The sequence below is a fragment of the Phragmites australis genome, chromosome 7 (assembly GCF_958298935.1).
Source record: "Phragmites australis chromosome 7, lpPhrAust1.1, whole genome shotgun sequence".
NCBI lineage: Eukaryota > Viridiplantae > Streptophyta > Magnoliopsida > Poales > Poaceae > Phragmites > Phragmites australis.
The window spans coordinates 18364299-18436168 of record NC_084927.1 but is presented as its reverse complement, the minus strand read 5'-3'; the positions used below and the strand labels follow the sequence as shown (position 1 = coordinate 18436168).

General features: G+C 43.5%; 4 protein-coding genes and 1 long non-coding RNA gene across 7 annotated transcripts; 3 read left to right on the top strand and 2 right to left on the bottom strand.

Annotated features, from left to right (window-relative positions):
* The first annotated feature begins 5384 nt into the window (after positions 1-5384).
* On the top strand, positions 5385-6651 carry LOC133925436 (putative F-box protein At2g02030). The gene has a single exon (XM_062371367.1). The coding sequence runs from the start codon at positions 5419-5421 to the stop codon at positions 6649-6651; it is 1233 nt and encodes a 410-aa protein (XP_062227351.1). The 5' UTR covers positions 5385-5418.
* Positions 6652-34643: 27992 nt separating this feature from the next.
* Positions 34644-38349, top strand: LOC133924081 (uncharacterized). Its single transcript, XR_009910755.1, has 2 exons — positions 34644-34956; positions 38089-38349. It is a non-coding gene; the product is annotated as an uncharacterized LOC133924081 (long non-coding RNA).
* On the bottom strand, positions 35782-40628 carry LOC133924080 (uncharacterized). 2 transcript variants are annotated; one of them, XM_062369456.1, is made up of 4 exons: positions 39723-40628; positions 39025-39475; positions 38834-38953; positions 35782-37157 (listed from the first exon to the last, which is right to left on the bottom strand). In XM_062369456.1, exons 2-4 carry the CDS (start codon positions 39442-39444, stop codon positions 35958-35960), a joined length of 1740 nt encoding a protein of 579 aa, XP_062225440.1. In that variant the 5' UTR covers positions 39445-39475; positions 39723-40628; the 3' UTR covers positions 35782-35957. The 2 variants fall into 2 exon arrangements, with proteins under 2 accessions (XP_062225440.1, XP_062225439.1); XM_062369455.1 differs by having other exon boundaries at positions 40197-40628.
* A 1108-nt stretch (positions 40629-41736) lies between these two features.
* Positions 41737-48607, bottom strand: LOC133924079 (vacuolar protein-sorting-associated protein 11 homolog). Of its 2 annotated transcripts, XM_062369454.1 has the most exons (6): positions 48198-48607; positions 47478-47651; positions 47022-47348; positions 44625-46403; positions 44197-44303; positions 42258-42395 (listed from the first exon to the last, which is right to left on the bottom strand). In XM_062369454.1, exons 1-5 carry the CDS (start codon positions 48438-48440, stop codon positions 44217-44219), a joined length of 2610 nt encoding a protein of 869 aa, XP_062225438.1. In that variant the 5' UTR covers positions 48441-48607; the 3' UTR covers positions 42258-42395; positions 44197-44216. The 2 variants fall into 2 exon arrangements, with proteins under 2 accessions (XP_062225437.1, XP_062225438.1); XM_062369453.1 differs by lacking the exon at positions 44197-44303 and having other exon boundaries at positions 41737-42395; positions 48198-48598.
* Positions 48608-58049: 9442 nt separating this feature from the next.
* On the top strand, positions 58050-60479 carry LOC133925435 (amino acid transporter AVT1I-like). Its single transcript, XM_062371366.1, has 3 exons — positions 58050-58152; positions 58568-59175; positions 59955-60479. The coding sequence occupies exons 1-3, from the start codon at positions 58050-58052 to the stop codon at positions 60477-60479; spliced, it is 1236 nt and encodes a 411-aa protein (XP_062227350.1).
* The last annotated feature ends 11391 nt before the right edge of the window (positions 60480-71870 follow it).

Below are 71870 nucleotides of genomic sequence, written 5' to 3'. Positions count from 1 at the left end.
TATTCAAAACATCAGATGGTATGAAGATAAGTAATTTTCTATAAGATTATGTGTTTCCCTGTGAGATTAAAATAGGAGACCAACAAGTTTAAGAATTTGTTTGTGTGTATACAACTTAAAGTTGAAAAGGATTTTCATCAATGGACAGATTTTGTAAGACCGCCTAATAAAATGGTCACATGTAAATGGGAGGGTGCATTGTGAAACTACAGAGCTTCATCATAAAATTCTATTGTAAATTTTTTTATTCAGTGTGTGCTACATCTTTCATTGTTTTCTTTTGTTTAATGTGTTTCATTTCTTTACAAAGTTACATCCTATTTTTCCTTCACTTGCAGGTTGTGATGCAACCATTCATTTTGCAGTCACAACTCTCTAATAGCGTGAAGGACAGAACACAAGTTGATAGAGACTTGGAGGTAATAATGATACATTTTCATGTCTATATTTTCCTTAGTTAACGATAAAAATAATGATACAGAACACAAGTTGTGTTTTTCTGCCACCTCTTTTGAGCGATGACATCTTAAGGTGCAAGTTTATAGTAATATGAGCAATTTGTAGTAACCTTGATTCCTTTTCTTTCCTTTATTGAGAACAGAATATACTACACTTGATTTTCATGGGGTAGAAGAGGATTGTCAGCCCTGAGAAACCAAACACACAGAGGATGTTAGCATTAGAGGCCGCCCCGGTATAAGATGGGGCGGATAGGAGCCAAAGCCCGCACCCGTCGCCCTCCTCCGGTAGCAGCGAAAGCCAATATCATAGCCCGAGCCCTATTTCGTGTGAGTAGGAGAGCAGACGTCGGTCAAGTGACGAAGAATACAATCCCACCGAAGAGGTATTGATATGAGTCAATGCAGTTTATACGTGTTGAATGAAGGAATATTTTTTGTTTATGTCAACTCCCCTTGTTTTCTCTCTAGATGACACAAGCACAGTCTCCAAGCCAGACTTGGTGGTGGTGCACGAGCCCGAAAGCCAAGGACACAAACACAGTAGCCGATGGACAAAGTTACCATCACGGGAATCGATGCTGGCGGGCTGCCTACGGATGAAAAGGCTCTAAATAGATTCCAGAGGGTCATAGGGCTCATTACTCGGGAGAGGGTGCCGATAATGACTAAGTTCAATGACCTCAGTGATGAAGCAAAGAGGGACTTGTTTGATAATATTGTCAAGGAGTATCTGGAGTACCCTGGAAACATGAGCGAGTGTCAAACGATCACCACGGCCAACACAACAATGAAAGTGATCGTGAAACTTCACCGAAGCTTTAAGAGAAAGCTTGTGAATTGGTACTTGGCTAAAGGGGTGGCGCCCTTCGAGAGATACAAGCACTTGAAAGAGGAATATTGGGATGTTTTTTTTTAGATGAAGAACTCTAAGCAGTTCAAAATGGAGACTGAGGAGAAGAAGCAGCTTTGGACTAAGAACAAGCATAACCATAGGACCGGCGCAACTAGATATGCTGGAAAAAGGGCAAAATGGCCGGCAGAGGATGAAAAATTAGCCAGAGAAGGACGAAAAGGATCTTACTGGTTATTTGCCTCAAGTGGAACTTTATGTGGTACCTCGACTCGTCAAGACCAGTAGGACGAAAAGGTAAACTTGGAGAGCATGATTACAACACTGTAAAAAGACTCCTCGATGCGTAAGTTCTACCTGGCTTAGTTTACATATTTAACTTTTCTAACATTCAAATGCTCCCTAATCGATCCCTCTTTATACATGGCTTTTGAAAAGTACATTCGAGCTCAACCTGACTACAACGAGAAAGACGGGCGCTGACTGACACATAAGACCGGGTTCACGGTAAGTGCTACCTAACATATTAGCAAATGCTCTCTGTTGCTATTTTTTTTCTTTTGATCTAACACTAAATTTTCTGTTCAGCAGTGCCACCAACAACCACCGGGTAACGCCTGCGGATTCTATGTTGCGTGGAACATGCTCCTCATGCTCCGCATGAAGGATCTCAAATCCCCCGATGTAAGTTCAATACGAGATTATTTGTAACTAATTTCAATAATTAGTTTAATTATATGGTAATATGACATTGTTACGTGTCAAAATATGCTAGGGATTATACGCTCTTTTTTTCGACAACGGTGCAATCCTGGAGATTCGACGACAGATTGTCGAGTTCATGGTGTATGAAGTCATTAGCCCACACGACGAGTTTCACTATAGAATCCCTAATTTGTGATATCTTGTGTAATATGAGTTGATCGAAACTTTGTAACATTTGTGTTTCTGTAATGAGTAGATTGAAACTTTATAACCTTTGCGATTCTGTGATGAAGTGAGTTCTTATATAAGTGTGTTTATTGCTATGAATTTGGATACATTGTTGTTGTTTATAGGGAGAAGATGGCTTTCAAATCCTGGCTACGCTCCAGGATGCAGCCAGGAAGCAGACCAATCTAGCAAGACACCATAAACATAAGTGACAGACAACATATTTACCTGTTACTTATGTTAAATATAAGTGACGGGTAACTTAGGTTACCCATCACTTATGTATTCCCCCCAGCATATGTGTGACAGACATAAGTGACAGGTGAAGAGTTTACCCATCACTTATGTCTGCCACCAAAGCACATGGGAGACGCTCAAAGGTGACGGGTCAAGGTTATGACCCGTTACCGATGACCTCATTAGTGATGGTCCTTACCCATCACCAATGACTAGTAATCAGTGACACGTTCGGTCATACCTGTCATCCATGATGGGTATGACCCGTCACCCATGTCTATCTTCCACATAGTGTTGAACTCGCCAAAATTTTTCTGACAAAGGGGGAGAAGGTTGAGGACCTTAACGGATAGTCCAGTGATTTGCACTGGATAGCACTAGAGTATTTCTTGCAATGGTGACTACAAATGCTGAAGAATGAAGATCAACTCACCGGATAGTCCGGTGATCACAGAGATAGCTGCACCGGAGCATTTCTAGGAAAAAGAAGAGAATATTCAACCCACCGGATGGTCTGGTGTGAATGGAATGAACACCAGATGAATGCACCGAAGCATTTTACACAAAGAGTATGCAAAGACTCGGATGGCTCAAGATAACTCACCGGAAGGTCCGGTGATGGATTTGAAGGAACACCAGAGAGTCCGGTATTCACAGAGACTTTGAGTGGAAGTCTAACGGCTAGTTTCTGAGTTTGTACTCACCGGATGATCCTGTGTTAGTACTACTATTCACACCGGATCATCCGGTGTTAATAACTTTTCTGAGCTATTGGGAAAACAGCTAGTTAACGAGTTTTAGGCTATAAATACCTCTTCACTCGGTCATTTGATGTGTGGCATGCTGCTGGAATCTAGAGGAAGATCATATACACATGAGAAGACATCCAAGCCACCAATGTGCTTAAAGTGATCATCTAAGGTTATTAAGCATAAGATTAGAGCGTTTAGTGCTTATAGGCCTAGAGTGAGTTGTAGCTAGGTACTGCAGGTTGAAGAAGGGATCAAGGAGTGATCCTAGTTTGTATCGAGTAGTACATCAGCGCCTTGGAGTCTTGGTGACTCGTCGGCATCTTGGACCTTGATGGATCAAACTTGTTGACCCTCTGACTTGGTGTAGAATGGCGATAAGATACGTATACGGGGTCGCGAAGATGTATATGACTTGGTAGCTAGTAGTGAGACTTTGCTTTGGTGGCTTGATGGCTCATCGTGCTTTAGACCTTTGCTTGCTGACTTGGTAGCTCAAGAATCGTGATCGGAAGAGACTTATTGACTGGGAGCATATCCTTTGTAGAGCTCCAACATAGACTAGGGGTGATATTCATGACATCGATACCGCAGGATAAAAATCTCTTGTGCTCAGTTTGTCTCTCTACCTTATTTACGTTTCTGCATTTACATACTTTCAACTTACCTTGCTAGAGTATGTTGCATTCCTCTTAAGCGGTAGAGTAGACACACTAGATAAACCTAGAATACATTTAGATAGAAATTGAGATAGGTTTATCTTGTGAAGTTTTTGGAGCCAATTTGATTTAGGTTTCTAAGTGTCCTAATTCATCCCCCTCTTAGGACGTCACTGTTCCTCACAAACGGGTTCTGAACCCTAGCCACTGGGGGTACTCTCCCTACAAATCTATTTATTTATTGTAATTTCATTATATTGTTCAATTAAAATCATCTTGTTGCCTACATGTTGCTCGAAGCATAGTTCATCGTATAAGCTCTATGTTGATTGGATACTTGGAATACTTTCGTGTGAAAGTATGCTACGATCTCATCCTCTTATGGGAACATCACCAGCATAGCATCGAGAGCTGCTAGAAATACCTCGGGCGTAAAAATTGTAACAGAATTCATCCTAATGGAAGAATAATAAGAGGCGACAACGACGGCCAGATTTGGAGAAGATGGGTGAACACGGCGATCATCGCATCAAACTGTAAGAAAACTTATAGTAAAACTTGTCTTGACAATTCAAGCTTGTTTTGAAATGTATAAAACTTGCAGGCGTTAGGCAATAACTAATTGAGATGTATGTGGGTATTTGAAACCCCCTAGCTAGCAAGTGAGTTTTTTTTTTTTTTGCAATTTTCCAAAAAAAAATCAGCGTTTGACTAGCTTTAATTTTTGTTTCAATAAAATAGAGATATTAATGTGTTTCAAGTAACATAACAAGTGCGGTAGTAACAACAGTTGTGTGCCAAAGGTTGTCTAAACCTAACATGATAAAAAAAAAAAAACCAGTAGAATTTTCACAACGTCATTTCTACATAAAACAATCGAGCGTATCAAGACGGCCCTGAATAGTTGACCTAAGCTACTATTCCTTGCCAGCAATACTCATTCATGGAGAACCGTTTGTCAAACACATGCGCGCCCACAAACATACTCACTTGACCAAATTAAAACGTACTGGCAACTGCAGAGAGCTACAGTGGAGTGCATTAGGAGCACTCCATAGCCGTTGATTTGGAGTTTGCTACAGTACTGCTCACAGCACAAAATCGTGCTACAGTAGAATCGAACATAGCCACTACGGTAATCCACAGTAACGAGCGTATCAAGATGGACGCTACTATTCCTTGCCGGCAATACTCGGTCACGCAGAACCGTTTGCCAAACACTTGCACCGACAACCCAAACACATGCGTGCCCACACATACTATTCCTTGCCGGCAATACTCAGTCACGGAGAACCGTTTGTCAAACACGCGCGCCCACGAACATACTCACTTGACCAAATTAAAACGTCTCTCGGTTACTAAAACTCCGAATCAGTTTCTTAACTACCGCGCGCGGACTGTTAATCCAAACCGGACTCTTAATCTGTTAATTCCATGATATATACCCGTGCTCCACTGCACGTGTGCACTATACTGCACCGTTGGACGTACGTAACTACCTTTCTACGCATACGACGAACACATCCGACATGACCACTCCCGAGCGGCCGGAGAAACGCCGCCGGGTCACACCATCTCGGGCCGCCACCGCAGCCACCATCCCGGACGAGCTTTTGATCTCCGAGGTCCTGTTACGCCTCCCCGTCAAATCCCTCGCGCGCTTCAAGTCCGTCTGCCGCTCATGGCGCGCGGCCGTTGAGGACGCCGCCTTCGTCCGCCGCCACCTCGAGCTGTCCCGCGCGAGGCCGCCGACCATGCTCGTCATCCCGCGCGAGGGCTACCACTACGATGACGGCGCGGAATCCGGGGTGATCAGCTTCCACCGTCTCTTGCTGGGTGAGGCGCGGGCGCCTGGCACCGCTGACGTCGAGCTGGTGTTTGAGAAGGCGTGGCCGGAGGGCATCACGCACAGCATCGTCCCCACGCACTGCGACGGCCTCGTCGCGGTCGCCACGACGACGGGCGAGATATTCGTCTGCAACCCAGCCACCAGGGAGTTTGTCGCGCTGCCACCCGGGAGCACCGAGATCAACAACATCAGGGCGCCGGCGGCGGCTCTCGGCTACGACGCGTGGCGCAAAGTGTACGTGGTCTCCCGGTACTTCTACCGGAAGTACGACGAGTTCATGGACGTGGAGACCGGCGCGCACTGGCTGGAGTACGACATCGGGCACGAGATCTTCACGCTCGGCGGCGACTCCTGGGAGCCCACGGCCGACCCGCCGCATGCCATCGGTCCCGCGAGACCGATCTGCACCCGGGAGGCCTTCTACTGCTGCACCAGCAACCTCCGGCCGAACGCGCTGCTGCGGTTCAGCCTGCGCGACAGGGCGTTCGACGTGGTGCCGTCCCCTCCGGGCACGGACTTCGTCCACGCCGTTGATCACCTGACGGAGCTGGACGGCAAGCTGTGCTACGTCCACACAGTCACGGAGACGGCCTTCGACGTCTGGCTGGCTGAAGACGGGCCAACCAGGCCGAAGTGGTCGCTGCGCTGCCGCATCGACTTCGGCGACTTCGGCCCCAGCATCGGCTCCGAGGCATTGTTCCCGGTCGCCGCCGCCGGGAACGAGATGCTGGTAGCCGCCGATTACAAGAAGCTGTACAGCTACGATGAGCGCTACAAATTTCTACGGGAAGCGGCGGACATGGAAGAGGAGCTGGCGTACGAGCGACCGAACGGCAGCACGTTTGCTGGCGAGCTGGTGCACCACGTTGTCCCGTACGTTGAGAGTCTGGTTTCGATTAGTACGCGCAACTAGTAATAACTGAGCAAATAGATGCCCGGTGATTTGACCCATAGGGATATATGGATGTTGCTTGTACGTTCTTTGTGATCCAGAGGGATAATATGCTAAAGTTTGAAGGACTGTGGTACAGGCTGGCCGTGCATGCTTTAAGCCATAAGCATGTGTTCCTATATTTGATAACCCACCCCCAACATGATTTCTCATCTTTTCTTTTTGGGCGTTCCTCAAATCTCTCATGCTTACAACGGCCATGACGCGGCCGTCCAATGCACAAGAAGCTTCAGCTTTGCCCTATCTTTTCTGTTGCGCTCCGTTGTAGTCTGTGCAGCATTGGATCAAATCTATAGATCCAATGATGGGAAAATCATAATGAAATTTTGTCTTAATACTCTAATTTGCATCAAGAAAATAGGCAAATCATCATAATATCATGAGCAATTGTAAATAAAATTCAAAATCAAGTTACAACACATATAGAAGTAAATCATTAATGAACACTTTTTTAGACAATAGAGGGAATATGCACGAAAATAGGATGATTTGAAGAAGCAAAACAGGAGAAAAATATAGGCAACTTTAGTCATTTGACAGAAAAATTAGTACAAAACTTAGAAGCAAGTTCTTTCTTTACTCGAGCCACAGCCATCGGTGCCTAGAATGACATGCCCCGCATAGGGATGAAAACAGGACTGATATTTCCCACCCGCCCGACTAACCGAAGGCTTCGAAGAAAATATGGGATGCAACAATGGCTATCCAATATTATTCGACGCTATCCGTGTCCGATTCTGGATCCAAGAAAAAAATAAGATAGGATACATGATGATTGGTATCCGTCTGAAATATCCGAATGTTAGGTGTTATGAAAAAATCTATTATAATTTTATCTAAACACATGATAATATATACATAAATTACCACACATCCGTAGAGAGATAATATTAAATACTCGTATTTCCACATCTCAGTGACCACTCTCTTTATGCTCATTTTGATTGCACCTCTATATTGTTTAATGTGCTATGTGAGGATGAAAATAAAGTGAAAAAATTTCATCTATCCGACTAATCGAAAGCTTACGGCACTATCCGCTCCAACTCCGAGAAAAAAATATAGGATAAAATACAGGATGAAGAAATAATTATCCGGCACTATCCGTATCAGACTCTAACTCCGAGAAGAATGTGGGATAGGATACAGGATGAGAGCTATATCTGTCCATATCTGATCCGATTACACCCCTACCTCAGCACCACAGCTCTCTTGGCACTCCCCTTAGTGGAGCCACAATGCCAATCGTCGTTGGTACGATGCGTACTCTGGGGTGGCCGCGAGCGCTGCAGCGCTATCTGCTCTGCCGGTGGACACGGCTACTGCGGGAGGATTCATGTCACCGGCGGGGCGGGGCATTGGTGACTTGGCATTGGGCTCAATGTCATAAGAAATAGTAGGGGAAATATGCACGAAAAATAGGATGATTTGGAGAAGCAAAATAGGAGAAAAATATAGGCAACTTTAGGCATTTGACAGTCACATCTACTTAATCCGGTAGGCAATTTGGAAACTTACGTCTTCACGCCTCGTCGATGAAGCTCCACTGACCAATGATGATGGTGATCTCAGATCTGACAAGAAGAAGAAAGGGCACTCGTAGCGGTCGAGCGAGACAAGGTGGAGGTCGGCGAGTAGCGTGAGGTCGACGAAATCCTAGATATGTTTGTTGCTGAGCTCAAGGTCCCGCAGCGAAGATAGCCCCATGGCGATGCCACCTACGCCATTCCTCACCCCTCCATCTTCAGCATCATCGCCACTTCTGCCACTTCGGTCCACATTTCCCCAAGAGGGTGGACATGGAGAGGAGCGGTGGAGGTGATGCCTCCTCCTCCATCTCCCCTATCTTTTCTACTCTAGGATCCAAGGTGGCTCATAGAATCCATTTGCAGAGAGAGCGCACTGGTCTTTCCAATCGATCAAAGAAAGAGAGAGATATGGATGGAGAAGGGGCATTGCTATTGGAAGAGAGAGATATTTGAATGGGGAAGACTGCTCCTAATCGAAGTTTGAGTGAGAGAGAGAGAAGGAGAGAGAGATCTGGATGGGGAGGAAATGTGGAGTGATGCCCGCTCATGTAGTGTGGTTGTGGTGGTTCACGAGAGAGATATCTGGATGGGGAGGATATGTGGAGTGGGGCCAGCTCACGTAGTGTTGTTCTAGTGGTTCACAGGCATGTTGTGCTTGTAAGATTAAAGCAGCAAAGAGCGTGGCGCGATGGATGCGCATCGGACAGTCGAGCGTGTGTGCATACAGGGAGACAAATGCATGCACGCTCGGAATTTAGATTTTACCAAGTTTGAAATATCTATTGTTTACTTTTGTTCATTTTCTTCCTTGAATTACCTATTTGGTCATGTTTGGAGAGAGAGACCATCTAGCAAAAAGCCAAAAACAAGGTGATTAAGGACATATAGTGATATAGATATTAAAATTCAAGCTGAAGATGACTTCAGCACGTTAGAGTCTCACGATTTCATATGGCCTTTTAATTAGATTTGGATATACTATGCCACAGAGGACCGAGTCAATTTACGACCTCTTACAGCCTTAGCTAGTCAGATCTCCTGCACCACACTTGTCGAAGCCTGTTCCTAGTTCCCATTGCCACTATCGGCCTCTAAGTGGGAGTTAGCTAGGTAAAAACAGACAAGGACCAGGCCCTGTGTTTGTGATATACCTTAGAGGCAATCATAGAGATGATTGTATCACGTATATGTTCATATACTTTTGAATAATGTGTTATTCTATTTCATGGATAACTATCATTTACATTGATTGGCAAGTATGTCTTGTTTATAAAGCTCTTTGTTTATAGATGTTATTCTAAACGATCGCTAAACTAATAGCACTATGTGAAACAATGATGATTAATAGACCAACACATATATTAATTGATGATCATGTTTCACGGATCATTGGTATAGAGATATCAAATCAATAATGCGGACACATGTTAGAGAATATGGTGTTGAAGTGAACTAAGCCACCAAGGTCATAGGTTCTGGTTTTTTATAGTTCAACCAATATTTTGGCCCAGTCCTAATAACTATGAGTAGAAGTAGCATGTTTCTTTATCACAAGTGCTTGCACTAGGTGCAAGCAACAACGATTGTTCAATTAAGGGATGGACAAATGTGTGATGTTAGCTGTATGTAAGAGTTGCAACATAGGATTTTTGACGATATGGAGAGGTTTTAATGAAGATATAGAAGGTCATCTCTTGAGCAAGAGACAATTTTTCATCTCTTGAGCAACGATGATTATCCTTAGGTACGATGTAATACGAAGTAATCCTTATGTGGCTAGGTCGAGCATCCTCATACAAACAATCCTCCTAGAGGACTAGCACCCATGAGCACCCTCCCGAGAGGGCTACTTCTCTCACCTCTGCCAAATTAAATAGCTTTTTCCCACCCATGTTTCAATAACACTGACCCACCTAGTTTTACACACATATTCACAACACCAAGCAACACCACCGCACAACAAACTCATTTGTAAAAGCATGTATCATAATTAAGTAAGTAACGCCTCTCCGAAGATTTCTATATAGTAACAGTCTTAAGCATACTAGTATCAAGGCATCATCCACAATTATTATAGCAAATGATGGAGCACTTCTAGTGTTATCACTGAACAAGGTATGTGGTAGTGAAAACAGGGCCCTAACATAATTTGGCTATAACTATATCAATATTTAAAATTAGAGAAAAAATACCACGCAAGCATATGATTATCAAGTTTTAGTTATCATATTTAATTGCAAACCTAGGTTTAATATGGTCAATGAGTTAGAACTTGTCTCCGAAGTCTTCTTTCAGTCCTTCCTTGTAATCGGAGTCCTTGGGTTACTTCTTGAACTCCTCTTCTTCTGAAGTATCAAAATTTACATCAAAAAGTGATAAAAACAAACAAACAACAAAATTAGTCCAAATTCATATAAATTCAAATGAACTCTAAAAATTATGAAATTGGTATGGATGGATATATATTGAATTTAGATGAATTTGGTTGGAAGAATTGATGAAATTGAAGTTGAAACGAAGGAGAAATGACCCTTGGAAGATCTTCCAGAAGATTAATTCCAGAAATAGAATGAGAGGAATATTTCCTGAAATATTTTCAGGAATTTTGGAAATAGATTTTCTAATTAAATACCTATTGCTACTGCAAGCAACCAATTGATTTCATTGACAATGTGATATTCAATTAAAGAAATAAGAAAGAGTAGTGCGCAGATTGCTCATTGATAAATAGAATCCTCACCTCTACCAGTTCCAGTAGGATCTCCACCCTGCATAATGAAACCTCATCGGGTAACGCAAGGCAAGAAGAACTCCAGAGCAAAAAAAATATAGACCTTGATGATATAGAGGATAGAACTGAAAAGGGATGGACAAAAATTAAGCCATATGACCTTGATAATATAGACCTTCCAAAGTGCAAGGAAACTAATTGTATCGAGTAGAGATAGTATCTCCTATTCGAGAAGGAATCATAGATATGGGGGAGTCTAACAATCTGGATAGATTACGGCTAGAGGAGTCTGGGTAGGTTACACCCGAGTTCCTCTAACTATATAAGGCGGGGCGAGGGCCATGCCAAAGACATCTCATCTCAATCTGAATTCAAGCCAATACAAGCTACACGCGCATTCAGATCTCCAAAGTCACAGGAGCCCTCAAAACTAGTCAAGTTGAAGACCAACACTCATTGAAGATCCATAATAGAACAATCCCTTGGTCCACTAGATCTTAAGCCTTAGACACATCAAACCTTCCTAGCTCTTAGGATTAGACACCCCCATACATTGTCATTGTACTATGTGATCTATGGATGGAGATTGGACCCGTGGGTCTTGGTACCCGCGGGTTCTGTACCTGACAGGTTCGAGTTTGAGTCTAGATTTTCACCTACAGGTCTGGTGGGTTGGGTTCAAGTTTTTAGTTTCACTCGTGGGTGCCCACGTGTCGCCTGAAAAACCCATTCTCAAAAAGTAGCCCAAACCAACTCCCCACTCAGCCCATCAAACACCTAGCTCCACTCTGCCTTCACGTCCCGGCCTCCCCTCCGCCTCCACGCCCCATGCCTTGTCCTCCTCGCTCGGCCCCGTCTCAGCGCCTCCACATCCTCTTAGGCCGATCACTGCCCCTCCCAAACCTCCCCCCCACCGTCGCCCATCACTGGCCTCCCCGCTCAGCCCCACCTCCATGGCCTCCCCGCCTGACTGCCATCTCTCGCTGACCTCCTCGCACGGTCACCACCGCCCCTCTCCGGCCTCCTCGATCGGTCGCTGCCCCTCCCCACCTGGCCCCACCTCAACAGCCTTCCCACCCGGTTGCCCACCCCGCCTCCCCACCAGGTCGCCCCTATTGCCACAGCGGGACGAGCTCAGCAAGGCTCTCTGACCCGATGGGCACCCGGCAGGTGCGGGTGCGGGTCCTAAATTTCACTCGTTTGCCATTTTAGGTTTGGATCAGGTTGGGACTATCGGGTTTCAGGTCGGGCGTGATTTTGCTCCACCCGACCCCGACCCAACCTGTTGCCATCCCTAATGTGATTCAAGAATAATCAAGACAAGATAGGATGTAGGGTTGTTACCCAACTCGAGGGCTTGATCCTATATAAATGTGTGTCTCTATTCACTGTAGACTTCTATGACTGTGCAGGTATCCTTATTTTCTATATCATAAAACAATAGGTAGTCATGTACAAATCTTCAACAACTGGCGCCTTCCATGGGGATACGAACAAAATAGTCCACATCAGAAGATATTGCGCTTCCCGGCATGACAAATTCTGATCTCATGTCCTTTAGCGATCTACACCAGGATAGAAAAATTACTAGAGATCAGTCAATCTCTAAAGGCAATGTATGGCCAGTTGACTTTCAATTGGTTGGTCAAGGCAGTCTCCCAATAGATCACATCAGGAGATCGGGTCTCCCAACCTCCCCACAAGTCCCTCCTGCCAATACCGCGAATTACAGATTGAGGGCTCCGATGAGAACATCCCGGAGGATGAGCCATGATTTACCAAGTACGATGCGTCCTCCTCAGATTCATCCGATGACAAGGAGTACCATACGGTTGATACCCTTGAAGTCAGAGATCATGGAAATAGGGAAGATCCAAATGCTCCCCTCAACCCGACTACAATGGAAGTCCCACCTACTCCTGTTGCGCCAGCGGGAGCGGAACATACAACCCCTGCTAGAGGAAACGAACGCACAGTCGCTCCGGTCCCTAAAGCAGATCCCCTCATAGCTGCTAGCCACACTACGGGTCAAGGCGTCATGACCTCGTTGATCCTTTAAAACCTCTTCGATGCATTCGCCAATGCCCAATATACGTCCCGAACAGGACAACTACTAGAACATATCCATATTCTTCTCAACTCTGTCCCCCCAGGAGGGTTGAAAGACTAAGCCAATGCTAATTAGATGCACAATATCGTTGGGTGCATCTACTTAGCTCAGTAAGTGGTCAAGGACTCTACTCACGGAAGGAGTAGTACCCCTCAAGTCAATCAGCCACCAAGAGCCACTGTAGGGCACGCACCCAAAAGGACTCCCACCCTCCCCCACCCAGCAAGATCACCCTTGTCGAATTCCCGTTGAGGGATCAAGGGACAATGTGTGCTATGAAGCTTACAACAGACATAGCAGAATAGGAGAGCATGGAGAACCCTCGTCAAGGCCTCGCCAGATTCCGATGTCCAGGCCCGACTGGACTTCGAAGGGACAGATCATTACAATTAGTGAAATATTGTGGTTATCGAGTATCAAGCTTTCACTCACCAGCTCCAATATGTGTGCTGGCCTTGTACATTCTAACCCGGTTCAATAGAGAAATATAAAAAAAGTACTAAGCCTTTGAAATTTCTCTCGATCTACTCAACAGCTATACTAGCCACTAGAGGTGACAACAGAATATCGCTAATTATCTCCCCACAGCTCTAGAGGGGCCAGCTCGCTCGTGGCTAACCAACATGCCTCCCTACTCGATCAACTCTTGGGAACGGCTTTGCGATGCCTTATGTGTCAACTTTCAGGGAACATACGAGCATCCTAAAAAGGAGGACGATATCCACCGCCTTCAACAAGGATCAAAGGAGTCACTCCAGGAGTTCATCAAGAGGTTCAACGTCGTAAGGAACATAATCCCGGAGATTACCAATCCCTTCATCATTCGTGCCTTCCGATAAAGTGTAAGAGTTTGGAGGCTGATCGAAGATATGGCTATCCGACCTCCCCAAGACTATAATGCCTAAAAAAAGTTAATTTAAAAACTGCTTTCGGGCCTGGCGTCTCATTTTCGAGGTTTTTCCAGTGAGTCACGGGACACATGTGCAGCAAGGAAGTGACCAAATAAAAAGAGAAAAAGTAGCAAAAGATGGGCTTAGGCCCTAAGGGGCAAGACTGCCAACTCCTCACGCCCTTGGGCCAGGATAGCCCATTAGAAGCCCAACAGACAAAAAACCCTAAGGGAAAGTTCCAAATAGGGCAGGCCGCCAGCCCCACCCCTGGTCACGCCCCCAACCCCCCAAATCACGCCCCAATTCCTCCCTACTGCTGCTGCCTTTTTCCTTCGCGCAAGGAGGAGAGGGAGAGGAAGCTGCCCTTTGCCCGTGCCGTGCCCTGTGTTGTGCGCAAGAATGAGGGAAGGAGGAGTGGTGCTGTAGGACAAGATCGCGACATCAAGGGGCCATCACACGTGGTGTTTCTATGAGTGATGAGGAGATGGTGTCGCCGTCGCGAGGAGACGTCGCTGCCGGAGAGTGATCGCCGTCGATCTCGCCCTATGCCGTGGTTTCCCCATCAAGGGGCAACGTAGGTACTGATCTCAACCCTTGTGCTCCTGTTTTAATCAAGCTTAGGGCGCTAGAAGGTCGTGGTGGGGTTGGGATTGTGGTTAGGCAATGCGATTAAGCGATACGCAGCCTTCTCTGGTTGGGCAGATTCGATAGTTTCTATTCGACCCAGGTTTTTTTGGCCTTACGTTTTTTTCCTGTGAAACTTGATAACTAGAAATTTGTATAGGACTCTTAGTACTATTTTCTGAGAATCTTACAGAATTGTTGGCTGCTTGGTTTTGGAGATGTCCTGGGTGGAAGTTCGCTGTTCTGCAGCGACGCGATTCTGGACAGAATTCGTTGGGGGTCTGTTTAGGGGTAATTAATGGTTTTTATAAATTATCACCATAAACGAAAGTTGTAGAGAATTTTGCTATCTTTCCAACCTGGTAAATCCCATAATTTTATCCCCTGTGGTTTGATTGTTATGACTTGTTGAAGTCAGCTGTCCAGATTCTGGACAAATTGTAAAGCTCTGTTTTGGAACGTGGTTCAGGCCTAGAATACAGTAGAAGAAAAATATGGTTTCTTCACAAAGGTTGTAGCTTATTTTCTGTAAATATCCAGAATGTATTAATTTGTAGTATTTGCTTAAGTAGGAAAAAAGATACAAAATTGCGAAGCCACACTGCTCCAATTGGCAGAATGGCGTTTTTACAGTTTGTTTTGTTTGATGTGTAGAGGTGTTGATGTATTAGTGCGTGAGCAGGTAGTGCTGCACTAAGGCGTGTATAGTTTGTCTTCATTTTTGGTAAAAGCAAATGAATGTAGCGGTTGTTACTATAACTTTAACTTATTATTTTTACTACCTCCATCTATAAAAATGCAACACACACGTGTAAACTTAATAATATGAAGAACGATGAAGTGTTGTTTTAGTACTATTAGATGGTGAGTATGATTTTTTTTGGCAATATTAGTATGAGGAACGTGTGTTGCCTTATACTTTAGCATGGATGAATATCCGAGTGTGATGTTTATATGGTTATTTTCTGTATGATAGCTTTTGCAGTTTAGATCATGGTTGTTTTTATAATGCCCATACATGGAATATGCCCATGTAGATTTTTTTTGCTATGGTCTACTTTTGTTATATTAATGAAGATGATATAAAAATCATTGATTATATAGATGGTGGAATTTAATGCAGTGACTATATTCCTTATTTGTGGTTTTTAGTCTTTTTAGCACATTTACATTTTATGGTTGAAATACATGAGGGTAATAATATGAGTTATGTGGAAGCTTATAGAAGTGGGCATCCTATGACCTTTTATTGGGTAGTGCAGTAGAATTGGTAAACCATACTAAATTGAACTAAAAATTGACTCGTTGATTAACACATGTTTAGATGTAGGTTGTTACCTATATTGATGTAGCATTGAGGTAGGTGTCTAATTGAAATTCACAACTCAGGATTGTTTTATATATCTCATAACTAGTACTGACAATAAAGTTTTGTTGTCTTACATGTTTAAAAAACATTAGGATGAATCATGAGTTAGCATATGTGGAGTAGTTATCTTATTGATGCTTTGTATAGAAGCAATTTTATTCTATCCCTATCTTAAAACAGGGGTAATCTATGGCTCAAGTTGAAGTATGCTTCACATGTAGCTATAAATGGAAAATCATGACTTATGTTATCTATCTTTAGGTGTACTTTATTTGGGGATGTATGTTGATGATCATGGAATATGAGTTATCATTTGGCACTTGATGAAGTATATTATCTGCATTGCATTGCATTTGAATCAGAGTGCATAAGGCAGGTCGATGAGAAAGTTATATGACTACTTTTTAGTGCTCTTGAAGTTATATTGTGATCTTATGGTTACAACCGTACCGGTACATTATCGTATATTGCCGTAATACAATACAACTTCGTACTTTGTTGGGTATGAAGGTAGCAGGCATGTCATTTGCATTGCATTTGCAATAATTGAAGTTTATGTATATTGAAGTGTTATATATTGAAGTTTTGCGATGGAAGTTATTAAGAAGTGATCTTCTCAAAAGTTCATATGTAGTGTGATAACTTGTGGATTTGAAGTGAATGTGAAGTTATATGTGGATATGCATTGCATCATTCACATGCAACATATTGTATTGCAGAAGCTTTTACATTAATTTTGATTGTGATGGATCGTATAAAGTTATTTAAGCAATACTATTACTTAAAAACACAAGCCTGTTTTGAAGATTTCCATGAAATGTCTGTTTTGAAGATTTTCATGAAATGACTGTTTCACCATTTAAGAACACGAAGCCTATTTGTGACCTGGCATTATGGGGATATGATAGGTAGTCAGTGTCAGTATATCCAATCATATTCATATCTTGATTTCTTTGAAAGAAAAAGACTAAGATCTATAGTGCCTTGGAGATATCATAAGATATTCTTGACTCCCACCCAATGATGTTTAGTTGGAGCAGCGCTATACCTAGCTAGTAAGTTCACTGCAAATGCGATATCAAGCCTGGTGCAATTTGCAAGATACATAAACGCTCCAATAGCACTGAGATAAGGAACCTTGAGTCCCAGTATCTCTTCTCCTTCTTCCTGTGGTCTAAATGGATCTTTCTCCATATCAAAAGATCGAACAACCATGGGAGTCTTGGAAGGGTATGATTTTTCCATATTGAATTTCTCTAATATTTTCTAGGTATATGCGGCTTGGTGTAGTAGAATAACTGAAGGAAGATGCTCGAGTTGTATTCCCAAGAAAAATTTGGTTTTACCTAAATCCTTCATTTCAAATTCCGTCTTTAGATGATTGTATGCTTTATCTATATCTTCTGTATTTTCGATGATATTCAGATCATCAATATACACAGAGATAATACAAAATCCTGTTGAAGATTTCTTTATGAAGACACATGGCAATCATCATTGTTGGAGTATCCTTTTGTAGAAGAAACTCTTTTAGTCGGTTGTACCATATTCTTCCCGACTGCTTTAAACCATATAGTGACTTTTTAAGCTTTACACATGCGATTTACGTTTGGATTCGGAATGTCTAGTCCTTCAAAGACTTTCATATATATCCGAATCAAGTGACCTATATAGATATGCGGTTACTACATCTATTATCTGTATAGATAGATGATTTTGTACTGCCAATGAAATTAGATATCGGAACGTGATTCCATTCATCACTAGAGAATAAGTCTCATTGAAATCAATGTCGGGTCTCTGTGTGAACCCTTGTGCTACAAGTCTTGCTTTATATCTCACCACCTCATTGTTTTTATTCCATTTGCTGATGAAAATCCACTTGTATCCTACATGAAAAATGTTACGAGGAGTAGGTATTATTGATGTGAATACCTCTCTTTTGGAGAGCGAGTGCAATTCTGTCTGGATTGCATCCTTCCATTGTGTCCAGTCCGAATACTTGCGGCACTCTGCCATGGTTTTGGGATCTGGATCAATGAGAAGGTCATTTGCAATCTTTGAGGAGAAGTATGTGTCGACAATTGTAGTCTTTCTGTCAAATGATTCTCCAGAGTCAGTATAATTTATGGAAATTTCATCTATCCTTTCTGACTCATTGTGATTTCCTATTATAATAGAGTCTAGGTGTTCCGATGTCCTAGCATCAGTATTTGTGTGCACAGTTATGCTGGTATGTATATTATCCATAGGTCTTGGGTGTCTTTTAACTTGACGTTGATTTGCATTTACTATTTTAGAAAAGAGATTCATCTGTTTCCGCGGTAGCTTGCAAGAAGTTTTATCCTTTGTGACCGTATTTCTCCCCCTCTTATTTTGATTTGGGAGTTATTTTGTTTGGTACCTCCACTCTTTCCGGCACATTCCTAACAGGAATATAGGATTCAGTGACACATTTTTTGTTAGTAAATGTATATGATAGATTTTTTATAATATTTTGCAAATTTATGATTCTCTGAACTTGGAGTTTAGATTCTTGAGTACGTGGATCTGAGGAGAAAATATCTGAGGTATTCCAATTAATTTTCTGGCATTCTTTCTAGTACTTGAAATCTCCTCCTAATGCTGGGAAATGCTCCTCATCAAATATACAATCAGCGTACCTGGCTGTAAATAGGTCCCTTGTGAGGAGCTCGAGGTATTTTATGATCGACGGAGAGTTATACCCCATGTAGATCCCCAATTTCCTGTGTGGGCCTATTGATGTACCCTGCGGTGGTGAGATCAGTACGTATACAGCGCAACCGAACTTTCGCAGATGGGAAATGCTTGGAGGATTTCTACGTATTAACTAAAGTGAGGAAACAGTGTGATATGTAGTTAGTCGTAATTGAATTAAGTCAGCAACGTGTAAGACTGCATGACCCCAACATGAAGTTGGTAGGTTGCAATTATGTAATAATAGTCGTGCAATGAGCTTGACTCTCTTGATGATAGATTTGGCCAAACCATTTTGAGTATAGATGTATGGTACTGAATACTGGATTTGAATTCCTAGAGCCGTACAATAATCATTGAAGGCACGTGAGGTGAATTCAACCGCATTGTCCATTTGAATGGATTATATCCTATGTTCAGGATAATGTGCTCGTAATTTAATAATTTGAGCAATTATTTTGGCAAAAGCATGGTTTTGTGTGGACAAAAGACACACATGTGACCATCGTGTAGATGCGTCAATAAGAACCATAAAGTACCTGAATAATCCAGTTAATGGTTGAATAGGACCACATATATCACCTTGAATGCGTTCAAGGAATGTGAGTGGTTCAGCTCGGATTTTAAGATAAGAGGGTCTTAAAATCTATTTCCGTGCGGCATATGCGGTGCACACAAAATCCGAAGATTGTGGGAATTTAGCAGTATTTATGCCATGATCAATTGAATTGCTGATAATTTTTCGCATCATTCTGACACCAGGATGACCAAGGTGATCATGCCATATTTGGAATGTGTCAACATTCTAAAAATTATCTTATACGCAACATATGGTACGAATTTGATGTATGTATAGTACAATCCTGAAGATAAAGAGGGAATTTTCTCTTATTTATTTGGCATATCCGTTATTTTTGGTAATGAGGAGATATTCCTCTTTGTTGTTATCACGGGTTTCGATATAGAAACTATTTTGACGTATATCTCAATAACTTAGTAGGGTACGTGTTGAATCAGAATACAATAGTGCATCATTGATTTTAATTTGAGTACCCATAGGGAGAATGATTATGACGCGATCAGAGCCAATAATCATAGCATCGCGTCCTGCGATTGTCAAAATATTTTTTTTACTCTTTGTAAGAGTTTGGAAATATGTAATTTCCCTTTGTATAGAGTTAGTGGTACAACTATCTACTAAGCATATCTCCTCTTCCATCGGATTGTCCCCTGTAGATATCTATATATAGAAATGGAGAATTTAAAATGAAATTCTTCATAGATATATAGAATACATACAACTTTATTGAGTATCAATGTGTTGATACATTATACAATATAATATAAGATGACAATAACTTATTACAACACTATGTAGGATATAGATATAACAATATCTAATTGATTGAGAGCCTAATTGAGGTCTTCAAATAAGTTGTTAGAAGCAAATTCCACAAGCATATTGTCCATGCTCTCAAGTTCCTCTTGCTGCTGCAGAGTGATGTTATTATTCGGTTCTGGATGAACACTTTGAGAACAACTTGCTATCCTGGTGGTGTCAGGTTGAAGATTGAAATGAGCTTTATATCTTTTGCCTTGAGATGACCGGCTTTGTCCGATGGATTTTTAAGTAGAGATCAACCAAATGTTTTGATATGCGGAATTTCTTAGTTGTGTGACTATAGCAACCACATTTACAACAAATGTCAGATTTGTCTTTATTGTTCTTGAAAATATCCTTCCCCTTGTTGTTTCTATAGAATTTCTGCTTTTTGTTGTGGTTCTTCTTTCCTTTGAAATTCTTTGGGCAGCGTTTGTTGCCATCGAACCTCTTAGTATTCTGAATATTAGCGTTTACTTAATGTAAAGGGGCAGTGTTTATAGGGCGCTAGTGATGATTTTTCATAAGAAGTTCATCATGTTTTTGAGCCTGAAGTAAAGTATGAATTAATTCAGAATAGTATTGATAGTTCCTAGCACGGTACTGTTGTTGCAATACCCTATGGGCAGGAAGCATTGTAGATAAAGTTTTTTCAATTTTCTCTGCATCTGTAGGAGCTTTGTCACAAAATAGCAATCTAGAGCAGATCTTGTGAACAACATGGTTGTATTCTTCAATGGATTTAAAGACCTGGAGGAGAATATTGGACCACTCGCGTTGTGCTTCAGGCAGTATTATTGCCTTTTGTTGTTCATATCACTCTTTGAGCGAATTCCATAGGTTATGTGGATTTTCATCCATTAAGTATTCAAATTTTAAATCTGGATGTAAATGGTGCCTTATGTAGTATAAAGCCTAATACTTGATTTGATCTTGAAGTGGCGGATCTCCCTCTTGAGGAGGATTAATCGCCGTTATGAGTTCGCGGGACGATAAACTTATCTTCATGTCTATTTCCCATGTTAGATAGTTTTTGTCATCTAACTCGAGTCTTTCGAACTCGACGTTGGACATTTTGTCCTACAAATTGACCAATGATTGAATGAATTTACACTTTGGGTAAATTAAAGGATTATGGTAATGTCGTAATAGTGCAAAAATTGTAAAGTCAAGTTGATACTTGAATTATATAGTGTAGACCTCAGATTATATTGGTAACACATTGAAGGTAGTCACCGAGATGGTGTAGACCTTTCAGTAGTGGGGACATAATCTGTAACTATGCGGTAGATGCCTTGAATCCCACTAACTTGTGTTATGCGAATCTTTTGTTAACACTACGAAAGTAATCACCAAAATTGGTGTAGACCTTCTTTAAGTCATACTCGAATTGGGTAGGCACGTTGAGGATAGTCACTATGTATTAAATATAGTATAGATCTAGCAGTAGTACATAGATACTACCTTATGTATGGCCAATATGAGATATAAATTTAAGGTAATCACCTGAAAAGGTGTATACATTTATTCCAAACTTGGCATTGGGTATGCACTTTAAGGATAATCACTATGTGTTAGATATACTGTAGACCCCGCAGTAGTACTAGAGTACTACATAGTGTATGGCCAATATGCAAATATTTGGAACATTGTGTTATATCGAGTGGAAGAGGTAATCACTTAATTTGCATTAATAAGTAAATAGAATTTCAACTGCAAAAATAAAGTTGTAATCAAAATGGTATGTCATAGGGAATGCACAAGGGCAAACTCATGTGACATAACAAATTTTCAGATAAAACAGGGTCTGAAAACATATATTTACAACATAAAACAGTACAGATCACAATTATAGATAAAGATAGGGGCTATATCATGATTTTACAATACTGTAAACATTAAATACTAGAATTGGCTATGAATAAGATGAAATCGGGGGGTTTTCTGGAAAATAACCAATTACACAACTTTTTTTCAGCCTGTGGGCCGAAACAACCTGGGCTCAAGCCTTTTAGGCCTTTTGGCCCAAGCCCATTCGGGTTCCCTCACCCACGCCATATAAAAGACCAAGGAGCCGGCGGTTAGGGTTAGGTTTTTGGCCCTGCCGTAGCCTCATGCTGGGGCTGCCGCCGTCGCCTCATGCTAGAGCTGCCGCCGCCGCCTCATGCTGGGGTTGTCGCCACCGGCTCTCCCTGTTGGGCTGCCGTCGATCGGGGGTTGGTGGAGGGGTGGCGTCTCGTTGGAGATGGAGGTGGTCGCATCGGGCCACGCCGCCGAAGAGGAGGTCGGATCCGAGTCGACGATGATGGATGCCGAGCCACCGGCGGAGGGTGCCAAAGTCAATCCGGTGGAGATTGAGTCGCGCCGGCTGATTCTCCATCAAGGTGCCGATGAGGACGCCGGGAAGGGGGTGCGCTGCTCTCTTCCCGTCACACGCGTGCATGAAGGAGCCGTGGAGCTCCATCCCCAAGCATGTGCACACGTTCAGGCACACTTAGGTGCCTTCGGAGGGGAAGCCGGAGGTCGCAGGGGCCCACGACCTCGGGCGAAGGCCCGGACGATGGTTGGCCACCGCTGTGGCAAATCGGCGAAGGGTGCGACGAGCCGGCGCAGTGGGGGTAGCCACTGTGGAGCCAGCAGTCGAGGACGGGGAGCCGTCGGCAAGAATGGGTTGCGCGGTGGCCATGGAGACAGCAGTTGATGGGTCATCGTAGAGGACTTCCATGACTTCAACACTGGAGTCGATGAAGGCCGGCGCGGTGGAAAACCATTGCCGGTGTGCTGTTGAAGAAAGGGGCAGCACCTGTGCGTGCTGCCATTGTGGGCGGTGGTCCAGTGAGAATAGCGGCTGCAGGAGCCACTACAGGGGCGAGTGGAGCTCCTGAAGGTCCGCTGTTGCGGCCACGATGGCGACGACCACGTGCACGAGCGCGGCGACTAGCACGTGAACGGCCAATGCTCCTGGTGTGGCTAAGCGGCGAGATGTGACAAAGAATTGCCACATCTAACTTCATCAAGCAATGAAGCACTTCTCCGGTAGACGAAGGTGATGAATCCATCTCTGTCTTTACCTTGATCTGGGAGAGGCCTTTGTGCCTTCTCTGTTGGTGAGGCCGATTGGTCCTTTTTCTTTTTGCTTCTGTGATGTGGCTGAATGCTCAGTGGTTGATTCTAAGTGCTAATGACGTGTTTTGGGTATATATACAGTAGATCGAGAGATTGAGAGAATCAAAGAACGTTTCTATTGATAGATATTGTTTACATATATATACACAGTGAATGGATGGCTAAGTGTCCGTTCGGCGGTTGGTTGCCTCCCAACCGGTGTCTTTCCATTTACTAACTACTAATTAGATGTTTAATTGATCACATGCTTATCTAAAGAGGATGTCTGTTCGCAACAATTCACACATCGTGCACCGACAGGACATGCCTCGGAGAGTGGGCACCGAGGACACGGATGACCGTGGCGGCGGAGTGGCTACAAGATCATTGCATGGCGGCACTATATGATGTGATGGAGAAGAGAGGACCCATCATATTATAAACGATTTTTAACGTATATTAGGTGATATCTAATTTATCACAAATGGATAATCCATTTGTAATATCAAGTAGTATAGACTGTTTTTAATAAGAATTATTTGGAATATTATTTTTTTTTAAATAATATTTTGAACGTAGGAAAAATAATGAAAAAATATATTTTTACACCTAAGCATCCTTACGGGATCGTGCGTCACAAGTAACGTAATTTTCTATGTGAAATACATGCGCGTGCAGTTTGTAAGCATGGAACCCATGACATCTCTCACGCGTAGCTTTCTTACAATCTCACATATACATCGTTACTGATAGCAATATGATATTTTATCCTTTTGACCCTTATTGTCCTAAAATTTAAACAATTATTTGGGCATTTAATAACTTAAAATGAAAAAATTATCAAATGCAAGGTTGTAAATCTTATCGAAAACTACAATTTTCATATAAAAAGTTTCTTCATCTGACTTTGTATAAATATTTCATGAATTTTCAAATATATACTACAAACAGATATTTATAAAATTTGTCTGTGTTGATCATGTAGACACAGACGAATATTTATTAAAAACTATATATATTTATGAGAGCGAGAACACACAGACAGTTTTACTAAAAGGCCATTTGTGCGTAAACGGTTACTAGATACAGATGGTTTTTCATACAGAGTCATCTATATCATTTAACAATACACATACGGTCTTTTAGTAAAATTATTTGTATATTCTCGCTCTCCTAAATGACCAAAAATATTACATATATTTTTTTCTATCAACCATCTCATTTATTATTGATGGCTTTTAAATAACCGTCTAAGACGCTTTGTTTGCTATTTCTATTTCTACGGTAGCGGGGAGGGGAGAGAGTTTATTTTTTATATGGCATGAATACACGTGTCATAAGTACGGCCATTGAATCCAACGGGCTCAAAAACTAATCTTTACTGTTTCATACACTGGCTGTGCAATAGGGCTGTTAACGAGCTGAGCTCGAACGAGCTTGTAACCTCAAGCTCGAGATCATTAGAAACTCAAATCGAGCTCGAACCGAGCCTGAGATTCGCACGAGCCTACAAACAGGCTCGAGTTCAACTCGATCAAAGCTCGCAAAGGCTCGAGTTCAGCTCGGATGAGCTCGTTTTCAAACAATCACAGAGAAGCTCGCAAAGGCTCAAGTTCGGCTCGTATGAGCTCGTTTATAAACAATCACAGAGAAGATTGAAATTTTCACAGGAGCTCAAAACATAGATTCATATTAAAAGTACATGGCATAATGAATGTCTTAATAAGAGTATATAGATGCCTAGTTTGAAGTAACAGCAAGCATATCTTAAACAGTACAAGTTTCACTAAATTTCACTATAAGTGACTAAGTTAGCAAAAGAAGCTTTGTCCAAAAGGCTTCCCAAAATACTGATAGCCATTGGCCCAACTTGAACACTGCCCAAAATCCACGTCCAAAATACTTCAACTGGAACATCCAAGCACTTCACTACAGTCAATTACTGCTAGCCTACAGCTGTGCTACATGAACAATTCAAATCTCATATTTGGTATGACAAAAATAATTAATTGATACAGTCTCAAGTACATACCTAATAAATTAGTAACTAATTGGTGTGCATAATTGAAGCTGCAGTAGGAGTTTCACTTGATGTCAGAGGAATAGAATTAGCATCATCCTTCTATGCAAGAATATAAAGTAAACAGATCAGATTCTACATCTGTAATATTTGATATAAAATGAAAACATATATAAACTCACCACATCCATGGCTTTGTGGTGGCCTCGCCTAAGCCAACTTGATGTACACACCAACGCTTCCACCATTGATGGGAGTAAAGAGCTACGATAATCATCAACCACTCTACCTCCGGTACTGAAAGCTAACTCGGATGAGACTGTGGTAATTGGGATAGTGAGAACATCTTTAGCCAACTTAGCCACAACTTGATACTTCAATTCATTCATCCTCCACCAGTGGAGTACATTGAAATTTCCCGAAGGAATAACCTCAATTGGATCATCCAAGTACTTCCTTAAATCTGACTTGGAAGGATTGGTGGCATTCTGGGCTTTCACAAACTCTTCACATTCACTAGCAGCAGAGAACACACTACAAACAGGGCCAATAGATTTACTGGTATACTGAGAAGTTTCGCAGGAAGATCACTTTCTGCATACAAAGATGGAAATGTGAACTTAATCATTCACATCTTTCTTCTTGGGTCTAGAACTGCAGCAATTGCAAACAAAGTATTTCATTCTAGGCCCCAATAATTATCAAATTTATCTTGCATTGCTTCTGCTATTTTCCTAAGAAGTATCTCTTTGGACTGTTTCAATTGAACTATTGCCTTCTTGATATTGACAATATGAGGACAGAACATATTAGAGGTGGGGTAGGTTGAACCTGAAAACTCCTCTGTAGCTGAGTTAATAACAGAAAGGACATCATTGACTTGGGAATAGAGCTTCCATTCCTCATCTACAGGCTGCCACCTGTAGTTAGCATCTCCAGCAGCATAAACATCAATTTGAAGGTTGAACCCCACCTATTGCAGCAATCAAGAACTAGTCTCATGTTGCCTCTAAGGTTCAGAGAATCAACATCAGCATTGAACTTATAGTACCAACTGTTTGATTTTTTGATGTACTTGATAGTCTCCCTAACCTTTTCAATTAAGGACTCAATCACTACTAGACCATCTTGGACAACCAGATTCAGAATGAGCACAATAGCGGATATGAAGGAACTTTCCTTCAAACCAAAGTGAACCACGCTTTGTAAACTTGGCAAGCAACAATGTAATAGCACTATTATTACTTGAGGCATTATCAAATGTGATGCTAGCTATCTTATTCTCAATTCTCCATAAAGCTAGACAACCAGAAATGGCATTGCAAATAACCACACCGGAGTGGGGTGGTTCCAATTCTAGGAAGTTAATAACCCGACAATGCATTGACCAATCTGCATCTATATAATGGGCAACCAAGCTCATATAACAAATTGTTTGGTTAGAGCTCCAAATATCACATGTGAGGCTTATCTTTCTAATATTCTTAAAACTCTTTCTCAATACTTCCTTTTCAGATTCATATAGCTTCATGCAGTCATTTCTAATAGTGTTTCTAGACACCTTTTTGTATGCAGGATTCAGTGCCTTAAGCAAAGCATTAAACCATGTATACTCCACGATGACAAATGGTAACTCATGAACAATGATCAGTTTGCAAATAAGCCCACGTATCTTTGTGGGATCATAATAACTAGGGCTCACAACAGGAGGAGCATCAAGATTAACATCAACATCACCTTCATCAATGGTAGGAAAGTTGATGATCTGTTGTTTCTTGGATTTCTGCTGGAGCTTGAAGTAATGACATTGTTCCAAATGCCTCTTCCCACACGATGTAGTACCACTGTTGTTCCGCGCTAGAAGAGCTCCGCATGCCTTGCACTTCACCTTGTTTTCCATTTTCCCTCTTTCCTTCTTTGATGGAATTGTACATTCCTCAAAGAAATTCCACAATGGGGATCTCCTTTTCTTCTTGCTTTTAGCTACATTGCTGTCCTAACATCCTGAACCTCGCCTTCTTGCCCTTGACTCTCTACCAATTGTTGATCTTGTTGGGTTGATGCAGTTGCCATACCATCCCAAAGGCTTGGTGATTCAATCTCAATAGATTCTTCCATTTGAGACATCTACAGAACTATTACAGTGCCATCAGAAATTATGTGAATGCATGAAAAAAAATATTGGTCTGATATTAAAACGAGTTGTTCCTGCCACCCAGTAGCAAGAAATCTTTTGATAATGTAAAAGATTTACTACCTGCGAGTAGCACCATGTGATATATTAAAAAAATCCTATATTTAGATCCTAAGCAAGTATACATATATTGGACCTCTATTCCTAAAGCAAGCTCAAGTATCTCAGCTCCTAAAGCATACGTAGAGCAAAAAAACAAATTGGAACTCCAATAGTTCAGATAAGATAAGGGAGCATGACATGGGGAGGCGAGGGAAAATAGGATACCTTCAGGATCTCGTAGTTGTTGCAGTGTTGTTGCCGTGGAAGAGGAAGGCGGACAACAGACTCGTCTTCTTGGATCTTCAGGGCAGAGGGCGAGGGGTTCTACTGCTTCTGGACTCCATGGTGGTCGGCGACTCCGGACCCGAGCCTTGGCTAGTAGCTGATAGACAGGGATCCAGGGATCTGCGGAGAAGTGGCCACCAATGGGGTGGGATTTGAAGGAACGCGGCCGGTGAGGACTGAGCGTACAAGGAACAGGAGAAATTGGGGAATAGGGAGATTGGTGTTGGGAAGGAGGTGCAGTACGCTTGAGGCCTTTTGTGGCCTACATGGGTCACTCACTGACTTGTGGGACAGTTGCGCATGCAGCGTGGGACTCTCCCGCTCGTGCGTTAAATTTTGGGTGAGCATGGAGGAAAATAATCGAGGGTCTAGAGAATTACGCGGGCTGTGAAAGTAGTCGAGTTTTAACGAATAGCTCGAGCTCGACTCATCTAAGCTCGCGATCTTCAGGCTTGAGCTCAGCTCGATTCTCAGACGAGTCGATCTCAAATTGAGTTTTTAGTGAGCCGAATTCGAGTAGCTCGTAAGTCTTAATCTTTTTTGATAGTCTTACTGTGCAATATAATATCGGGCCATACAATACGGTGACTGTAACAACAATACAATATGGTGACCACGAGCTTCACCAGGCTGGGAACAGGCTCTCTACATAAAGGTACAACGGCTACATGCCGTACAATATGAAGAGCACTATACAATGCCTGCGCTACCTGACCATACAATACGGTGATAGAAGCTTCAATACTGAATGCAACCTCTCTATATAATTGTACGACGCCCACCATACAATATGGTCACTCATGCGAACAACTTGTAGCCCGGGTGGTAGGAGCGCTTGGTCTGATCGAGAAGACCTGGGCTCGAGTCATGGTGGGGCGCTTTGTGGCGCGCGCCCCGCCCACCCCGCGTTCGGATTTTAAAAGAACCTAAGGTGCGCACATGTTTAGATGGTAGGACATGCATATGTGCGTATATACTAAAAATTACAATCACTCCTTAATCGTACTGTATGATAGTCTCATCATACAGTACAGTGATTTTATAGTAATGTAAGGTGACTATAGAGAAATCAAGTATTTTTTTCCATTTTAATCCAAACTTGGTCTTGACTTCTATCTTCATTTCCTTGGAGTTTTTCGAGCTGCGCTAGACTTACTAGTGTGTATGAACACCTCTCTCTAAATCCAGTTAGATCAATCTACTATCTTCAATCCTTGTTTATAATATATCTAAAGAAAAAACAAAGAACATATCTACTACTAAATCTACTACTAAGTGTTACTCTCAACTCCTTAAACTAAATAGACCTTAATTTTTCTTCGTATCCTTTGATAATCACCATAAAAACTAAAGTCGCGCCCATAATACCCAAGAACCACCACCATGTCCTAACTCTCAATGATCCTTAATAAAAATAAGTTAGTCACAGTGATTCAGTTATTATGAGTTATCATAACTCGAATTAAGGAACTAGATACTTACAAGACAGATGCTGGATCCCGTCACTGAGTCACACTGCACACAAGGTTGCCTCACGACTACCCGCTAGCCACACACGATGAGGAGAGGCATCGTCTGATTCACAACAAGCTTGCACCTCCTGATCCCCATACTCATCGCTCATAGCTGACACCGGTCGGTAGCGGGGGACTTAACACCACCTTCATAGTCGAATCTAGCCACACATTCGACTCAGTGGTTGCCAGGAGACTCGATGCCCTGCCAGTGGCTAGAAGAAGGGGAGGGGCTGATGGACAGCTCGGTAGGAGTCAAAGGTAGCAGGCTAGTGTTCGGTTTTGTTGATTTGAAGGTGATTGAAGCCGAGCGCACGCGGCAGCGAGCGGAGACAGGCGTGGCGGTGGGGGTGAGTCGAACCTAGGAGGTAGAGATGGTGAGGAAGGGAAGCGGGAGGGATGAAGCCGTCGAGGGAACCACACGGAGGCATCAACAAATGGTTGCACTCCCGAATCCATGCAGAGCCTGTTAGAATTAATTTTGTTTTGGTGTGTTTGGTAAGTTAAGATCGATAGTAGGTGTCTAGAGATTGTATTAGTATGGGTAAGTTGATGTATGCACGTATAAAACTAAGATGTTATTAGTTGATCAGTTATTGTATATGTACTCATATAGAAGGTCTACGAATTCACATAATACACGACAGCCGATCAAATTCGAGCGTATGCTTACGTGTGTTAGTTGTTGCAAACGAGTTAGAATTCAGATACAAAATCGGATAACTTGTGCTAGCCGGTTATACTAGTTTCTATGGAATTCAGGTCGTAGGCGAATTGGAGTTTGTATGCATGGTACTCGAGGCCATATAAGCAGAGCTTGAGGTTCTGAGATGTACGACGGAAGTTAGAGAAAAGATGTGAGTTAATAGAGTCAAAAAATTACACCAAACTATTGATCTATTTTGCTTTCATCGAATCGTCAAGTTCCAGTCTTGTTTTCTCGACGGGAAGTTCATGACTCATGAGTAGCTGGTCGATCACATGATCAAGCTCATACTTTGCGGATGTATGCTCGAGCATAGCACGTACTACTAATCGATGCAATGGTCAGATTTTGCTAGTCACTCGTGTGGTAGAGGAGCATGAGCTGGTCGAAGCGTGTGGTCTTGGGTGCCTATCGATGTACCAAGTAAAGAGGTACCCTGGCTAAACGGACCCACGTAGGGCACAAACGACCAGGGGAACATCTCCTAAAAAATCTAGTCGGTCGATGAGCTACCCCGACCGGTGCAAAGCCTCCAACGACCAATCTCGCCGTATCTTCACACAAACACACGACCAGCCCCCTGGTCGCAGGACCTGATTGGACACTTACCCGAGCAATCCTCTTCACCAGGCACCAGCCTCGATGGATAAGGTCGTGGGCGGTGCAGGGGGGCGTGTCCCATTCCGTAGCCTTAAAAGCTATGGTGTAAGACTCTACAGGTCGGTGCAGTGCCGCATGACAGATGGGATGTTATCAGCCATTCAGCAGAGGCAAGTGGACGAGAATGGCGTGCAGAAGCAAGTGAGCGAGAACGGCGCGCAGAGGAAAGTGGGCGAAGATGGCACGTAGAGGCAAGTGGACGAGGATGGCGCGTAGAGGCAAGTGGACGGGAACGGTGCAGGAGTGCACTGTTCCGTCCCATCATATTACATGCAGCAGGATAAGGTTCTACAGGCTGGGCAAAGACGGCGCGTGGCTGCACGATGTACAATGCTGTCATAGCAGAGTTACGTGCCCGGTACTCCGTAATGATGATCTGAGATGGATATTAGAATGAGTAGAGGCCATCTGTGTAGGACCGGCATGTTAGTTCTCCCTCTCCCTACTATATAAAGGGATGATGACCCTATTGTAAAGAACGGCAGATCAGTTCTGGCAATCCTCTAAAATACCGTTGTAATCAAGTGAGATCTATTATAACACACAAAAGAATCAGGACGTAGGGTTGTTATTCTTCAGGAGATCCGAACCTATATAACCCCCGGTGTCCCAAAATCCTTTTGTTTACACGAATAGACACATTCTCTCTCTGAAACATCGTTCACGCACCCACCAACACATCCCGAAATCACTGTCAGTGATTTACCCTCGACAGTGCCAAAAACCAACATAACCACCATCGAATCCTTCCATCACGTGCGTGCTGGCGGAGAGCACTGATTACAAACCACTTCGCGGGACAGCTATAGCATGCTGATTGGCATAGAGCTGGGAGAGGTCTTTGTGGGCCTCTGATTATAGGCACAATTAGTATTAGGATATATGTTTTCAAGTTGAGAAACAAATTGTGATCATAGTTCCAGATTTAGAAGCGAAATTTTCCTTCTTTAAGTGATAGAAGTAGAAAATTTAAAAAGCCATATCATCCAGGGCCGAATACAATAGGGTCTCTAAGTGGGCCTGAGCACACCCAAATTTTTGAAAATTAGTTAATCCCAACCCAACACTAGCAATAAAGAGGCCCAACCTATATGCACAACTAGGAAACTCCCCAAGCCAACGACGGTGCTCACCCAGTCTCCCTAGCTACCCAACACGCTTGCCCCATGCTTGCTCTCACCCTAACGTCGCCACCGCGCAACACACTCACTCGCCCTTGCCCTAGCGCCCTGACGGTGCACTTGGCACCCTCACCCTCACCACCTCACACCTGGCACCCATGCCCAATCGACAACAGCCGCCCTCGCCCTAACGGCTCACCCAGCCAACACGTCGCCCTGCTCGCTGGCTCGCCGCCCTCTGCTGATATGCTCTTGTGAGGCTCTGAGCCCGTGAGGTCGTCAATCCCGTGCTCAGACTAGCAGCGCGAGCGCACAGCGCCCGACACACGGGCACGGACCAGGACGCGGCCGAGTGCCAACCACTGGACTAGCGCCCAACGGCCACAGTGCCGTACTAAGTCATTTTGTGTATGTGCATGATGATTGATCTAATTAGGATCCAACTTAATGTTAGATTGGTTGCGCCGTTCTATACTTGCAGAGTCGCAAACTTGGGACTTGCAGTCGGATTAGCTAGCTAGCTCAGTGACAGTGGCCAGTGCTATTCCACGATGGCAACTCGGCATTCGGCAAGCCTGAAGCCCCAGCCGACGCGACAACAAGCTGAATCCGCAAGGTATTGCCCTCATTCTCAATCCCTTTTATGAAATTGAACCTGTATTTTTTTAAAGATAATTTGCAATTTATATTCTTGTAAGACCAATTAATACTCTTATTTGAATAATTTATGTTGCATTTCTCTTAATTTCAATCTTAATTTTATTAAACTTGTGATGTAATGTATATGACATATGATGTTTGTTGTACTAAAATGGGCATACCCATTTAATTTTTCTTGACCCGCCACTGACGTCATCTCTCTAGAATGTTGTGTTGTTGTTTCAGATTTCATAATAAATACTGCAGTGATACTTTTATAAACTGTGAGAATCTAGTGTGATAATCCAGTTTTGTTGTTCATACCCGTGCACGTTGTAGCTATGACGCCGCATCCACATGTCGGCGGCGCACACGCAGTTTCATGTTTAATGGCATCTGGCTTCCTGTGGCAACAAAATGGCTGCCACACACACACATTACCGAGGCACACATGTACATATTATAGGGTTGGTAGGACTTATAAGGTGGCTAGAATTTGCAAATACCTAAGAAACATATTCTAAACTTTCGGACAAAAATTCAATTGTGCAGATTAAGCCCACTCCCACCCCGCTTCTAAACCTAACACTTTTCTAGGTGTTGCAAGATGTAAGGCACCTTAGATCCAACAAAACTCTTTTTTTTTAAGGAAGATATCTTAACAACAAGGGGCACTTGTGGTCTTTAGCCTATGATTCTACTAGGTCATGATGTGAGGTCAAAAGCCCTCATTTTTTCAGATAATAGAAAATTTATTTCAAGATGAAATAATGTTCCGATCTATGCACCGCAGAGGTACACTTAACAATTACACATCCATCACCAACAAGAACCAAAACAACTCGGTTTGAGGAGAAAAAACAAAGATTGAAACTTAGTATGCACAAAGCAACACTAAATTTCAACCATAAACTTCAGCTCATAACCACCATGCACTCCATGTTCTTAAAAAGCTTTATTCTTGCTACTTTTTATGTCCACATAGAGAGGGAAATACCGGCCTCCAATGTCTTCACATCACGGATTAAAAGGATCTTGATGGCTCCCCACAAATCCAACATATGCTCATAAATAGGAAGACAAGAACAAAGTTTTTGCCGCTAAGGCAGCTCACAAGCCTCCATAGCCAAACTCCATTGCCGACTGCTGCTGTGAAGAGGTGGAGGTCCGTGAGCCTATAATGATGCCTCTAAAAAGGAAACAAATTATAAACAACGCAGTCACCCAATCTAGTAGAAATCAGATCAAGGGTTTTCACCATAAATACACCGCATAATCTCCAACAATGATACCAAAAGAAATAAGACGGCGCCTCCAATAAGAGGAAGGACACCCACAGACGCTATCGTTCCCTTGATCCACGGATCAGGGGTTTCCACCCCTAGGCCAGCACTACACCACACCCACTTGAAAGCGCAACAGCCACAACTGACACCATAGTGGTCGCCTCCTCCTTCTCCATTGTTGCTATTGAGTGGTCAAATCTGGCCTCGACACCACAGACAGCCAACCGCCGTCACCGAACAGTGACATGCACATGACCATCACGACAACCAAGGCCTTGGCGGCGCGGCTACCTGAACAGCCAACCCATGAGCTTCAAATTCCCTCGACTCGTGCTTCTTCCAACACCTAATCTAATCGCATGCTGACCGAATTAGGGTTCGTGACCAGCTGTCAATCTCGAATGGTTAGACCTTGGGCGCCACCACATGGATCAGGCGACCACCTGCATCGATCACCAACACCGTGATCAGCACGACAACCAGGGCCTTGGCAGCACGGCTACCTGAACGACCAACCCATGAGCTTCAAATTCCCTCGACTCGTGCTTCTTCCAACACCTGATCTAATCGCTTGCCGACCAAATTAGGGCTCATGACCAGCTGTCAATCCCGAACAACCATGTGGATCAGGCGGCCAGCCGGCCACCCACACCTCCGCGTGGGCCAGATTTGGCCATCAGATGCCCCAAACGGCCTCGCATGCGGAGGATTTATGCAGGCCAGACCCGGCCATCCGAGGCCTCACGCCACGGGCGGCAGGAACGTCGGGGCCGCATCCGGCGTATCCCCGAGCTCCCCCATTACAGGAGGAGCCTGCAGATTCGGCCCTCAGAATGCCGGATCCGGTCAAGGAGAACCAAGCACCGGCCTCCGTCAGCCGACCTGGGCTCACCATGAGATTTGAGTCGCCGCACAAGCCTTTGGATGCGAAAATCCGTTAGACATGGTCTTAATGGCCGGCCCTTAAGTAGTCTGGCACCTGTGTAATGTTTTGCAGTCCCTTCCAGTGTACTGCTTGCCTGGCGCCGGGCATGTGGCCCGTTGAGGCACGTCGGAAGGGGACAACAGGATGAGCTTCCGGACGCGGTCCAGTTCCGCCGGGAGCGGCTCCGGCTCCACCACGTCCTCCAGCGTCCGCCACGCCGCCGTCTAGCCTGCCGCCGCTCCTCCTGCCGCGGGCGAGGAGGAGAGAAGCCAGGCCGCCACCAACAACGCCACACCCTGCTGCTCTTGCTCTCCATGATCCACGATGCACGGATGTGGGATGCACGCGCGCGCGCGCGCTCGGTGCTTATATGCAAGGAGCTGCCGGGGTGACGTGCTCGCGAGGGCAGCCAGGCAGGTTCCCCTACTCTTCAGCACCACGCCGCCACCTCGATCGTCCACTGCTCGTCAGTGGCCGTCTCTTTCGTCCTAGATGCCTGCACGGCCGCAAGTACAGTGATGGTAGTATACTAGCTCCGTGACCTTTGCAAACATATCGATCGCCAAATATCATGGAAAGCGAGACACATTAAGAAATTTTGACATAAAATCAACTTTGAAAACATGCATGATCGTGTTTGGAACACAGGGATTTCGTAGGAAATTGCAGAGTCCTCGCATGAATCCTATAGAATTCCAGTGTCCCCAAAGGGTCCTAGTGTTGTGCTCATGTCATGCATGCTTAAATCATCACCACCCTAATTTGATGGTTATTTTGTTCCCTTAACTAGTAAGCTGAAATAATCGCTAGATGCCTAGATAGGAGTGGATCCGATCACGAGCGCACTAATTGCAGTGCTCCACTCTTGCAATTTGTGATCATCAGTTCAATTGCTCAAGTTGTTAGGTGGAAGGCCCGGGAACAAACATTGCCCAGCTCCACCCCTGTTCGTCCTCTCATGCCCGACTCAATTCTCTTGCTCTCCCCTTCTCAAACTCCAGGCATCCCCCTCCTGATCGATGTGCCTCTTTGCTGGCTAGCAAGCGCCGGAATTAAGGGAGGACGATGCAGTGGAAGATATTTCAGAAAGTTGACAACCTATTTCTTTGTGATTTTAGTTCTACCCTGCACTTTTCCTATTCCTGTGTATTTTGGATTCATGTGTTATAAATGGGCCTTAACATATATACATGACATCGAAAGCTGGATTCCTATAAATGGGTTCCTGTGAATACACCAGCCCTGTAAACCCAACTTTCAAGGCCTCAAAACATTTACACAAAGAAACTCATCCACAAAGAAGAACCTTGACTATGTATGCTCCATCTCATCGATCAATTCGATGTAGCATCAGTAGCATGCATACGACGCATTACTTTGCGATAATTTTATCTTAGTTTTTTTCATTTACATTTATCTTACAAGCCACAGTACTCCCTTTCAGCATTTCCTCTACCTTGTGACAGGACGAACCCAGACCCAGCTAGCATCTGCTCTCTGAGATTCTTGATTGCTTCGTATCTCTCATCATCATGGTCAAAGTTCAGCATTCCGTTGCTACATCCTTCTGCCCAATCTCCCTCCAATTCTTCATCCATGTCCTGAAAGATTTGTCCTAGACAGCACGAATTGGCACCATCTATCCCTCTATCTGAAAATAATCCGTGCCTTGATGCACTTCTCTGCCTTCCTTTTAAGGAAGGAGTGTAGCTCCAGGTGTAGGTCTTGCTGTTGCCGTCGACGTTCAGCTCAATCAAGTGCATATCACTGCCTTCTGAGCCATTGTCTTTGCTGTCATCGCTGATCTCTCCAGCAACAGCACCAGCTGCAGCGGCGCCATTTTCAGATGCATGGGACAACTGCATTGGATCATTCACTGGGTCCTGCTCTTTCTTAGTATCCAGATATGCTTGGAGTTCGTCACGCAGCTGATTAACGGCTGCATTTTTCTCCTCAAACTGAAGCCGTGCTTCCAACAGCTTCATCTGAACTCTTTGTTCACGCCACTCATCCGCAAGCTGAAGCATCTCACGCTCTTTCTGAAGCTCTTTTTGTGCCTTCTCGGTTTCTCTCTTCAGTGCTTCCATCTCGGCCTTGTCCTCGTCGATGCCTCTGATGAGCTCGCTGCAGATCTTCTCCACTCTTCCTTTAGATTTCCTCTCCCTTTCGAGTTCTTTCATCGCTGTCTGTAATGAGGCCTCAGTGTTAGCTAAGGCAATGCCTAGCTTCTTGTTTCTCCTCTCTTCTCGTTTCCTTGACTTCTTCTCACTGTCCAGCTCCGAAACTATGAATTGGAGAGCATTTGCAACCTTCTCCTTTTGTCTGACCTTCCAAGATTCCATTTCTTCTCTAAGTTTCTTTTTTAAGCCCTTGATTTCGTTGGCATCTGATTTTTGTTCTCTGATAAGCCTTCTCACATGAGCACGAGCAACATCAAGCTCAGAACGCAGTGCGGAAATGAGTGATACAGTTGACGGATTCAGCTCTCCAGGTCCCCAGATGTGGGCTAGTACTTTGACCAGTTCTTTAGATGCAATCAAGCTTTTGTGCAAATCCTGTAGATTGACCGTTTTCTCCTCAGGACATCTTGAAACATCGTCTTGAGAGCATGTAACTACCTGAAATAGATTAACCAAGCTTAGTAACTTCAAGTGACAAGTGCTATCATTCTTAGAGGAAATGAATGTACTAGTATGAAATGAACAAATTCAGCAGAACTTTTTCCCTAGCCCACCAACTAGTGACTGTCATTTCATAATGTTTATACGGTGTTAAGCAAGCAAGCAGTATATCTTATTTGAGTAAATTTTTGAACAAAATATTGTCAACCAGCCAATCATTCCATGCCTGAAATTTCTGAGTAAGAAGCCCTAGTAAACAGGTACATTGATCCCTTCAAGCTCTCGTTAGCTATTTCAAGCCTCAACCATTGATCCTGTCAGCCTTTGATAGAATTTTCAAGCCGCATAAACTCACTATAAATAGAGCGATACTGTAAATTCAGTAAGACTAATATACCAGTATTATGCCTTCGGTCGTATCCATAGTTGAGAAAGGTCACTAATTAAGTAGAAATAACATATACTAATATCCCTTATCAAAAAGCAAAAGCAGCATGACTGAAACTGAAGTCTTCGCCCCGAAAAAGGAAAACAAAAGAAACTAAAACTGAAACACATGCAGGCCACATAATCAAATTTCTCTGACGCTGTCCTGGTTCTCAACTCCAATTGTTTCCTGATTCAATATTAGCTTCAACCAACCTTACAACCATGCAATTTGCCTTCTCACGGGTTCAAGATTGCTTAACTCTTAATCAATGTGTTTATGTCCCATACACCTAAAAGGCTACAGCTACTCATTAACAAATCCTCCCTAACAGCCTAGACATGAAGAAAGTATCATTGAGCCATTTCATCAGTAGAATAAACAATTAAGCTGGTACAAGCATAGCTAATAGCCTGTTGCAGAAGTGGACAAGATGCATGTGCATATCAAAATGCTCCCTTGGAGACGCGCCTCACATTTCCTCTGCTTTTATGTTTACAGAATCAACTTGCAGTTAAAGGTGTACTATGATGAATGAGGCGTCAAAAGGTTTTGCCTTTCTGAAGTCTCCTTTTTACATGCAACTAGGTCGGCGTTGTCTAAACTTATAAGTAGCTTCAGAACTCACCTATGCAATGCACTATTCAGATCAGGTGGTCATAAAAATGCTTCCTTCAAGTTCTGGGGAAGCATGTCAGATTTATGTAAACCAACTTGTGTACTAAGTTGGAACAAAGTGTCAAAAGTTATCACTTTTCTGAAGCGGGAGATTCCTTATTCTTACAACTAGTTAGGTTTTATTAAGTATCATGGGTAGCTTGATAACTTAGAACCTATTCAGACACATTATCCTGCATCTTTTTGGTTAAACTACTGCAAATTTGCAGCTAGTCACTTCAGCACTGACTGAATTGAGCAATTATATAGATTTGGAACTCAGCTACGCTGTCCTTTGTTGCTATTCAACCTAAAGCAACCATATCACACCATGACAGACTATAATGCAAAGAAGTTTCCATTAAATTTCAGGCAACCATTTTCCGCATGCAAGTTTCAACTCAATTGAACTATGGGCACAATGCTCGCTCATTCTAATTTTCCAATAGCACGACAATCAGAGGCCTGACTTAGACTCATCAGACACAAACATGACAGAGTGAAAAAAAACCAAGATGAAACATTTGTTCTAATGGCAAGCACAACTACAAACAGAGATCTAATCCAGCATGATTTCTGATCTTTTTACCTCCATTGCGCTGCCGTTGCTCATCATATCCGCCGGAAACCACCGGGCATGGCCATTGCGCCGGCTTCCCTTCCCGTCAGCCTCCAAAATCTTGCTCCTACTTCTTGACCTCTTGGACACCTAAATCACAAGACACGGCACAAATCACGCAACCATAACCGTCAACAGCATCACGATGCAACAGCACTCACCTCCGTCGACGCGCCGCTCCACGGAACCAAGCTACAGCGCGCCGCGGCCGCCGCATCCCCTCCAAGCAGCGCATCCTTGTCCACCTGCCAGAACGTGCCGACGAGCCTCCTCGCCGACGCCGACGGTCGCGTCCCGTCGGCGAGGCGGTTGCCGCCACGGCAATGCCGGCTCCGGGACGACTCGGACATGGCCCCGCCCGAGCGCGGCGACTCGCCACGGCCGCCCCCACTAGTCCGCCGCAGCGGCAGCAGCACCGCGGGCCTCCTGGACCGCAGCCTCCTCGCAGCCGTCGGGTCCGATGCGCTGGACAACGACAGCGCGCGGCGCTTCCGGATCTTCTTGGCCAACCTCACAGCCGCCGCCGCTGCAGCAGCAGCCTCGTCGCCAGCAGCTCCCTCCTCCGCGTCGCGCCGCGGCATTGCAGCCTCGCAAGATTCTTGCCCGCGTCTCCTGCTCAGCAACCAAGAACAAAGGAGAGCAATGTGGCTGGTGTCAGAGCTCAGTCTCACCGGCCAGTGATGTGGTCAAGAAGAAGAGGTGCTTATGATGAGGAGACTGTCACATCAAATCGATCAAAGAAAAAAGATAAATGCAAAAGCAAAAGAGGAAAAGGATGGAATCGATGCAGCTTTAAAAGAAGGAATAAGAAGGAAGAGCAAGAAGTGGCAACCAAAATGGATGTGACCGTCACACACACCTTTATTAAGCAGCAGCACAGGAGACTATTGGGATTTGGGATCCAAGATTCTTCCCTCACTCACCTTTGAACAGAGGAACGAACGACTAAAAAAAGCAGCTGAATCGTCTCGAAAATGCGCGAAAAAAAGAAACCAAAAATTGCAGTGGGGATTCTGCAGGTAAATGTGCTCGATTAGCAAACTGAAAATGGCAAACAAAAAAAATGAAAAGGGAATAGCTTTCGCAGAAACCAAGGAACATACAGTTCCAAGACCCAACAACTAAGATATGGATGCGTACGGCAATGTGGAGTACTACCCCAAAAGAATGGCAGCCAAACTGAACAAGAACCTCGAGATCGCAGAGAAAAAGCAAGATAAACTAAAGAAAAAGGGAGCGAAGAAGAAGCAGCAGCAGCCAAGAACGAACTGACAGGCATGGGAGAGGGGGCCAGGGGGGTGACCCGGGTGAGGCTGAGCCCTGAGTGGCGTACCCATTGATGAGCCTGGCGCGCCTGTCCGCCTGTCCGAGACTCCGAACTCGATCGATCAGCTTCTGCTGCTGCCGGGCGGTGGCATCATCATGAGGCTGTGGAGCTTCCCAGCCGCAGGCGCACACGAGTGGGCCGGGGAGGTGGAGACGGATGATGGCCGAGTATGGTGTCAGCGCGACGGGGCGGGGCGTGTACCGCGTACGCGGGCGTGGATGTGTCGATTTGCTCCAGGGGCAGCGCGAGTGAGCTGTCCGGCCGGGGTGGTGCCGCGCATGATTGGCGCCTGTGGGCTAGCGGTGGTGGAGCATCCGCGCATGGAGAGAGAGGTGGCCGAGGTACGAAGCACGAGTAGTACAGTAATAGGACGGCTCCGTGCGGCGGGTTCTCCACTTCTCCTGGTGCACTGAACGTTTCGAAACCGAGGGCCCGGGAAGAGAGAGAGAGAAGAGAGAGGTGGTGGCCATGGTTGGGGCCGGCTCCAAGTTTGTAGCACATGCGCAGTGGTGCAATGCAATGAACCTTTGATTGGGTTCTTGCAGAGAAACCAACAGCGGGAGAAATTAATTTGCAGACGGGCTTGTCTGGATTAACGAAGTAATTTCACGAGAATCGGCTCTTCGTTTCAAAGAACTTGTCGAGCACATGTATTCATTCTCACTGTTTATAAAAATTCAGGAACCCTATACATTCCATCTAGCCGAAGAATTGCTCGACATAGTACATTGAGCACGTAGCTGGGCTGCATCGACTCTTCCCAGGTTCCAAACGGGGCCTGAAACGTCACACGAGAACTTGAGACCTGTCTTAGTTTACTTGTTTTCCTCCGAAAATCCGTTGCGAATAGCCTGTTACGCAAAAATTGCAATCGAATTTCTATTGATCGCTGCTGTAACCTTGAGATGTCTGGGGTGAATGGTGGTGATTGCAAGTGGATGCACATGATTATCCATGCTACCAATAACATCTAGCCACAGATTATCCTAGATCTCTACCATTCCTCCCTGTCGCGTTCTTTAATTCATATTTTTCTACCAGATATAAACACTTTTATTCCAATGGAACATCTCCATGTTCTATGGGTCCAGCGATAGTTGAAGCTTGCAGATGGGTTCAGATGAATGAATCTTGCAAGGAACCATTTTTTCTTTAGCGACCTAGAGGATGTGATTCTGTGACAGGCGTAATTCCAGCACATGCACTACTATGTATTCTGTAGCAGGGCCCACCAATTGCAACTGCAAATCAAATAGCAACTGAAGAACGTTCAGAATTCACATGGCAATAAGGCCGTATCTGGGGTAAAATCAGGGGAAGTAAAAAATACTGCCATGGCTAACCTGAAGTGGCAAACAGTTGCAAGAGTAAAACAAACAGGTTCCAGAAATGAGTTGTAGATATTAATATCGCAAAATGCGTATTGCAAGCAGTGAGGTCAATGTCAATGGTGAAACAATGACGAGTAACTATGGCATGGATGCATGAGAAGGATGTAACCTCATAAAAAAATATCAAAACATATTGCAAAACCAGATAGAAGGAATGTTGCTGCAACATACAAAAACATTATTCATATTATACTTCCGCTGTCAAAGATAGTGTGCGTAAATCAAAACTCGATGCTGGAAACTGCAGCACAGTCTAAGCAACATTTGCCCGCAGAAAGGGACAGCAGGAAATAAGTATTTACAATGCCATGTCAACAAAAATTCACAGCATGGATCAAATAGGATAGGATGATATAATCGATGGACCCCTCTAGACCACAGCATATGACAATCGCCAAAGAAAGGGAAATACAAACATAAATGCTGTACAAGGTGAAACAATGCCAGTGGTCCTTCCCTATCGGCCATTCTCAGGCGGTATGGTTGTCTTACTCACTATGCCTTTGCTAAAATAGTCTGCTATGACAGAAAAGCCATCCTTCGAACCCCTCAACTGCTGGAAAAATAGATCATGGTCCCTAGCATTTTGTTCTAGCTTCTGCTTTGCCTCCATAACAGATCTATATTCAGGTGCACATTCTGGGCATTCTTTTTCGTTATCCCCAAGGCAACGAAGGTGGAATGAGTGCATGCACATGAAATGGACAGCGGGAAGATCAAGGGTAAAAGTGCACGCTGTACACTTGCTCAGTTGAAAAACCTTTGCATTTGTCTTGAGATCTTCTATCTCCCTTTTCATCAACTTTGTTTCCTCCTGTAACAACAAAAAGGTATTGTTTCAATCATTGAAGACTAATTCTTAGTTTCAAATATCTGCTCTCAAATCTTGCTGCATCTGAAAATGCTTACACCAATTACTATTTTACACAAGACCAAGAAAAATTTATATACTTGTGCATGTGCTTGTGCCACCAGATTCCTGATATTGCCTAACATGAATTGTTATCGGACTGTCAATATACAGAGATGATCAGTTTACATTATCGAAAGACATTGTCCTATTCAAGTGAAACTTTGGTGGTGGTAATTGTTGCTGTCAAACATTTCACTGCTAGCATGGAAGCAATCTTAATCGGATATTCAGATCTCAATGCCATACTCCCATAGTTGTCAGGCCGTCGCCATAGCGTCATTATAGCGGCATGGCGGAACTCGAGGCTCACCACGCCTCTGACCTCTGTTGTGATGGGGTTGTCGGCGGAGGAGGGCACCTCGAGGGCGTCAGGGAGGTTGGGCGGTGCCGGGATTCGAGGCAGCCGCGGGAGCGCCGGAGTGGGTGGGCGCTGGCCACAAATCCACTAGACCAGCGAGAGGAGCGGCGCTTTGTTGGCGGAATGAGGAACGAGCGAGCGAGGAGCCACGGAGGGAGAGGGGGAAGGGTTAGGGAGGAGCGGCGGCTACGGCGTCCAATCAAGATCGACCGTCGACAGCTAGTGGGGGAGAGGAATGAGGCAACTCACGGTCTTATGGAAGACCTAGGTCTACAGACTGATGTTGGTCTACTGGGCCGGGCCAAGGGTCCATGGGCTCGATTTGACTCGTGAGCTAGCTCAGGCTTGGCTCAATTCACAAATAAGCCAGCAATGTGGCTCGGACTCAGCTCGTTTGGACAACGAGCCAAGCCCGAGCTAGCTCGTGAGCCGCGAGCTTTTTGTCCAGCCCTATCCCGAGCTGCTTGAACCCTAGCTCGAGTCGTGGGTCGCCGCCGAGACCACGAGACGCCCGCCTGCCCGTGCTCCTCACCATCCGTCACCGAGATCTAGCCGTGATGCCGTCCACCGTCGCCCGATGCCCCTGCACTGTCCGCCCTGCTGTCCACCGAGATCCCACAGTCCACCACCATCGCCCTGCCCACCCCTGCGCTGTGCCACTAGCCCGCTGCTCGGCTACTGCACTAAGTGTTCTCTTCTCTGCTCTGTTCTATTACTAGCAGATAGCAGTATAGCACACTAGCGCACTACTGCACTAGCACTTCTGTAGATAGCACACTAGTGGTGGCTGCAAGAAAGAGAGAGGCGTTGTGGCACTCCATCGACCTGGGAGGGGAAGCAATTGTAGCCGGCTGGTGGGCTGGGCACTCCTCTCCCTTCTCTTACCTTTTCTCCATTTCCTTTTTCTTTCCTCCTCCCTGCTGCTGGTGGTGTTTCTTTAGCTTGTATGGCATCGCCGCGCTGCGCGTCATAAGCGATATAAAGGTGTGAAGGTGGTGGGTCGCCACGCCTTGCCACACCGTCATAATAACTATGCATACTCCCAAAAGAAAGGCTACCATGATTATCATTATTAACCACAAACTATGTGTTTGGTATGAGAAACATTCAAATTCAGAATCATATTTTTACTATTTTAGAAGACGAAACCAAGTACAATGCCCTAAAATAAGTATGAACAGTTATTTAATCATATTATGATGTATTATTAAATAAATGTCAAGAACTAGAACTAACTTACATAACATTCCCACATTCCCACATGCAAAACAAATTAAGAAATCAGTGAACTGGGAGAATTTTTTGGTCCAGTATAAATCTGTTTCCTAGGAAAGGAAAACCCACTTTGCATTGAAATCTGGTGTTTAGGTACATCCATACATAGGTTCATCATGTGTCAAGGCACCTCGTGGTAAACTGAGAGTAACTGCTGAATGCTGTGCTACCTCCAGCTACAAAATCCGGTGTATCCACAATACAGGGTACAAGAGAACAAGAAAACAATTTACAAGAACTACTTTTGAGGTAGCATCATCTCGATAGCAGCTTCAAATATTATGTTAGCGCAAACAGCCAAACACCAATTTCCCAAGTGCTTCTTTTAAATTGAACCAGCTTTGCATTATATCTAAAAAAAGCATATAGAGGATCCCTTTTCCATCTATTTGCAATAAACCAAGCTATAGTAATTCCTTCTCCTATATATTGTAAGAAGTACTGGAGCAGCAACAGGAAATAAATGTTACGAAAGATTTCACAAATAAATTACTAACCTGGTACTTGTCAATAAATTTTCTATCATCTTCAATTAGCTTTGATTCTTGCTCAAGTTTGCGAGCAATGTAATCCTTGACAACTGAGAGCGTCAAGTATGGGTTTTTTGATAGTGTCTGTAGCACAACAATGGGAGGCACAACATCCTCTTTCTCAATGTAGGTCAAGACCTCTTTAACTTCTTTAGAGCAATCTTCCCCAAGTTCCCCAAAATAGTTCAACAGATCACCCCAGAGAGACGGATCCCCTCCTTGAGATGAGTCCCCCAACTTCTTGCAGCATGCAATTAAACCTTCATGATCGTGAGTTTGCTTGTAACAACTAATAACTTCTTTGTAAAGTTTTAATTTCTCATACAAAAAGAGCAATCCATCTTTGAATGCATTTGTATTACAAAGAATAAGAGCAAGATCAACATCATACAAAGGATCTTCCATCTCAGATGTCCAAGCAGATTTGAGCAATGCAAGCCCTTTCCTTCGGCTATCGGCAATATTCTTTGCCATTTTAGTATCTTCTTTTCCAAGATTTGTTTTCTCCCTTGTGCCTGATTTATAACCATTTGCAGTTTCTTTACCTTTTGTTTCTTTGATATTGTGATTCTGAAAGCCATTTTCTTGTGATATAGATGGGAAGCTTAAATCTTTTGAGATATAGAGCTCCAGAAGGGTGTTATGAATTTCTGTTTGAGTAGGTGAGTCCTTGACTGTTTTGATATAATTCTCTAGAAATTCCATCAGATATTGTGGGCTGTGCACAAATATATTCACAAAGTCCATTGGCGAAGGTATCGTAAGTAAGTGCATGCTGTTTGAACCTCTTCTTGTCGTAGAATCTCCACCATCAGTACAGAGCCTTAACAGTATTTTGACTGTTTCAGCAGGTCTATACTCCACAAGAATTTTCCCATATTCTTTTACGGTAAGACCTGCTTGGTTTGCCTCAAGGCCGGATATATATTGCAGTGCCTCATCATATCTACCAAGATCCTCAAGTAAAATCTTCAAATACAACTCATGCCTCCCAGCCTTTTTCGCCACAAACATAGCATGTTCATGGTATCCAGCTGTACGACATACTCTTATGGCAGTTTCCACATCAAACTTGATTTCACCTACCCCATCTTCATCTTTGATGAAATGGTTAAGTTTCTCCACATCTTTCAATTTGGTATAGCAGTTCAACAGAAGGGTGGTGTGGTCTTTGGATGCTAACCCTCTGTCATGTAACTTCTCTAAATAATTTGTCAGGTTGTAGATGCGCTTTGCCTCAAGGAACTTCTGTATAACATATGACGGTTCAAGATGACCAATAGTATGGATATATTGGGACATAGCCTCATCATACTCCTGTTTCCCATACAGATGGTCACCATACTTCCGCAGCACCTCAGCAGTTGAAGCAGGATCAGCCTGCTGACTTTGTACAAGATTGATTGCAACTGTATAAAGATTTTTCTTGAACAACATGTCAAGCTTACTTTCCATGTCTTTCTCTCCAATGCACAGAATCTTTTTGTCGCTCATTATGAGAATAATGTAACCCCACTCAGAAACCAAGTGTGAAACATCCCCCACAGGCATGCTATGTGCAATCAACCGATTCTTAAGATCATAAACATTTAGAGTACTCTTCTGGGTCCTCTGATCCTCGATAATGCAAAGCAAATAGCCTCGAAACCAACCTACAAGCTTTTTCTCACCATCAAAAGCCCAGCAAGGACCTCTACCATCAACTTCATAGAAATACACAGCTTCAGGTCTACCAATAATTAGATCCTGCTCGGTTGAATAGGAAGTACATAAGGTTAACAGTTCAGCAAGATAAAATCCTAATAGCTAATGTATGAGAACACAGGCATGACCATAATAATCAAGTACATGAGCAAGAAATGAACAGATTGCTAGCTTAAGGCTTCCTAAATTTTATTGTATACGTTGTCTCGTGGACATGCCCACATGGTCAGCATCTGTAACCAATTGGATAGAGACATGGTGTATTAAGAGTTTCTTTAGTAACAGGCTAGCAGTTGTGCAGAAAAACTATAATACACTACAAGCCTATTTGGTCAATGCACACACAATACCTCACAAGGGTATCATATGCCACAAGGTTTATGGAAAATAATACAATCACCACAACCGCCATAGCTTTTTGCAGGTTGCAGCAATGTGAGGCTGACAGTTAGGCTAGACAAACTAGCCACAAAGCTCCTGCTACCAAAACATTTGTCTGGTCGTGAACTGAACCCTAGCCTGCCTAAATTTCTTTGTAAGTCATTGCAACTGACCAAACAAGTCCTGAAGCACATTGAACTATCAACAAATTTATGAACAAAACCCATAGAGCTATAGGACTGGAAAAATAGCAGATGAACATGTGCAAATCATCCTTACCATACGGTCACTCATTGCCACAGCATTGGTGTGACTACCAATCTGATCAAGTGTTTGCCTCCTTGGTGGTTGAACATGCAAGCTGAACAAGGTTACAGAATTAGGAGTTACAGAAAAGAGCTGATGTGCTTGCCCCTCAACTCGGAAACCAAGACCAGTAATGGGTAAACTTGTGCTGCCATCTGAAGCAATCTCAACTTGCAACTTGAAACGTGTAATACGCTCCCGTGCGATGTCACCTTTGATGCAATAAATGAAACCATTGTCCAGTCCAATGGTGATCATCAGTACAGGCGGGGCTTCTTCTAGAACCATAAATGATGTGATCTGCAAAAATCAGCAAAATATGCCAATTACACTAGAACCAGATGTTATCATATGCATCATCTATACAATTTTTCCTAATAGAAGATATATAACATAAACTCCATGGGACTAAAAAAATGGAGAATTCACCTTTGCCTGAGGAAATTGGTCAGTGAAGATCCGCAAAATTTTAACACAGAAAGGACTTGCTGTACTTGATCCCTCTTCTTGTACTTTATCAAGGTCAAAAACCTTTAGACAGATTGCCGATGACTGCGAAGATGACTGATCATCATCTCCAACCGTAACAAGAACATTTCTTTGCTAACATAAAGACCAATAAGTTGTTAAGTATATTATCTAGATGTAGCTATCATAATAGAAACAGAGCAGCAAGGATAAATGTTCTATAGAGAAGTATCAGGTAATACATAGATCACAAGTAGCAAATGATCATGTACTGGCACCTCAATTGAACTGAACTTCATGTCTTCCAAGAATACGGGATTGGATAGACCAGAATAAACAATACTAGATCTTAAACCTTGACAAAATCAACTAATTAAACAAAATTCCTGTCAAATTTAGAAACAATTTTCTGGCATTGGTTCAGAACTCTACCACAATGCAAGGCTTATCAGCCCATCTAGGATTGTCAAACCTGGCGTCGGCTGCTCGTACTTAGCAGCTGTTTGAAGTAGTAAGAAGAACCATGCCATTTCAGTTTCTTATACCCCCTAATTACACATGATCCAGTAATAGACAACACTAACTAGTACTCTAACAAGAAGTACATCTAAGAATTCCACAATTTTGTGAAGTGACCAAGGATCCCGCAGTTTCAGATGCGTTTCCTGAATCTGAGCGTACCTTGAGCTGCTGTAGGAAGAGGACGGAGGAGGCGTAGGCCTGGAAGCCGTAGGAGAGGCGGAACCCGCGGTCGAGAAGCCCGACAGTGCCGTCGTCGCACCCCACCGCGACGCGGCCGCGGCCGCCCGAGCAGCAGGTCACGCGGCCCGCAATCTCGGTCGGCACGGCGGCCCCCGCGCCACCTCCGCCGCCTCGGCCGGTCGCCTTCTCCTCGAAGAACTCGAACTTGCGCCACTGATACATGCCGGGCCGACGCGAGGCGGACGATCGGGCGCCGGCGGGGCTCCCGGCTCGGGTGGGATCGGGCTCGGCGGCGGAGGGGGGACGGGTAGAGGGAGGGAGGGAGCGGCGGTCGGATGCGACTCGACCGGTTGTCTACGCGTGCGGCGTGCGACCGGAAGTGGTTCGGGTCAGACCCGAACGTGATACCGGATTGTGGGCCCTGGTCCGGGCTACCTGTTCTTTGGGCAGCTGGATCTCGTCGCCTCCAGTCCAAATTTCCACTGGTTTTTTTAGAGATTGAGGATGTGTAAGTTTAAAGAACCATATAAATGTATGGCTGTAACTATCGCAAAATTACGTTTTCTAATACGTAGCTCATAAAAACTGTATAAATCTTATTAGTTGAAAATAAATTATATAAACCTTATCTACAATATTATAAAACGCAGTTCTTAGTCTCTATTCGTATTTAAAAGACCAAGTATAGGAACAAGATGATCTGAATGCAAGTTCAGCTATGACTGCCTGGTCCTTACCATCGTTCTTTTCCTCCTCTAATTGTATATGATATTCCAAAATCATACTTAAGACTCATATGATGGCGCTACCTCTTGTTACACTTTAACCACATAGGTTGCCATGCCATGCCCATAAGATTATAAGAAAGTAAAAGGTAGTCAAGTGAAATAGGTGACAACTATACATGTGTCACATATGCAGATCCGAAATATCACATGTGCAGATCCGGAATATCAAGTAACGTCTAAAGCAATGGGACAGTTGAAGAAGTATGCTTCTATGATGGTGTAGATGAATTGTGTCTAGTTTTCGTTAAATGCTTTGTTGCCAAGAAAATAAAAAGTGCTAGATGAGGGGACACCGCCTCACTCTAGCACCAATGACGTGCTAGGCGTTGAGGAAGGGGAAGGTGGACATTGTGAGAGTGAGATGTCTCATGATTGATTTAATCGAGGAGATTGTGGGAGTGAGGAAACCGTCGAAGGTCATCTTCACCGGTGAGATTCTGCCATTATCGATGCATAAGCAGTGATCCATCTTGGCAGGGGTCGCGTTTATGGGCCATTTGCATTGGATGGGGAGAATGATGATGGGGAACTAGGCAATGTTGACACACCTTCACAATTTTATTAACGATGCATTGTCTGACGGTTTTACATCAAGCAATTTGGCTAACACGGTTGATTAGCTCGTACCAGCTAACGATCTGATGAAAATAGAGGTATGTGTGTTGTCTTGTTTTATAGATTACAAAAGACCACCCTCTGATTGCATAGAAGATAATCAACACGGTGGCAAATCGAAGGCCGACGGGATCACTTGACCTTGGCATGTGGGGTGCCATGGAAGGAGCCCCTACCAAAGTCGTCCACACCAATCGCAATCAGCGATGATCAAAAGGGAGATGGTAGGGGTCGCAATCGGTGATAATTCAAATATATTTATTTGAAATGATCCTAAACCAGTTAAATTATAATTCAAATCTCTCATTTGAATTTAATCCCAAAACTAATTTTCTTTTTTTTTCTTTTTTTTCTTCCCTGGGCCAAATTCTTCTCTCCCTCTCTGTTTTAGCTCAAGCGCCAACTGGGCCCGACCTCTCTTCTTCTCCTCTCTCTTCTCCCTGGCGCGGCCCAGCCAGTCGGCCTGGCCTCCTTCCCCCTCCCCGCGCGCGCAGGCCACCGCAGCCCTGTGCGGCACAGCTCCTGTGTTCTCGGCCCGCTCTCACGCACACTGGCCTACCAGCCCACGCTCGCCCGTGCGCGAGCTGCGTCATACACGTGTCGCGCATCCGCTGCTCGCACGCGCCTTTTCCTTCCTCCTCCAGCGTGACACCGCGCTGCTCACCACCGCGACAACTGCCTCCTCCAGGAAATATCCCCGCGCCCCCTGACCGACCTTCGCTTCTCCATCTATCTTGCTCTCTCTCCGCCCATGCTTGCGCGCCCATGCCGCGCAACTTTCACGCCCCGTCCGCGCGTGGACGGCGCAAAGCGCCCACGCCGCGGGAAACGTGGTGGGTGCTGCCTCGCCACCTCGCTGTTGTGTGGCCCACTGACGTCCACCCGACGTCACACGCGCACACCGCCTCTCTGCAGCTCACTCTCACACTATAAATAGCGCAACCTCGGCCTCTCTTTTCCCCCTTTTCCCCCATTCCACCGCCGCCACCGCCACTGTACGCTACCGCAGCTTGCCGCTGTCGATCCACCGACCACGTGCTACCGAGGAGCCACAGGCTCTTGCCACTGTGCCTGTGCCGCCGTTTGTTCACCGGAAGCCCGACGGGAGCCTGCCTGAGCCAGTAGCTGAGCAACGCCGTCACGACCTCTGCGACGACTCACCAGTCGTCGCCCCGCCCATCGCCATTCTTGCGCTCAGTGAGCTTTCTAGTCCCCTTGCGCATCTGCTTAGGTAGCGTATAGCTGCCCGAGCTCTCCCTCTTAGCACGTAGCCGTGAGCCACCGTACATATGCGTTGTGTGTGAGGTCGGCCTTCATGTAGTGATGTTCGGGCTGCCTTTGGCCCCTTTTCTTTGCAGGGAGGAAGCTTGTTGTAGTGGGGAGGTGCTGTCGCCGCCCTCTTCGATCGATGTCTGGCACTGCTCCGGCCACTATCGGCCGTCAATGAGCCCCTAGATGTGTTCCTTATAGTTCCTAGGTCGCCGGCGTGAACTTCCCGTCAAAGAACTCCGGTGGGGGCATGTCTACGATGAGCTTCCTAGTGCGCGCCGCCATGGATTCCTCACCACCATCCGTTTTTCCCTCCCCTTCACCGCTAAGCTATGTTGCACATTCACGCAACCATGCGGGCACATGGTCGGGCCACTATCAACCCGCCGCTCAGCCTGGCCGAGTAGGCCTGGCTCGGCCCAGTAGCGGTCGGCCTGCCAGACCACCCAGTCACCCAAACGTTGTGCCCCAGTGGGCCAGCCCAGCTTCTCAACTTGAAATGCCAGCCCAACCCGAGTGGGCTAGTACTGTGTAACCCAGTACTGTGTAGTCCAAGCCCAGCCCGGTCCATCCAAGCCTGGACTTGGCCCAATCTGAGCCCATTTCAGCCCAACTAGCTACTATTCATATGGGTCCCACCGAGTCACTGTTCATGTGGGCCCATGCTACTATTCAGTGGGCCCCACCTATGGGTCCCACATATGAATAGTTCCATTTCATAATTTTCCGATTTAATTTTTTATTAAATCTTCCAGGAGCGATAACTTCTCTGTTCTGGCTCCAATTTCGATGATTCTTTCATCAAAATTCATCTAAATTCATGATCTACCCATCTATCACAGTGTGATATACATTCGGGCTCATTTGGCTTTCCATTTAGTGTTAAATTTGGTTCTTCTCTAGCATAGCTCGTTACTGATCATATTCGCAATTATAGAACCGCCAGAATTCTGCGAGTGCTGCATAGTAAGCGTTCGAAGTGAGGAAGATCCTGATTACAACCAAGACTTTAAAAAAAACCTTAGAGAAGGTAAGTTCTATCTTCTTAATCATATTGAACCTATATTTTCAACCAATCTACCTGATCAACTAAAACTGGACTTATATCACATGTGCTATGTATTGCGCTTTTACAAACTGCTTGTAGTAGTTGATCCTATTAAACACTTACCATGCCATAAAGGTTATCATCCAAAGTACATATCACCATAGGATTATCTATTATTATCTATATTAATGTCAGATGATGTCTTGATATCTAGCATGCTTAGGATTGAATACGTCTTCTCGAAAACGTCATTTTTAAAACACCTCTCCTCGAAGATAAGAATTACTGTTATCAATGTTAAACTCATATACCATGGATCTTTGATGATTATGAATTTCGCGATGATTGTGAAATTCTCGATGTCATGTGGGATATGGTGCGATGTGTGTAAAAATAGGTGAAAATTGTTTGACGGGGGCATGTAGAGTAGTACTCTGGTTGAGGATGCTCCTGAGGGCTTGAGTCACCTATATGGTGTTTATGGCTAGAAAATACCTACCCTGGCCACTTAAGGACCGAGTTTTGAGCCATCATGCTTAGCCACCCCCATGCAATCATGTGTCCTTAATGGGCAAGACTTGACTTTTCTTCACCAGACTAAATTGGGCATCATACTAGGAGGCTGAGAGCAACAAGCAGTCAAGTGACTATGTGGTCCTCTATTTGAATGTGCAGAGACCGGCAAATGCTTAAAAAGGGAACTTGGCGTTCAGTACAAGACCACTAGTACTTAGGGGTAAATCTCGTAGAAAAGCTCGGCAGGAAAGGTGATTGAAAGGTCTCGGTATGATTCGCTCCTCCGCTTGCAACAAATAAAGGCTGAACATATCATGTGGGTACAGTGTACAATCTCTGTAGAGTGTAAACTTATTCGAATAGTTGTGTCCGCAGTCATAGACATGCGAAGGTATGGTCACACTTGAATAGACTTCGGGTGCATGTGTCTTGATGAATGAGTGTGTGGACTAGATGTCCGTGTGATGATGTTCTTGGCTCGATCTGCTAGAGGCTTGTGGTACTAGAGGTACACCGGATGTGATGATAGGGACTGCGGAGTGAGGTGTAGCCCCTCCTAAGACTAAAACCCTAGATATAGCTTGTTACCTGATTTTGAACTACTTAAACTGTTTTAAAGCCAATCATAGATGATACAATTGAATATTTGTATAAATTGCTTTACGTTTAAAACTAAACCGTAAAGCCTCATCCTTAAATTACCCCTTTATCCATATATCAACATCTTGAAGTAGTATAAGGCTTGTTGAGTACCTTCCGTACTTACTCTTGCTGTCATTCAAATGAGAAAGACGATGCCGACTTCGCCGGAGGTGAATGTGGGTATGAAGAGTAGTCTTAAAAGTCACGTTCGCACCCTAAGCTATTTGTGGCTTGGGCTTTTGCTTTCCACTGTGTTTTGTTGGCCTCTCGGCCAGGTTTGTAATATACAATATGATTTATAAACCTTTTGTACTCTGAACCATAATACTTATATATGAAGCTTTGACTGTGATACTACTACCATTATACTATACGTATCAGCTACTTAATCCAGGGACTGATACAGGAGGTATATGAGATCTCGGGTTTGGGGTCTTACAATTAGAATCTATTCTACGACTTGTAAAAATGGCAAGTGACCGTTGTCATCATGGTGGGAGTGATGGCAGAAGTTTTTGCGGAACTGGCGGCAGTGGAAGGGGTCAAAGACTTAGTTTTAGTGGTCGATCACGCTTGTCACATGTCAACTTGAATTTCGGGGCTCACAATCAAGGTGGAAACGGAAGGCGCAATGGCCTTTTGCCATATGGCCACGGGTGTGGATTGGGGCACAGGGATGTTACTCCTCTGACCTCGAACACAAGCGCTAGAGGCGGACCTGGAGATGCTGCTTCTCTGGCCTCAAACACTAGCATGTTACCTTGTATAGGTTTAATAACTGACATAAGGTAAACAAGGCATTTGTAGATATTCTAGGCAGTTTATCGTGTTTCACACAGAAATTATCCTCGGAATAGAAAAGAATCCTCTGCATAATATAATCCAGAAAGATTACGCTCGAGACTCTAAGTATGGTATGCCTTCTTGACCTAACTATATATATAGAGAGAGAGGGGAGGGTATGTCAAGAGAAGGGAAGAAAGGAACATGAGGAAGGACAAACTAGAGAGAGCCAAACAAAAGTAACATGAGATCAGATGAAGCAGAAACAAACTATTGCGATCCACAGCAAATTCAAGATACGATCAAATTCATGCAACAAGAGATTCAGGATTTAGAATAAGAGAGAACTCATTGAGATTCATAGGAGTATGTAGGACATACCCTCATTGTAATTTCTTCTATTGATATTAATCGAGGCAACACATGGCATAGAATTATTATACTAAGGAGGCTCGAACCTGTATAAAATCCATTATCTCTCTTTTCGATACAAACAATTGATAAACATGTAACTTTAAATAAGTATTTAAATAACCAACTTTACTGATCATCGACAACAACTATGCTAGCTTAGATCAATTTGGAAATTATTCCAAATCGCAACACGTATATGTTCACCTGAGCGCCTCTCATATGTTAGGTGATTGGCTTGAGTATTTGGGAGAAGAATAAAAGAAAGAGTGAATTATACAAAACTACAAGTATTGTGTCATTTGTAACATAAAACTATAAGTATTGTGACTAATAATACAAAACTACAAGTATTATGCACTAATTTAACACAAAATCCGATTTTAATTAAATTTATCCAAAAAATAGTCTTATGTTTCTCAAAAAATTCTATAACTTTTTATACATATTACATAATTCATTTGCAACACATTTTAATTAGATTCACCCAAAAAGCATGTGTAGAATTTAAACTAAAATTCTTCAAAAAGGCTACTTTTATAACTCCTAATATTTTTGGGCCTCAAATAAAATCCGAAAAATATGGAAAATTTTACTGATAATATTTTTATATGATGGAATAATTCATAAAATTATTTCTAGTCATAGGTTATATGGTGAAAAAGTGAGTTCCTTTGTGAGTATATAAATGGAGCATTACAAAGGAACTTACTCTTTCACCATATAACACAGGGCTAAAAATAATTTTAAAAATTATTCCATCATATAAGAATAATATTAGTGAATTTTTCAATATTTTTGAGATTTTATTTGAGGCTCTAACAATTGTTAGGTATTATAAAAATAACCTTTTTAGAGAATTTTAGTTTAAATTCTATATAGAATTTTTAGGTGAATATAATTAAAATGGTTTCACATGGATTATAGAACATGTAAAAAAAGTTTAGGATATTTGGAGAAATATAAGATTATTTTTTAGGTGAATCTAATTAAAATCAGTTTTATATGAAATTAGTGCACAATATTTATAGTTTTGTGTTACAATGCACAATACTTATAGCTATATATTACAAATAATATAATGCTTATAGTTTTATACAATTCATTCTAAAAGAAATTATCTTTATTCTGATTGCAGCTTTCTGTTGGTCTCAACAGCTTGGCTGAAGAGGAAAAAGAGAAGTGTGTACCACATATCACTTAGATACTTAATATTCGGCTATGTATGGTCAGTGATTTCATAGCTTGCTTTTCCTTTACCTTCACAATTTCAGCTGATTGCTACAGATTTGCACGTAATAAGAACCCGGTTGTGCATATCTTAATAATGTAAAGGCTGGAAATAATTTCCATTATAGAAAAGAGTAGTTCATAAGCATTCGGCTTTACTACTAATTCCTCAACAACCACATATTGTGTAAGGGGGTTGCGTAAAGCTCACAAGAGCTAGGTGTCGAGTTATGGTTCGTCATGAAAAATCTTGGGAAATACCCTCGTTCGTTATCAAATCTGCTAGAAAAAGCCGAAAGCCTGAAATAGGAGGGTAAGAGAGCCAAAGACAAATGTGTTTCCTTGTTCAGTTGCCTATTGACAGCAGCTTTCTCAAGGGCACTTGGTAACTTGTGAGGTGACTCAGACACGATTACAATAACCAGAATCCAAGTAACAACGACACCCTCCAATCTACGTGATTGTTTAGTCCAATGCAAGGAAATTCTCGTGTCGCCGTGTCCAACGGTTGGTGCAAAAGTACCCCAAAAGAATAAATTCATAGCTTGTCCAATGCAAGAAAATAAAAGATCGACCTATAGATTCCGTTAAAGGGACAAACAATGAATTATTTGGGCGCTGTACTTGTTGGAGCAAAAGATCATATGATTTCAGTAAGTACAGCTTCAGTTTTTTTAAAGAAAAAGACTCAAGCTTAAAGATGAAATTTAAAATGAAGAAACACCATAAATATATTGATAGTAGAAAAATAGATCGGTCTGAGAAAAATATCACAACGTAGTTTAGCGCTTGGACATCTCTGTGACCTATGTGTTGCCTTGAGCGCTCTCCTTCTGATATCTTTTTTTCCAGATGACCACGACCCCCTATTTATAGGGTGATACATAGCTTAATGTATAAGTTATCACGATATACAAATATCTAAGATCTAACCGAATTACTAGGCATTATCCTGAATAACTATTTTTTACCGTACATAGAAGATAAATATCTACCGTGGTAACTATTGTTGTGGCTGCCCCTGAGGGGTGAGCCGGTTGCCAATTGCGGCCTGGCACCACTCTGCTGGGGGTGTCAGGACGACTTTCATTGCATTGGGTGTCAAGATAAGCACTACTTGCATCGGTATTAATCGTTCGTCACCTCGTGTCAGGTCAGCTGCAGGGGGTGTCATTTCTTCCCTTATATTATCTCTGGAGATCGGCTGCATTTTTAGGCTTTGGAAGGCCGTATGGGCACCAGAGGGGTGGCTCGAAGAGGTCCGCAGCCTCCGGGGGTCAGGCCTCCTACTGAGAGTTCGGAGACCGAAGGCTCTGTAGGGACTTACTGTAGCTTCGAGTCTTCGAAAGACCATGTACGTACCGGAGAGGTGGCACGAAGGGGTCCGCAGCCTCCGGAGGCCAGACTTCCCGCTGAGGGTCTGAAAACCGAAGGCTTAGAAGGAATCTTTGATAATAATCGTCAATCATTAAGTATACTTAGACTGATCTATTTTCTCGTAACAGTACTCTTGCCTTTTGAATAGACAACAGATCAAATTTGAATCAACATTGCTAGTTCAGCTGTTATGGGGGCGAGTGAAGAACGACAGAGTTTGCTGGAGCGAAGAAGTGGACCTGTTTGTGTTGTATTTGTAAAAACAATTATTTCTTAAGTCCTCTATGTAATATGAGGATGTATTTTTTCTATTTTAAATATAATTCGAGCCTTATTCACACTGTTTCACGCACCCTCATCAAACATAATTACATTTCATAGCTTATCCCCCATCCCCGCAATCTAAATTATTTGTTCTGTTTCTTTGATGAACTTGGATCCACTCGTCAGTGGGTTGATTAGCTGTGTGACACCGCCGTACATGATATTTAATATTTGTCAATATACAGAATAAATGGCCGAGAGTTTTATTTTAAAACCTCTCGGTAACTAACACGTGGCCGACGGTTTCACCACTCGCCAACGGTTTTGTAGTTCATTTCCGGTTAGAAAAAAATCCACGGTAGCTAGTGATCTGTTAACTGACGGTGCTTAGCTAGTAAAACACATATTTTCTAATGCTTAAGAAATTAACGAGGCCAATGGGTTTTCACTCTTGGAAAATGTTAAAATATCTTGTTGTAGTACGTACACTACAGGTGTCAAACTCTAGACTTGCAGCGAAATGGCTCACCTTTTTCGAAGAAATTTTTTCCGACGAACGAGTTAACGGCTCACTAAACACGGTGCCTAGTTAGTTTCCACATACTGGTTTCTTACTTGTCAGGCTAACTGGCTAGCTTTAGGACCATGTCGTCTCGCAGCTTTAGGACCATGTCGAGCGTAATTCTCAGGCGGTGTTTTCGTTTCAACGGCGGTGATTTTACGCTGTAATGGCAGACCGCATGCAGTCTTGACTGCATCTGTCACCTTTCTAAGCTTACCGCGCCTATAAAAAGGGCAAATCTACCTGGTAGTGATCGAACATGCATGTTCTGGTACATGCGCCGATACTGGTTACCATACGTTCAAAAACCTGCAAATTTGCGTGCAATGGCGACTGGTTTCGACGCCGATCACACTGATCCTCCTCCATCATCTGCAAAGAAGACAGGATTCCTCAAGACATGCTTCAATGGAGTCAATGCTCTATCAGGTTTTCTTGTCTTCCAAGCACCTGTCTCATCTTTAAATTGCTATTTCCTTCGTTCAGGAATAATAAATCTATTTTTTAAAAATCAAATTTTATGTACTTTAACTAATATTTAATTAAATTATAAAAATATCTAGTATATAAAATTATATAACTAGTTTTACAATTCAAAATGATTTTACACTATATAGATTTTGTAACTATAAATGATATATTTTATAAAAAAATCTTAGTTAAAATACAACTTTAAAAATCAAGTAAAAAAATTCGTCTACTATTTCTAAACTGGCGAGCATAAACAATCAGCAAATGAATCAGCGTAATGCTAGCCGTGGACGTACGTAATTGGTGCTTCCAACTTCGTTAATTTCTTTAGCTCATTCCTTTCTGTCCTTCACATGCATGCATGCATATGCAGGGATTGGGCTCCTCTCCATCCCATACGCGCTGTCCCAGGGCGGGTGGCTGAGCCTGCTCGTCTTCCTCGCCGTTGCCGTCATCTGCTGCTACACGGGGCTCCTCCTGCAGCGCTGTATGGACGCCAGCCCGCTCGTGCGGACCTACCCGGACATCGGAGCGCTAGCGTTCGGCCGCAAAGGCCGGCTCGCCGTCGCCACGTTCATGTACCTCGAGCTCTACCTCGTCGCCGTGGATTTCCTCATCCTCGAGGGCGACAACCTGCACAAGCTGTTCCCGGCGGCGGGCCTCCGGGTCGGCGCGCTCAGGATCGGAGGGAAGCAGGGGTTCGTGCTGGCTGCCACGCTGGCCGTGCTGCCCACGACGTGGTTCAGCAACCTGAGCGTGCTGGCCTACGTCTCTGCCGGCGGCGCGCTCGCGTCCGTCGTCCTCATCGCCGCCGTCATGTGGGTTGCGGTGTTTGATGGGGTTGGGTTCCACGAGAGGGGAAGGCTCATACACTGGGCTGGCATGCCGAGCGCCATGAGCTTGTACTCGTTTTGCTTCAGTGGACACGCCGTCTTCCCTATGATATACACGGGGATGAAATGTAGGAAAAAGTTCCCAATGGTAAGTCCGAACTACTTACAAGCTCATTGAAACAGTACTACAAAATGGATAATCTTAATGCATCAAGAAAGGTATAATCGCCTTATCTCTTGTGACTAAAAAAAGCCATGTCACTTTGGCTATTGACATGGTGTGAAAAACATATATACCTCGAATTGATTTATAATACTTGTCATTCGTTACATCTACACGGTATCCAATATATGTCTTTGAACGTTACTTTTTCTAAGTATTTTTTGAAGTTATTAAAATATAATCATTCGAAAGTATTTCTATGAAAAATCATTAATTAACACCATTTGCATGTAAGAAATCTTAGTACTTTCATATATATATATATATATGTGTGTGTGTGTGTGTGTGTGTTATATATAATGAGTAAAGTTTTCAAAGTTTGACTATACATTTCTAAGCACCATATATTTGAGAATACAGTGAATATTGTACCATAAGTAAAAAAAAGAAACATAAGCAAAGATGACTCGAACAGAAGTGCTAGAAAATTTACTCAAAATTATCTCAATGAGTGCACCTTATTTCACCGTATGATATCAATGCATTTATGTTATCCCCAGAAATTTAGCCGGAAATTTACTCAAATTATTTTCTCGCGTGTGACATAGATATTCGCGGCAATATATTCGGTCAAAGTTAGGATGATTTGACTTTCTTTGACCAGAGGCAGTACGGAAGTAAATATGGACAGAAATTCTTTGGGCCACATGCATGGAACTGGAAGTCTAGAACTCTTCTGAATGGATCTCCCCACGTGGCTGCAGGTGCTGTTCATCTGCTTCACCGTCAGCACGCTCAGCTACGGCTTCATGGGTGTCATCGGGTACCTCATGTACGGCGACGCGCTCAAGTCCCAGGTGACCCTCAACCTCCCGTACGGGAAGGTGAGCTCCAAGATCGCCATCTACACGACGCTGGTGAACCCGCTGACGAAGTACGCGCTGGTGATGACGCCCATCGCCGAGGCCCTCGAGGCCGTGCTCGGCGTCTGCAAAAATCGACTCCTCTGCGTCCTCGTCAGGACGGCACTCGTCGCCGGCACCGCCGTCGTCGCGCTGGCCGTGCCCTTCTTCGCCGACGTCGTCGCGCTCACCGGCGCGCTCCTCAGCTGCACGGCCACCATGCTGCTGCCGTGCCTGTGCTACCTCAGGGTTCGCGCCAAAGTCAGGCCGTCCGAGAAGATGTACCGGCCGGAGACGGCGGCCTGCGCGGCTATCATTGTGGTTGCCGCGGCGATTGTTGGGTTGGGCACTTACAGTTCTGTGAAGCAGATTGTTCGGAAGCTGTAATATATGGTGAACCAGAAGCTGGCATGCGCGAGGTGAAGCAGGACTGTATAACTGTCTGCCAATGACCTGATTCCTTTTTTTTATTGGATAGATGAAATTCAGAATACCACGCACATGCATCGCAAAAATATTTCAATAACCGAGAAATTGAGTGTTTCTCCAAGATACACATGTATATGCATGGTTGTTTCCTTACCCAGTTCTAATTTGTACGGTTAAAGGTGCTATTATATTACAATATAGTTTCTTATTATCAAGAATACCAATATTTCCTGTCATGTTCTATTTTTTTTTCTGAGCCGTAAGTCAGTGGATTATGACCAGATAATTGGAGGGATAGAGGATTTGTCAAGTTACCTTGACATATGATCCCGGGGTTCCGTTCGAGGCCTCCAGCACGTCCACCGTCGGCGACGGTGCTGCCATCGGAGACGTCGGTGAGAGAATTCCGAGCTCGCATCCCTGATGTTCCCTCGGACGCTTTCGTTTTCCTCCGTTTGCTCGCCTGTTTTCTCGATCTCGTCAAGCCCGTGAGGTGGCGTGGATCAACGCTAGGATTTTCCCCGGCATCCTTGGACACAGGTCGAGTGGTGAGGGGCCGCCACGTTCTCTGCACGCGGGGCCGCCACGTTCTCTGCACGCGGGGCCGCCATACCAAGGACGTGCGAGGGTGGTTTCAGAAGTTTGGAGAGGGGCAATCTTGGGTTTTCGCCATGATTAACCCATGATTGCTCCCATTCCTAACCCTAGTGTCGCTCCAGTTGCGCCTCTCGCCCCTTGCTCCTCTCTTTGCAGTGTTCTTCAACATCTTTGGTCTTCCACCATTGATGAATCCTATGTGAGTTCAGATTGGAATGGCACCATTTGTGGCGATACGAGGTCGCTCGCACGTGTGGTTGCTTCCCTTGCTTTCTCTCATTGTAGTAGTGCACCTGTCATCATGGTTGGAAGGGATGGGTGGGGAGGTCCCCGTCGAGATGGGTTTGGATCTGGCCGCTTTGGTTGTGGTGCTGGTCGTACTCCGGCGAGAAGTGGATTTGGAAGTGGTGCGGGTGGTCAGAAATGGCATGAGGTTGGCATTGGGAGTTCCCGTGCAGATCCCTTTCTGTCTGATCCACCCCCTCTGAATCAAAATCCAGATCTTAGGCGGTGGGTGCGGCCGCCGCTGCAGATTCTAGCTGTGGCCGGTTGGATCATCGATAAAAGATGCATCAAGAACATCATCATCAAGATGAAGATGAGGAAGAAGGGGTGATGCGGATGAGACCATCCACATCTGCCACAAATCTTCCATCCCAACAAATTTTTACCTCTCAAAGGGTTCAAGGGAGTGGATCTAATCTGAACGTCCTCCCTCAAAGGTACTACCACCCCTCTGGTGACCGAGATTCTGGTGTTACTTTTGAAGTTGGTGCTTGTTATGGTTGCGGTTCTTTTGGTCATCATATTAATGATTGTCCTGCTAAAGTTCATTATGTTCGTTGTGGGAAGGAAGGTCATGGGTCCCGTTTGTGTCTTGAAAAGAATCCTTGGGAATTTGTTGCTCCTATGTGTGGTGCTCAGAGTGATGGGCATGCTTTCTTTTTCATTGAAAATGTCCCCAATGCTACTGCTATGAAAGAAAGAGCTAGTCTAGTCAAGAGGCTGGTATGATGAAGCTTGCACCTGAGCCTGGAAGCAATTCTGTTATTGGTTTGGGCAGATGCTCCCTTCTGGATAACCACCAGCAGATTGGGAAAAATACTCCTCCTTTTTTCCCTGATTCTTGCCCATCTCAAGTGTTGGAAGGGAAGGGGTCTCCTAATGTGAATCTTGGACTACTCGAGTCACCCCTAGAGAAATCTATTACTCAAGATGTTCAAGGAAAACCAGATGTTTGTGCTCCTACTAGAAAAAGCGAGAGGTATGCTCACTTGGTTGGCTCTACCATAGATGAAATTTCTATTCAAAGGGCCAAGCAGAAGAACTTAGAAGGTACTCTCCATGATACCACCTCTTTCCAGTCTAAGAATTCTTTTGTTGTTTTATCTTGTGATGATATCATAGATAAAACTGTTGATATGGGTGTCAGTCTCAATGATTATGAAGTTGTTAACTTGATAAAAACCCTTGAAGATGCTAGATGTGCCTTAATGGCCAAATCTAATCCTCCTCTCATCCCTTCTGATTCTAAGGTGTTGATTGAAGAATTATCTTCTCCCAGTCTTATTGATCCTAATATTTAGGTGGATATGATTGTTGAATCTGTTAAAAAGTATAAATCTAAATAGAATGTGAAGATTGCCTCTCTAAGTAATAAAAAGAAAAAAGTCCCAAGAATAGGACCTTTTTTACATGGAAAAAAATCCCAAAATCACAGAGATATGTGAGGGAAATAAGAAAAAAACCAATAAGATACTCATGAAAGGCTGTTTTTGGAACTGCAGAGGTATTAGTAAGAAGGGTATGTGCTCTTTTCTGAAAGAATTCTTTCTTTCTCATCATCTTGACTTTATTTGTCTTCAAGAAACCATGAAAAAAGATTTTTCTCCTGCTGATCTTAGGAAGTTTGACCCTAACTCTGGTTTTATTTGGTTTTGGATACCTGCCCAAATAGCTAGTTCCATTTTGAACTCAGGTTGCTGGATGATAATCTTTTCCAGTTGGAGGTCTGAAAATTTTGGAATAATCATATTCAGGGTGATTGTATCCTTAATGTGATTATCTCTAAGACCAGGAATTTGAGAGCTCACCTTAAAAGTTGGGGTGGCCATACGAGAGGTTTAGAAAGGAAAAGGAGAAATATTCTTAGAGTTAGCTCAGCTTGAGCTGATGGAGGAAACTTCTTTCCTTGATGCTTCTAGTGCTAACCGAAAAATTCAGATTCTAGCTAAATTGGAGAAGATGTCAATCGAAGAAGAAATGTATTGGTTCAAGAGATCCCATTCTACTTGGCTTTTGAAGGGTGATAACAACACAAAGTTTTTTCATAGTGTGGCTAATGGTAGAAAGAGGAAAAATACCATCTTCTCTTTTTCTCACGAGGGATCTAAAATTTTTGGAGATGAAAATTTGCTGAATCATACTACTAATTACTATAAAGAGTTATTTGATCCTACTGGAAATAGTTATATCAGCTTTGATCATTTAGTCTGGGATAACAATGAGAAATTGAATAACAATGATATACTTTCCTTGATAGACCTTTTGATGAAGAAGAAATTAAACATGCATTTTTTCAGATGGAAACTAATAAAGCTGCTGGTCTTGATGGTTTTCCAGTTGAATTTCTCCAACATTGTTATGATATTATTAAAGATGATTTCTTAACTCTTATCCAAAATTTCATGAAGGTGTGATTGATATTAGTAGGCTGGATTATGGGGTGATCACTCTTTTACCTAAGGTCCAAGATGCTGAAAGAATTCAACAGTATAGGCCCATTTATTTGTTGAACTGTTTGTACAAATAGATAACTAAAGCTCTTACTTTGAGAATTGAGCCTTATATGGACAAACTTATTAATAAATGTCAGAATGCATTTATTAAGAATAGGAATATCATGGATTGTGTCCTCTCCCTCCATGAAATCCTGCATGAGACCAAAAGGTGCCATCAAGTTGGTATAGTCCTGGAGCTAGGCTTTGAGAAAGCCTATGATAAAGTGAATTGGGAATTATTGTTTCAATGCTTAAACATGAGAGGTTTCAGAAATAAATGGGTTTAATGGATTAAAAATGTAGTCAGGGGTTGAACTTTGATTGTTAAGCTTAATAACCAAATGGGGCATTATTTCACTAGTCATAAGGGGGTGAGATAGGGAGATCCTATATCACCTTTTCTTTTTAACCTTGCTGCTGATTGTCTTGCCAAAATGATTCATTTGGCTCAAGAAAAAGGGGACACAATTGGTCTGGTACCTCATTTATTTGAGAGTGGGATTGCAATTTAAAAATATGCTGATGATACAATAATTTACTTTCAGCGTGATCTCATCAAAGCAAATAACCTCAAGTTTCTATTATACCTTTATGAGTTGATGTCTGGTTTAAAAATTAATTTCTAGAAAAGTGAAATTATTTGTTTGGATGGTGATGACCTGATTTCAGTTGATTATGCTGATTTGTTCCATTATCAAATTGGTCATTTCCCTATAAAGTACCTTGGTGTTCTTGTTAGCTCAAGTAGGCTGCATGTGGTTGATTGGGTCCCTGTAGAGGAAAAATTATGAAAAAACTTGATATCTAGAGAGGAGGTCTCCTTTCTATTGGAGGAAGAGTTATTTTGATTAATGCTAGTCTCTCTAATGTACCAATTTATCACATGTCCATTTACCTTCTTTCTAAAACTATCTTGGAACATATTGATGCAGCAAGGAGGAAATTTTTTGGCAAAGTGGTGGTACTAAGAAAAAATATCACCTTGTTGCCTGGGAGAAAATCTGTAAACCCAAGAAAAGAGATGGGTTGGCAAAATGAACTATGCTTTGATGTGTAAATGGTGGTGGAGGCTTGGAAAATCTGATGGCCTTTGGCAAACCATTGTTAGGAAGAAATACCTCATTAATACTTCTATCTCTTTAGTTAAATATAGATTTGATAATTCTCCCTGTTGGGATAATCTTTTGAAAGTTAAACCTTTGTATCTTCTTGGTCGAAAATGTATTGTTGGTAATAGTGCTAACACCAGATTTTGGGAGGATGTTTGAGTTCAAGATAAACCTTTGTCTATCTTGTTCACAACTCTGTATAACATCTGCTTAACTAAAAATGTTTCAGTGTGTGAGGTTGTGATTAACCAATGGAATGTTCCTTTTAGGCATTGGCTGACTAGTGTCCTTCAGGATCAGTTGGAGTTGATCCTATCTTGGACCTCCCAGTTTCAGTTTTCTATAAGTGATGATAGTGATTTGGCAGTTGAATTCTAGTGGAATTTTTACTATAAAATCTTTGTATAGTTAGTTGATGAGAGACACTACCAACCAACCTTTCAATCATATTTGGAAGGCTAAGATACTGAAAAGATTAAAATCTTTCTTTGGCTTCTTGAATAGAATGCTATCCTTACTAAAGATAATATGATTAGGAGGAATTGGAACGGAGATGTACTTATTGTTTTTGTACCCCGCCCGAGAGCTGCATACACCTTTTCTTTCTCTACCCTATTGCCAAGGCAGCTTGGGGGTTAGTGGCCCAATGGTTTGGTGCTCGTACTATTCCTGGTTCTACTTCTCAATACTATATATGGATCGACTCTTTGATGAACATTGATAAAAAATTTGCTACTATGGATCTGACGGACATCCGTTGGGCCATTTGGAAAGCTAGGAATAATGCTTGCTTTGAGAAAAAACTCCTCTGTCATCCTAGTGATATTATTTTCCGTGCTTGTTCCTTTCTTACTATTTGGGTGGAGCTTCTCAAAGACATGAGCAAAGAGGAGTTGGTTCATGGTACACAAGATATCTTGAAATCTGTGTCCCAGCTGCTGGCTCCACAGCAGCCACCCCAAGCTCCACCTGGTGGTCACCTTCTTCTGCTTCAAGATGATGAGCTGGCTAAGAATCAGGAGACCGAGGAAATGGATGAATGATGGGGTGCTTCTTCTGGTGCTGTGATGTTCTGGTTGTTTTTGGGTTTTGCTCCAATCTAGGATGACTGGTTATCTTCTATGGCGATGTAGTTGCCTAAATGCTTTTAGTTGAAGTGCTGCTCTGACTATGTTGTAATGTCGTTTAACATGCTTATCTGAATATTCGGTTAAAGTCGTACTTCCTTTCTTTTGATGTAAGGATTCCAAACAGTAGATGCTTCCGTTATTTCGGTAACGGAAATGGGGTTCCCCCGGTTTTGAAAAAAAGTTCTAATTTTTCTCCTTAAGGGTCGTTGACTTTTCTAGACTTTTGGATGTAAGAGTTTTTTTTTTTTAGCTTATTAGACTGCACATTTGCACAATTAACCTTCGACACGATTTTGTACTATCTAAATGTTATATGTTTTCTTTACTTTTTAATTGATTTTTTGGTTCATTTAATTAACTCTAAATGTTCTTTACTTATTCACCACTACTTTCAAGCTCGTATGATATAATCCATACCTTGTTTGTTTATATTTTGTAAATCTATAAAATGATCACACTAATCAAGATATACTGAACTTTTAGGCCTTACTTAAGTTGGTTATTGGTAATTGGGTCATAATCAGTTGTCTACAACTTATGGGACTTTGCTTAAGGTGATTGTTGGTGGATGAGCCTGATTCAGCAGACTTTATTCCTATTGCTCCTTGCTTGAGTTATCTGTTGACAAATGGGCCTTAGTCCCTTATGTAATTAAGTCAGCCTAAGTCTATTTGCATCCATGGGTTGTGATTCAATCATTATCTGGGACCATCAACATCAATAGCCTGATGTTATTTTTGTTTTTTTTAGAATTTCTAGCATATATTTGTTTTAGCAACAATGGAGATTCGATCATCTATCCTTTTATAATATAATAGATATAACAATCTAATGTTAATTACTTAAAGGGCAATTTCATATAAAGGAGCTAGGTAATTCATCCAATAGCTAGCCATTAACCTTGCTAAATTGCCCATGTGAACAATCCCAAACAAAAGAATCCCCATATGAACTCATATCCACCATAACCTACAAATAATTAAACTAGATCTAAACCTTAAATTGGAGATAGAGTTAGATCTAAACAATCTCCATGCATCTAACAATAACTAATTGCAATTAATTTCTTATTTGCTACACCCATGTGACCATATCCATGAAGCAACTACCTAAACCCTAACTAATTATTTTACCACTTAGATTGATTTTTGGGCATTATTGCAAAATCCAAACAAACAAGAAGTACTAAAAAAGGATCAAAGTGGATGTGGAGCATGATGGGAGAGATGGATGTGATATATCCCAGCCCAAAGGCTCAATGGGGCAGCTTTGTGTGAGCTTGCTTGCTTGCCGACTTGACCCTGCAAGCCGAATAGTACCATACCGGTATTTGAGTGAGAGTTACCCAACTTGAACAACGAAAGCGTAAGTGATTAAAATGTATGTGTGGTCTACCCGGCGTGCGAGTGTGCCTGAGCTAGCTGCTTTTGGACCCGTTTCAATAGCAGACATGCCAACATGATGGAATGGAGAAAGGAAGGCAATACCAACCTGACGGCACAATTGAAAGTAGAAGAAAGAAAAAAGAGGAAAAGAAAAAGAAAAAGATGTGGTGCTCTCGGAGTTGCAACACAGAGGGTGCTGTAATGGTGCTATTTTGATTAGATTACGGTAAGGTGGTAGAATGAGTAAGCAGTGGATGAGGTGCATAGTTTGATGCCATGAGAAACGCAACATTTTGTTAGTAGGTTTGCTTGTAAGGGCATTCCCATGCAATTCCTTTTGCGGATGAGAATCTTTTCGCGAAGAGGTTTTTATTTCTTTTAGCGCTCCAACTATTTCACTTCGAGGATGACCTATATCAGATTCGGCAGTGACAAGAAGAGTCGTTACGAGATTTCATCCGACGTTTCACTGAATGCCAGAACACTATTTCAAGGATCACGGGAGAATCTGTGATCATAGCGTTTAAACGGGGGGTCAAAGACCAGAAAATGGTTGAGAAGCTTGCCACCTGGGTAATCCAAAACACAACTGAGCTCTTCGAGCTCGCGGATAAGTGTGCGCAGGCCGCCGAGGCCTGGGAATGACAGATCGACACCAGGCCGCAACCTGCATCCAAACGGCCCACCCCTACCAAAGGAGTCGATCGGAAGGACAAGAAGAGCAAGTGCAAGGCCGAACCTCCCGAAGTCTTGGCAGTCGTGCAAACCAACCTAACACGCCGATGCTTCAAAAAGAAAGACCAGAAAAAAGGTCGGAGCTACTGCCCGATCCACCATACAGATGCCCACGACCTGACCGAATGCAAGGTTGTGCGAGACATCATTGACCAGGAGCTCAGAGAGCGCAAGTACAAGCATGGAAATGACGATAAGGACGGGACCGCCCCCGACCAGTTGGCACTAGGGTACCAGCAGGCCGATCATATGATCCATCACATCTTCAGAGGCACCGCGACATATTCATCTAATATGGAATACAAGTTGGTGGTCCGAGAGGTGTGGGCAACAGCATCAGACCCAAGCCCATGCCTGAAGTGGTTGGAGGTCCCGCTCCCTTTCAGCCAGGTGACCACCCAGCGTGCGTCTGACGCCCTCATCGCTACCCCATCGTGGTCGAACCCACGGTGCAGAACATCCGCCTAGGCCGCATGCTCGTTGACGGTGGAAGCTCGATCAACCTCCTCTTTGCTGACGCACTAGATGCCCTGCAGATTTTGAGAAGCTCGTTGAGGCCGTCTCCACCTTTCTTCGGGAACACTCCGGGCTCCTTGGCCAAGCCACTGGGGCAAATCGAGTTGCCCGTCACCTTCGGCTCACCGGACAACTTTAGAACCGAAAGTGTCCTTTTTGATGTGGCTGACTTCATGACTGTGTATAATATGATCCTAGGCCGACCAGCGATGGCCTAGTTTATGGCCATCACCCACTACACATACCAGGCGATCAAAATCCTTGGGCGAACAGGGGCCATCACCGTTGCTAGCAACGCTAAGACAGTCCTACACTACGATAAGAGGAGCCTCAACATAGTCGAACTGACTCCCGGATCGCATCCCGTGACCACGGAACCCAGCGGGCGACCCAAAAAAGTCCATATTATCGCTAGCCTCGACGATCGACTCAAGGCAGTGAGTCTTGACGACACCAACCCGACCAGGTTGGTCTAGATAGGGGCTGCTCTGGACCCCAAATGTTACATCCAAATCCGTAATCACATAATTAAGCAAAATTATGCTTCTTAAGCATTATGTTTAATTTTGTATGATTTTGTTTTGTAACTCTAGAGCAATTCATTTAAAGTCATTCGGATGAGAGAAACTAATCCGAGAGAGAAAATAATAGAAATCGCATTGGAAATACTTTGTTTCTCTAGCACGTGGGCCCCACCGGAGTGGGACAACCATCCCTCCCTCTCCCTTACATGCAGCCACCTGCTCCCACCCTCACTCCCATGCTCAACCGGCCAAAGAAGCAAGGAGCAGCTCCCTCCCCCTTCCCTCTCAAGCACTATCTCCATTCCTCCCTCAAATCTGGCCACAAGAACTTGAATTCGAGGTGAGTATGTGGTACCATCGCGATCCTTAGCTCATAAGCTTCCTATCCCTCCAATTCATTTGCTCTTTCCCAAAGGATTCAAGCTAATTTTGGTGTCTTTTGGTGTTTAGGGTTGAAACATGAAGAACACCAGATTTCTTCGTCTCCCAAGCGATTTCCTCCGTTTCCTTCGTCACCCGGCGGTCACCAACCTCCACAAGCACCGTGGGTAAGTCCCTTAGGCTTACCTTAGCAGGAATTCATGATTTGGTTGGTCGATTTCGTAATGGAGTGAAGTTCATGAGTTCTTGATGTTTTGGCGGTAATAGCCGAGTTTTGGTCGATTTCGGCTTATATGTGTTGTCCTATACGGTAGAAGAGGTCAATATGATTCTCTAGGTTCAAATCCCCACCCTAAAGGTCGTCGGAATCATCGCCGGTGAGCTCACCAAGTGCCTCCGGCCATTCCCGGCGGTCTGACAGCTTTTTTTTGCAGTTTGACCGTTGTTATAGGGGTCCGACCGCCCCTCGGGCCGGTCTGACCGTCAGAACCCAAACCTCTCTACACGCCAGCGATCTGATTGCGATTTCTTGCAGTTTGACCACGACTTCCGATGGTCTGACCGCCCCTATTGGCGGCCTGATCGCGGTCAACTCAGACAAAACAGTTTTCAGCACAGTTTACTGTTTGCTGAAACTTGTAAAATTCATAGTAAATTCTATGTAGCTCCACAAATTATAAAACCAATTTTTTGGTTTCATAATAATATACTCTACCTAATAAAAATATCCCTAGCCATGAAATAATTAATTAAATTTCTAAGTTAAATTAATTAGGTTAAGGCTTCATTAATTCGCCGTTAATTCTTTACAAGTCCAAAATTGGTGAATCCAATTTTTCTAGTCTCATTATGACTTGTTCTAGCTAGAAAAAATATTTTCATGCTCCATAAGCATATTTTATGGCATTTTCTCATATGCGTGTTGTAGCATACATAATTGCATTTCATTCATACTCATCATTGCACACGCTCTCCCTTTTAGTGAACGAAGAACCGGAGTGTGACATGGGTGTGAGCGAAGACGGTAGTGAGCTCCCGCATTTCTGTGAATTCTGTGCGGGGAGTGTCAGGCAAACCCAAGTGCAGTAAGGTAAGCAACTAAGCATATTGCACCTTTGTTCAATTGAATGAAGTCTAAAATTGATGAGCTATGCTTATGTATGTTTGCATGTGTCGAGTCGAGATCGGGTACTAATGGGTAGATCTTATGTTGAATGCATTACTTCTACCTTGATTTGTTGTTCATCCTTTCCTTATTGCCTTGAGTATGTTGTTGATGTCTAGGTTACAAGTCAAATCGAAAATCTTAGCAATGCATAGGTCATTCGGTAGAAGTCGAGTGAATTGTTTCATCGTTCACAAGCATAGGCGATATTTACTTTCATAATGATCACAATGTTGGATATGGGTTGATGATGGTTGGATGAGTGATAAGTATGAGACGAGATGTGGGTGGTGCTAAGGGTGTTATCTGCTCCGGAGGAAAGTCCTGGAGGCAGGCCGAGAGAGAAACCTGAACACCGTAGATCACTTGCGTCGTTTAAGCACCGATCATCAGTGTAGTCAGCTTTAGCACTTACCTTACTCACTACATGCCGATCTAATGGTAAGGCGAGCCGAATACCTCTACAGCTGTGATCATTTGGGCGTGAACATCGACGGTGTGAGCGGGCGGGCTTGTAAGAGGTGCTAATTTGCTCCGGGAGTAGTTCTAGTACCTCCGCGTCGAGCGATGCATGATTCAAATGGTTGAGACTTGTTGGGAAAGGTTAACATGAGTACCCCCTTGTATGGACCTGTGTGGTCATACAAGCCGTATGGTTCTCAAGTCGTGTGGGTCTAGGAGTATCCCCCTGTATGGTGTAAAAACATTTTGAAATGCTACGCTCTCGGTCATGAGCATGCTTCTGTCCATCTGCATCGGTCGTAGAATTTTCGCTTGTGGTTGATGGTTGGATATGTGGGAGAAGGTTGAGTTGGTCTTTGTTACATATATGTTCAATAGTTCCAGTTATTTATATTCAGTTGGTTATGACCAGCTAGAATTATGTTATTGTTGGTTAAGTTAGTTACTCACGTCTATGTGTATAACTTGCTTACCGCTTATGTTTAACTTAACCATGTGTCTTTTCCTTGCTAATGTCTCAATGCATAATTTTTGGAGTCGAGCTATGTATATGTGCTCTATATGG

Coding starts and splice junctions, on each gene's coding strand:
- LOC133925436 (XM_062371367.1), top strand. CDS start 5,419: ATGACCACTCCCGAGCGGCCGGAGAAACGCCGCCGGGTCACACCATCT.
- LOC133925435 (XM_062371366.1), top strand. CDS start 58,050: ATGGCGACTGGTTTCGACGCCGATCACACTGATCCTCCTCCATCATCT. Junction 58,153..58,567: donor TGGAGTCAATGCTCTATCAG/GTTTTCTTGTCT, acceptor ATGCATATGCAG/GGATTGGGCTCCTCTCCATC. Junction 59,176..59,954: donor GTAGGAAAAAGTTCCCAATG/GTAAGTCCGAAC, acceptor ACGTGGCTGCAG/GTGCTGTTCATCTGCTTCAC.
- LOC133924079 (XM_062369453.1), bottom strand. CDS start 48,440: ATGTATCAGTGGCGCAAGTTCGAGTTCTTCGAGGAGAAGGCGACCGGC. Junction 47,652..48,197: donor TCTTCCTACAGCAGCTCAAG/GTACGCTCAGAT, acceptor TCTTTATGTTAG/CAAAGAAATGTTCTTGTTAC. Junction 42,396..44,624: donor AATTTATTGACAAGTACCAG/GTTAGTAATTTA, acceptor TTGTTGTTACAG/GAGGAAACAAAGTTGATGAA.
- LOC133924080 (XM_062369456.1), bottom strand. CDS start 39,444: ATGCCGCGGCGCGACGCGGAGGAGGGAGCTGCTGGCGACGAGGCTGCT. Junction 38,954..39,024: donor GGAGCGGCGCGTCGACGGAG/GTGAGTGCTGTT, acceptor CTTGTGATTTAG/GTGTCCAAGAGGTCAAGAAG. Junction 37,158..38,833: donor GCAACGGCAGCGCAATGGAG/GTAAAAAGATCA, acceptor AATCTATTTCAG/GTAGTTACATGCTCTCAAGA.